Raw genomic sequence first — 72,089 nt, 5'->3', positions numbered from 1 at the left:
AGTGCTATACTGGCGCTATCAGGCTGATTCCATACATACAGTGCTATACTGGCAGTATTAGGCTGATTATAAACATACAGTGCTATACTGGCGCTATCAGGCTGATACTATACATACAGTGCTATACTGGCGCTATCAGGCTGATACTATACATACAGTGCTATACTGGAGCTATCAGGCTGATTCTATACATACAGGGCTATACTGGCGCTATCAGGCTGATTCTATACATACAGTGCTATACTGGCACTATCAGGCTGATTCTATACATACAGTGCTATACTGGCACTATCAGGCTGATTCTATACATACAGTGCTATACTGGCACTATCAGGCTGAGTCTATACATACAGTGCTATACTAGCGCTATCAGGCTGATTCTATACATACAGTGCTATACTGGCACTATCAGGCTGATTCTATACATACAGTGCTATACTGGCACTATCAGGCTGATTCTATACATACAGTGCTATACTGGCACTATCAGGCTGAGTCTATACATACAGTGCTATAGTGGCACTATCAGGCTGATTCTATACATACAGTGCTATACTGGCACTATCAGGCTGATTCTATACATACAGTACTGTACTGGCACTATCAGGCTGATTCTATACATACAGTGCTATACTGGCTCTATCAGGCTGATTCTATACATACAGTGCTATACTGGCGCTATCAGGCTGATTCTATACATACAGTGCTATACTGGCCCTATCAGGCTGATTCTATACATACAGTGTTATACTGGCGCTATCAGGCTGATTCTATACATACAGTGCTATACTGGCACTATCAGGCTGATTCTATACATACAGTGCTATACTGGCTCTATCAGGCTGATTCTATACATACAGTGCTATACTGGCACTATCAGGCTAATTCTATACATACAGTGCTATACTGGCACTATCAGGCTGATTCTATACATACAGTACTATACTGGCACTATCAGGCTGATTCTATACATACAGTGCTATACTGGCACTATCAGGCTGATTCTATACATACAGTGCTATACTGACACTATCAGGCTGATTCTATAAATACAGTGCTATAGTGGCACTATCAGGCTGATTCTATACATACAGTGCTATACTGGCACTATCAGGCTGATTCTATACATACAGTGCTATACTGGCTCTATCAGGCTGATTCTATACATACAGTGCTATACTGGCACTATCAGGCTGATTCTATACATACAGTGCTATACTGGCGCTATCAGGCTGAGTCTATACACACAGTGCTATACTGGCACTATCAGGCTGATTCTCTACATACAGTGCTATACTGGCGCTATCAGGCTGATTCTATACATACAGTGCTATACTGGCACTATCATGCTGATTCTATACATACAGTGCTATACTGGCGCTATCAGGCTGATTCTATACATACAGTGCTATACTGGCACTATCAGGCTGATTCTATACATACAGTGCTATACTGGCACTATGAGGCTGATTCTATACATACAGTGCTATACTGGCACTATCAGGCTGATTCTATACATATAGTGCTATACTGGCACTATCAGGCTGATTCTATACATACAGTGCTATACTGGCACTATCAGGCTGATTCTATACATAAAGTGCTATACTGGCGCTATCAGGCTGATTCTATACATACAGTGCTATACTGACACTATCAGGCTGATTCTATACATACAGTGCTATACTGGCACTACCAGGCTGATTCTATACATACAGTGCTATAGTGGCGCTATCAGGCTGATTCTATACATACAGTGGTATACTGGCACTATCAGGCTGATTCTATACATACAGTGCTATACTGGCGCTATCAGGCTGATTCTATACATACAGTGCTATACTAGCGCTATCAGGCTGATTCTATACATACAGTGCTATACTGACACTATCAGGCTGATTCTATACATACAGTGCTATACTGACACTATCAGGCTGATTCTATACATACAGTACTATACTGGCACTATCAGGCTGATTCTATACATACAGTGCTATACTGGCTCTATCAGGCTGATTCTATACATACAGTGCTATACTGGCACTATCAGGCTGATTCTATACATACAGTGCTATACTGGCACTATCAGGCTGATTCTATACATACAGTGCTATACTGGCACTATCAGGCTGATTCTTTACATACAGTGCTATACTGGCACTATCAGGCTGATTCTATACATACAGTGCTATACTGGCACTATCAGGCTGATTCTATACATACAGTGCTATACTGGCGCTATCAGGCTGATTCTATACACACAGTGCTATACTGGCGCTATCAGGCTGATTCTATACATACAGTGCTATACTGGCACTATCAGGCTGATTCTATACATACAGTGCTATAGTGGCGCTATCAGGCTGATTCTATACATACAGTGGTATACTGGCACTATCAGGCTGATTCTATACATACAGTGCTATACTGGCGCTATCAGGCTGATTCTATACATACAGTGCTATACTGGCACTATCAGGCTGATTCTATACATACAGCGCTATACTGGCGCTATCAGGCTGAGTCTATACATACAGTGCTATACTGGCACTATCAGGCTGATTCTATACATACAGTGCTATACTGAAACGATCAGGCTGATTCTATACATACAGTGCTATACTAGCACTATCAGGCTGATTCTATACATACAGTGCTATACTGGCTCTATCAGGCTGATTCTATACATACAGTGCTATACTAGCACTATCAGGCTGATTCTATACATACAGTGCTATACTGGCGCTATCAGGCTGATTCTATACTGGCACTATCAGGCTGATCATGTGACCCCTGACTACTCCCCTCCATGTGACATCATCACAGGTCCTGTAAGCACAGACACAAATCCTGTTGTGTACATTGCACACTCACACATCTCAAGCTGAGCTCATTCAGCCAATGACAGACAAAGGCCGCGTAATGCTAACTTGCAACTCCCAGCATTTTTCCGTCACATTTTCGTTGCCAGTCGACAATTCTCAACTTCCTTTACAAGAAATTCAACGACTTCAACGCTACTGAATGTTGTCATTATTAACTTTAGTTTAATTAAAGGGAACCAATCACCAGGATTTTTGTATATAACCTAAATCCAGTGCTATACTGGCGCTATCAGGCTGATTCTATACATACACTGCTATACTGGCGCTATCAGGCTGATTCTATACATACAGTGCTATACTGGCACTATCAGGCTGATTCTATACATACAGTGCTATACTGGCAGTATCAGGCTGATTCTATACATACAGTGCTATACTGGCACTATCAGGCTGATTCTATACATACAGTGCTATACTGGCGCTATCAGGCTGATTCTATACATACAGTGCTATACTGGCGCTATCAGGCTGATTCTATACATACAGTGCTATACTGGCACTATCAGGCTGATTCCATACATACAGTGCTATACTGGCGCTATCAGGCTGAGTCTATACACACAGTGCTATACTGGCACTATCAGGCTGATTCTCTACATACAGTGCTATACTGGCGCTATCAGGCTGATTCTATACATACAGTGCTATACTGGCACTATCATGCTGATTCTATACATACAGTGCTATACTGGCGCTATCAGGCTGATTCTATACATACAGTGCTATACTGGCACTATCAGGCTGATTCTATACATACAGTGCTATACTGGCGCTATCAGGCTGATTCTATACATACAGTGCTATACTGGCACTATCAGGCTGATTCTATACATACAGTGCTATACTGGCGCTATCAGGCTGATTCTATACATACAGTGCTATACTGACACTATCAGGCTGAGTCTATACATACAGTACTATACTGGCACTATCAGGCTGATTCTATACATACAGTGCTATACTGGCACTATCAGGCTGATTCTATACATACAGTGCTATACTGACACTATCAGGCTGATTCTATACATACAGTGCTATAGTGGCACTATCAGGCTGATTCTATACATACAGTGCTATACTGGCACTATCAGGCTGATTCTATACATACAGTGCTATACTGGCGCTATCAGGCTGAGTCTATACACACAGTGCTATACTGGCACTATCAGGCTGATTCTCTACATACAGTGCTATACTGGCGCTATCAGGCTGATTCTATACATACAGTGCTATACTGGCACTATCATGCTGATTCTATACATACAGTGCTATACTGGCGCTATCAGGCTGATTCTATACATACAGTGCTATACTGGCACTATCAGGCTGATTCTATACATACAGTGCTATACTGGCACTATGAGGCTGATTCTATACATATAGTGCTATACTGGCACTATCAGGCTGATTCTATACATAGAGTGCTATACTGGCACTATCAGGCTGATTCTATACATAAAGTGCTATACTGGCACTATCAGGCTGATTCTATACATAGAGTGCTATACTGGCACTATCAGGCTGATTCTATACATAAAGTGCTATACTGGCGCTATCAGGCTGATTCTATACATACAGTGCTATACTGACACTATCAGGCTGATTCTATACATACAGTGCTATACTGGCACTACCAGGCTGATTCTATACATACAGTGCTATAGTGGCGCTATCAGGCTGATTCTATACATACAGTGGTATACTGGCACTATCAGGCTGATTCTATACATACAGTGCTATACTGGCGCTATCAGGCTGATTCTATACATACAGTGCTATACTGGCGCTATCAGGCTGATTCTATACATACAGTGCTATACTGGCGCTATCAGGCTGATTCTATACATACAGTGCTATACTGGCGCTATCAGGCTGATTCTATACATACAGTGCTATACTGGCTCTATCAGGATGATTCTATACATACAGTGCTATACTGGCACTATCAGGCTGATTCTATACATACAGTGCTATACTGGCTCTATCAGGCTGATTCTATACATACAGTGCTATACTGGCACTATCAGGCTGATTCTATACATACAGTGCTATACTGGCACTATCAGGCTGATTCTATACATACAGTGCTATACTGGCACTATCAGGCTGATTCTATACATACAGTGCTATACTGGCGCTATCAGGCTGAGTCTATACACACAGTGCTATACTGGCGCTTTCAGGCTGATTCTATACATACAGTGCTATACTGGCACTATCAGGCTGATTCTATACATACAGTGCTATAGTGGCGCTATCAGGCTGATTCTATACATACAGTGGTATACTGGCACTATCAGGCTGATTCTATACATACAGTGCTATATTGGCGCTATCAGGCTGATTCTATACATACAGTGCTATACTGGCACTATCAGGCTGATTCTATACATACAGTGCTATACTGGCACTATCAGGCTGATTCTATACATACAGTGCTATACTGGCTCTATCAGGCTGATTCTATACATACAGTGCTATACTGGCACTATCAGGCTGATTCTATACATACAGCGCTATACTGGCGCTATCAGGCTGATTCTATACATACAGTGCTATACTGGCACTATCAGGCTGATTCTATACATACAGTGCTATAGTGGCACTACCAGGCTGATTCTATACATACAGTGCTATAGTGGCGCTATCAGGCTGATTCTATACATACAGTGGTATACTGGCACTATCAGGCTGATTCTATACATACAGTGCTATACTGGCGCTATCAGGCTGATTCTATACATACAGTGCTATACTGGCGCTATCAGGCTGATTCTATACATACAGTGCTATACTGGCGCTATCAGGCTGATTCTATACATACAGTGCTATACTGGCGCTATCAGGCTGATTCTATACATACAGTGCTATACTGGCTCTATCAGGCTGATTCTATACATACAGTGCTATACTGGCACTATCAGGCTGATTCTATACATACAGTGCTATACTGGCTCTATCAGGCTGATTCTATACATACAGTGCTATACTGGCACTATCAGGCTGATTCTATACATACAGTGCTATACTGGCACTATCAGGCTGATTCTATACATACAGTGCTATACTGGCACTATCAGGCTGATTCTATACATACAGTGCTATACTGGCGCTATCAGGCTGAGTCTATACACACAGTGCTATACTGGCACTACCAGGCTGATTCTATACATACAGTGCTATAGTGGCGCTATCAGGCTGATTCTATACATACAGTGGTATACTGGCACTATCAGGCTGATTCTATACATACAGTGCTATACTGGCTCTATCAGGCTGATTCTATACATAGAGTGCTATACTGGCACTATCAGGCTGATTCTATACATAAAGTGCTATACTGGCGCTATCAGGCTGATTCTATACATACAGTGCTATACTGACACTATCAGGCTGATTCTATACATACAGTGCTATACTGGCACTACCAGGCTGATTCTATACATACAGTGCTATAGTGGCGCTATCAGGCTGATTCTATACATACAGTGGTATACTGGCACTATCAGGCTGATTCTATACATACAGTGCTATACTGGCGCTATCAGGCTGATTCTATACATACAGTGCTATACTGGCGCTATCAGGCTGATTCTATACATACAGTGCTATACTGGCGCTATCAGGCTGATTCTATACATACAGTGCTATACTGGCGCTATCAGGCTGATTCTATACATACAGTGCTATACTGGCTCTATCAGGCTGATTCTATACATACAGTGCTATACTGGCACTATCAGGCTGATTCTATACATACAGTGCTATACTGGCTCTATCAGGCTGATTCTATACATACAGTGCTATACTGGCACTATCAGGCTGATTCTATACATACAGTGCTATACTGGCACTATCAGGCTGATTCTATACATACAGTGCTATACTGGCACTATCAGGCTGATTCTATACATACAGTGCTATACTGGCGCTATCAGGCTGAGTCTATACACACAGTGCTATACTGGCGCTTTCAGGCTGATTCTATACATACAGTGCTATACTGGCACTATCAGGCTGATTCTATACATACAGTGCTATAGTGGCGCTATCAGGCTGATTCTATACATACAGTGGTATACTGGCACTATCAGGCTGATTCTATACATACAGTGCTATATTGGCGCTATCAGGCTGATTCTATACATACAGTGCTATACTGGCACTATCAGGCTGATTCTATACATACAGTGCTATACTGGCACTATCAGGCTGATTCTATACATACAGTGCTATACTGGCTCTATCAGGCTGATTCTATACATACAGTGCTATACTGGCACTATCAGGCTGATTCTATACATACAGCGCTATACTGGCGCTATCAGGCTGAGTCTATACATACAGTGCTATACTGACACGATCAGGCTGATTCTATACATACAGTGCTATACTAGCACTATCAGGCTGATTCTATACATACAGTGCTATACTGGCGCTATCAGGCTGATTCTATACTGGCACTATCAGGCTGATCATGTGACCCCTGACTACTCCCCTCCATGTGACATCATCACAGGTCCTGTAAGCACAGACACAAATCCTGTTGTGTACATTGCACACTCACACATCTCAAGCTGAGCTCATTCAGCCAATGACAAAGGCCGCGTAATGCTAACTTGCAACTCCCAGCATTTTTCCGTCACATTTTCGTTGCCAGTCGACAATTCTCAACTTCCTTTACAAGAAATTCAACCACTTCAACGCTACTGAATGTTGTCATTATTAACTTTAGTTTAATTAAAGGGAACCAATCACCAGGATTTTTGTATATAACCTAAATCCAGTGCTATACTGGCACTATCAGGCTGATTCTATACATACAGTGCTATAGTGGAGCTATCAGGCTGAGTCTATACATACAGTGCTATACTGATGCTATCAGGCTGATTCTATACATACAGTGCTATACTGGCACTATCAGGCTGATTCTATACATACAATGCTATACTGGCACTATCAGGCTGATTCTATACATACAGTGCTGTACTGGCTCTATCAGGCTGATTCTATACATACAGTGCTATACTGGCGCTATCAGGCTGATTCCATACATACAGTGCTATACTGGCAGTATCAGGCTGATTATAAACATACAGTGCTATACTGGCGCTATCAGGCTGATACTATACATACAGTGCTATACTGGCGCTATCAGGCTGATACTATACATACAGTGCTATACTGGAGCTATCAGGCTGATTCTATACATACAGGGCTATACTGGCGCTATCAGGCTGATTCTATACATACAGTGCTATACTGGCACTATCAGGCTGATTCTATACATACAGTGCTATACTGGCACTATCAGGCTGATTCTATACATACAGTGCTATACTGGCACTATCAGGCTGAGTCTATACATACAGTGCTATACTAGCGCTATCAGGCTGATTCTATACATACAGTGCTATACTAGCGCTATCAGGCTGATTCTATACATACAGTGCTATACTGGCACTATCAGGCTGAGTCTATACATACAGTGCTATACTGATGCTATTAGGCTGATTCTATACATACAGTGCTATACTGGCACTATCAGGCTGATTCTATACATACAGTGCTATAGTGGCACTATCAGGCTGATTCTATACATACAGTGCTATACTGGCACTATCAGGCTGATTCTATACATACAGTACTGTACTGGCACTATCAGGCTGATTCTATACATACAGTGCTATACTGGCTCTATCAGGCTGATTCTATACATACAGTGCTATACTGGCACTATCAGGCTGATTCTATACATACAGTGCTATACTGGCTCTATCAGGCTGATTCTATACATACAGTGCTATACTGGCACTATCAGGCTAATTCTATACATACAGTGCTATACTGGCACTATCAGGCTGATTCTATACATACAGTGCTATACTGGCGCTATCAGGCTGATTCTATACATACAGTGCTATACTGGCACTATCAGGCTGATTCTATACATACAGTGCTATACTGGCGCTATCAGGCTGATTCTATACATACAGTGCTATACTGACACTATCAGGCTGAGTCTATACATACAGTACTATACTGGCACTATCAGGCTGATTCTATACATACAGTGCTATACTGGCACTATCAGGCTGATTCTATACATACAGTGCTATACTGACACTATCAGGCTGATTCTATACATACAGTGCTATAGTGGCACTATCAGGCTGATTCTATACATACAGTGCTATACTGGCACTATCAGGCTGATTCTATACATACAGTGCTATACTGGCTCTATCAGGCTGATTCTATACATACAGTGCTATACTGGCACTATCAGGCTGATTCTATACATACAGTGCTATACTGGCGCTATCAGGCTGAGTCTATACACACAGTGCTATACTGGCACTATCAGGCTGATTCTCTACATACAGTGCTATACTGGCGCTATCAGGCTGATTCTATACATACAGTGCTATACTGGCACTATCATGCTGATTCTATACATACAGTGCTATACTGGCGCTATCAGGCTGATTCTATACATACAGTGCTATACTGGCACTATCAGGCTGATTCTATACATACAGTGCTATACTGGCACTATGAGGCTGATTCTATACATACAGTGCTATACTGGCACTATCAGGCTGATTCTATACATATAGTGCTATACTGGCACTATCAGGCTGATTCTATACATACAGTGCTATACTGGCACTATCAGGCTGATTCTATACATAAAGTGCTATACTGGCGCTATCAGGCTGATTCTATACATACAGTGCTATACTGACACTATCAGGCTGATTCTATACATACAGTGCTATACTGGCACTACCAGGCTGATTCTATACATACAGTGCTATAGTGGCGCTATCAGGCTGATTCTATACATACAGTGGTATACTGGCACTATCAGGCTGATTCTATACATACAGTGCTATACTGGCGCTATCAGGCTGATTCTATACATACAGTGCTATACTGGCGCTATCAGGCTGATTCTATACATACAGTGCTATACTGGCACTATCAGGCTGATTCTATACATACAGCGCTATACTGGCGCTATCAGGCTGAGTCTATACATACAGTGCTATACTGACACGATCAGGCTGATTCTATACATACAGTGCTATACTAGCACTATCAGGCTGATTCTATACATACAGTGCTATACTGGCGCTATCAGGCTGATTCTATACTGGCACTATTAGGCTGATCATGTGACCCCTGACTACTCCCCTCCATGTGACATCATCACAGGTCCTGTAAGCACAGACACAAATCCTGTTGTGTACATTGCACACTCACACATCTCAAGCTGAGCTCATTCAGCCAATGACAAAGGCCGCGTAATGCTAACTTGCAACTCCCAGCATTTTTCCGTCACATTTTCGTTGCCAGTCGACAATTCTCAACTTCCTTTACAAGAAATTCAACCACTTCAACGCTACTGAATGTTGTCATTATTAACTTTAGTTTAATTAAAGGGAACCAATCACCAGGATTTTTGTATATAACCTAAATCCAGTGCTATACTGGCGCTATCAGGCTGATTCTATACATACAGTGCTATACTGGCACTATCAGGCTGATTCTATACATACAGTGCTATACTGGCAGTATCAGGCTGATTCTATACATACAGTGCTATACTGGCACTATCAGGCTGATTCTATACATACAGTGCTATACTGGCACTATCAGGCTGATTCTCTACATACAGTGCTATACTGGCACTATCAGGCTGATTCTATACATACAGTGCTATACTGGCACTATCAGGCTGATTCTATACATATAGTGCTATACTGGCACTATCAGGCTGATTCTATACATACAGTGCTATACTGGCACTATCAGGCTGATTCTATACATAAAGTGCTATACTGACACTATCAGGCTGATTCTATACATACAGTGCTATACTGGTGCTATCAGGCTGATTCTATACATACAGTGCTATACTGGCACTATCAGGCTGATTCTATACATACAGTGCTATACTGGCGCTATCAGGCTGATTCTATACATACAGTGCTATACTGGCACTATCAGGCTGATTCTATACATACAGTGCTATACTAGCGCTATCAGGTTGATTCTATACATACAGTGCTATACTAGCACTATCAGGCTGATTCTATACATACAGTGCTATACTGGCGCTATCAGGCTGATTCTATACATACAGTGCTATACTGGCGCTATCAGGCTGATTCTATACTGGCACTATCAGGCTGATTATGTGACCCCTGACTACTCCCCTCCATGTGACATCATCACAGGTCCTGCAAGCACAGACACAAATCCTGTTGTGTACATTGCACACTCACACATCTCAAGCTGAGCTCCTTCAGCCAATGACAGACAAAGGCCGCGTAATGCTAACTTGCAACTCCCAGCATTTTTCCGTCACATTTTCGTTGCCAGTCGACAATTCTCAACTTCCTTTACAAGAAATTCAACCACTTCAACGCTACTGAATGTTGTCATTATTAACTTTAGTTTAATTAAAGGGAACCAATCACCAGGATTTTTGTATATAACCTAAATCCAGTGCTATACTGGCACTATCAGGCTGATTCTATACATACAGTGCTATACTGGCGCTATCAGGCTGATTCTATACATACAGTGCTATACTGGCACTATCAGGCTGATTCTATACATACAGTGCTATACTGGCACTATCAGGCTGATTCTATACATACAGTGCTATACTGGCGCTATCAGGCTGATTCTATACATACAGTGCTATACTGGCACTATCAGGCTGATTCTATACATACAGTACTATACTGGCGCTATCAGGCTGAGTCTATACATACAGTGCTATACTGGCGCTATCAGGCTGATTCTATACATACAGTGCTATACTGGCCCTATCAGGCTGATTCTATACATACAGTGCTATACTGGAGCTATCAGGCTGATTCTATACATACAGTGCTATACTGGCACTATCAGGCTGATTCTATACATACAGTGCTATACTGGAGCTATCAGGCTGATTCTATACATACAGTGCTATACTGGCGCTATCAGGCTGATTCTATACATACAGTGCTATACTGGCGCTATCAGGCTGATTCTATACATACAGTGCTATACTGGTACCATCAGGCTGATTCTATACATACAGTGCTATACTGGCACTATCAGGCTGACTCTATACATACAGTGCTATACTGGCACTATCAGGCTGATTCTATACATACAGTGCTATACTGGCACTATCAGGCTGATTCTATACATACAGTGCTATACTGGAGCTATCAGGCTGATTCTATACATACAGTGCTATACTGGTGCTATCAGGCTGATTCTATACATACAGTGCTATACTGGAGCTATCAGGCTGATTCTATACATACAGTGCTATACTGGAGCTATCAGGCTGATTCTATACATACAGTGCTATACTGGCGCTATCAGGCTGATTCTATACATACAGTGCTATACTGGCAGTATCAGGCTGACTCTATACATACAGTGCTATACTGGCACTATCAGGCTGATTCTATACATACAGTGCTATACTGGCACTATCAGGCTGATTCTATACATACAGTGCTATACTGGAGCTATCAGGCTGATTCTATACATACAGTGCTATACTGGCGCTATCAGGCTGATTCTATACATACAGTGCTATACTGGCACTATCAGGCTGACTCTATACATACAGTGCTATACTGGCACTATCAGGCTGATTCTATACATACAGTGCTATACTGGCACTATCAGGCTGAGTCTATACATACAGTGCTATACTGGCGCTATCAGGCTGATTCTATACATACAGTGCTATACTGGCGCTATCAGGCTGATTCTATACATACAGTGCTATACTGGCACTATCAGGCTGAGTCTATACATACAGTGCTATACTGGCGCTATCAGGCTGATTCTATACATACAGTGCTATACTGGCGCTATCAGGCTGATTCTATACATACAGTGCTATACTGGCACTATCAGGCTGAGTCTATACATACAGTGCTATACTGGCGCTATCAGGCTGATTCTATACATACAGTGCTATACTAGCGCTATCAGGCTGATTCTATACATACAGTGCTATACTGGCACTATCAGGCTGAGTCTATACATACAGTGCTATACTGATGCTATCAGGCTGATTCTATACATACAGTGCTATACTGGCACTATCAGGCTGATTCTATACATACAGTGCTATAGTGGCACTATCAGGCTGATTCTATACATACAGTGCTATACTGGCACTATCAGGCTGATTCTATACATACAGTACTGTACTGGCACTATCAGGCTGATTCTATACATACAGTGCTATACTGGCTCTATCAGGCTGATTCTATACATACAGTGCTATACTGGCACTATCAGGCTGATTCTATACATACAGTGCTATACTGGCTCTATCAGGCTGATTCTATACATACAGTGCTATACTGGCACTATCAGGCTAATTCTATACATACAGTGCTATACTGGCACTATCAGGCTGATTCTATACATACAGTGCTATACTGGCGCTATCAGGCTGATTCTATACATACAGTGCTATACTGGCACTATCAGGCTGATTCTATACATACAGTGCTATACTGGCGCTATCAGGCTGATTCTATACATACAGTGCTATAGTGGCACTATCAGGCTGATTCTATACATACAGTGCTATACTGGCACTATCAGGCTGATTCTATACATACAGTGCTATACTGGCTCTATCAGGCTGATTCTATACATACAGTGCTATACTGGCACTATCAGGCTGATTCTATACATACAGTGCTATACTGGCGCTATCAGGCTGAGTCTATACACACAGTGCTATACTGGCACTATCAGGCTGATTCTCTACATACAGTGCTATACTGGCGCTATCAGGCTGATTCTATACATACAGTGCTATACTGGCACTATCATGCTGATTCTATACATACAGTGCTATACTGGCGCTATCAGGCTGATTCTATACATACAGTGCTATACTGGCACTATCAGGCTGATTCTATACATACAGTGCTATACTGGCACTATGAGGCTGATTCTATACATACAGTGCTATACTGGCACTATCAGGCTGATTCTATACATATAGTGCTATACTGGCACTATCAGGCTGATTCTATACATACAGTGCTATACTGGCACTATCAGGCTGATTCTATACATAAAGTGCTATACTGGCGCTATCAGGCTGATTCTATACATACAGTGCTATACTGACACTATCAGGCTGATTCTATACATACAGTGCTATACTGGCACTACCAGGCTGATTCTATACATACAGTGCTATAGTGGCGCTATCAGGCTGATTCTATACATACAGTGGTATACTGGCACTATCAGGCTGATTCTATACATACAGTGCTATACTGGCGCTATCAGGCTGATTCTATACATACAGTGCTATACTGGCGCTATCAGGCTGATTCTATACATACAGTGCTATACTGGCACTATCAGGCTGATTCTATACATACAGCGCTATACTGGCGCTATCAGGCTGAGTCTATACATACAGTGCTATACTGACACGATCAGGCTGATTCTATACATACAGTGCTATACTAGCACTATCAGGCTGATTCTATACATACAGTGCTATACTGGCGCTATCATGCTGATTCTATACTGGCACTATCAGGCTGATCATGTGACCCCTGACTACTCCCCTCCATGTGACATCATCACAGGTCATGTAAGCACAGACACAAATCCTGTTGTGTACATTGCACACTCACACATCTCAAGCTGAGCTCATTCAGCCAATGACAAAGGCCGCGTAATGCTAACTTGCAACTCCCAGCATTTTTCCGTCACATTTTCGTTGCCAGTCGACAATTCTCAACTTCCTTTACAAGAAATTCAACCACTTCAACGCTACTGAATGTTGTCATTATTAACTTTAGTTTAATTAAAGGGAACCAATCACCAGGATTTTTGTATATAACCTAAATCCAGTGCTATACTGGCGCTATCAGGCTGATTCTATACATACAGTGCTATACTGGCACTATCAGGCTGATTCTATACATACAGTGCTATACTGGCAGTATCAGGCTGATTCTATACATACAGTGCTATACTGGCACTATCAGGCTGATTCTATACATACAGTGCTATACTGGCACTATCAGGCTGATTCTCTACATACAGTGCTATACTGGCACTATCAGGCTGATTCTATACATACAGTGCTATACTGGCACTATCAGGCTGATTCTATACATATAGTGCTATACTGGCACTATCAGGCTGATTCTATACATACAGTGCTATACTGGCACTATCAGGCTGATTCTATACATAAAGTGCTATACTGACACTATCAGGCTGATTCTATACATACAGTGCTATACTGGTGCTATCAGGCTGATTCTATACATACAGTGCTATACTGGCACTATCAGGCTGATTCTATACATACAGTGCTATACTGGCGCTATCAGGCTGATTCTATACATACAGTGCTATACTGGCACTATCAGGCTGATTCTATACATACAGTGCTATACTAGCGCTATCAGGTTGATTCTATACATACAGTGCTATACTAGCACTATCAGGCTGATTCTATACATACAGTGCTATACTGGCGCTATCAGGCTGATTCTATACATACAGTGCTATACTGGCGCTATCAGGCTGATTCTATACTGGCACTATCAGGCTGATTATGTGACCCCTGACTACTCCCCTCCATGTGACATCATCACAGGTCCTGCAAGCACAGACACAAATCCTGTTGTGTACATTGCACACTCACACATCTCAAGCTGAGCTCCTTCAGCCAATGACAGACAAAGGCCGCGTAATGCTAACTTGCAACTCCCAGCATTTTTCCGTCACATTTTCGTTGCCAGTCGACAATTCTCAACTTCCTTTACAAGAAATTCAACCACTTCAACGCTACTGAATGTTGTCATTATTAACTTTAGTTTAATTAAAGGGAACCAATCACCAGGATTTTTGTATATAACCTAAATCCAGTGCTATACTGGCACTATCAGGCTGATTCTATACATACAGTGCTATACTGGCGCTATCAGGCTGATTCTATACATACAGTGCTATACTGGCACTATCAGGCTGATTCTATACATACAGTGCTATTCTGGCACTATCAGGCTGATTCTATACATACAGTGCTATACTGGCGCTATCAGGCTGATTCTATACATACAGTGCTATACTGGCACTATCAGGCTGATTCTATACATACAGTACTATACTGGCGCTATCAGGCTGACTCTATACATACAGTGCTATACTGGCACTATCAGGCTGATTCTATACATACAGTGCTATACTTGCACTATCAGGCTGATTCTATACATACAGTGCTATACTGGCGCTATCAGGCTGAGTCTATACATACAGTGCTATACTGGCGCTATCAGGCTGATTCTATACATACAGTGCTATACTGGCCCTATCAGGCTGATTCTATACATACAGTGCTATACTGGAGCTATCAGGCTGATTCTATACATACAGTGCTATACTGGCACTATCAGGCTGATTCTATACATACAGTGCTATACTGGAGCTATCAGGCTGATTCTATACATACAGTGCTATACTGGCGCTATCAGGCTGATTCTATACATACAGTGCTATACTGGCGCTATCAGGCTGATTCTATACATACAGTGCTATACTGGTACCATCAGGCTGATTCTATACATACAGTGCTATACTGGCACTATCAGGCTGACTCTATACATACAGTGCTATACTGGCACTATCAGGCTGATTCTATACATACAGTGCTATACTGGCACTATCAGGCTGATTCTATACATACAGTGCTATACTGGAGCTATCAGGCTGATTCTATACATACAGTGCTATACTGGTGCTATCAGGCTGATTCTATACATACAGTGCTATACTGGAGCTATCAGGCTGATTCTATACATACAGTGCTATACTGGAGCTATCAGGCTGATTCTATACATACAGTGCTATACTGGCGCTATCAGGCTGATTCTATACATACAGTGCTATACTGGCAGTATCAGGCTGACTCTATACATACAGTGCTATACTGGCACTATCAGGCTGATTCTATACATACAGTGCTATACTGGCACTATCAGGCTGATTCTATACATACAGTGCTATACTGGAGCTATCAGGCTGATTCTATACATACAGTGCTATACTGGCGCTATCAGGCTGATTCTATACATACAGTGCTATACTGGCACTATCAGGCTGACTCTATACATACAGTGCTATACTGGCACTATCAGGCTGATTCTATACATACAGTGCTATACTGGCACTATCAGGCTGAGTCTATACATACAGTGCTATACTGGCGCTATCAGGCTGATTCTATACATACAGTGCTATACTGGCGCTATCAGGCTGATTCTATACATACAGTGCTATACTGGCACTATCAGGCTGAGTCTATACATACAGTGCTATACTGGCGCTATCAGGCTGATTCTATACATACAGTGCTATACTGGCGCTATCAGGCTGATTCTATACATACAGTGCTATACTGGCACTATCAGGCTGAGTCTATACATACAGTGCTATACTGGCGCTATCAGGCTGAGTCTATACATACAGTGCTATACTGGCGCTATCAGGCTGATTCTATACATACAGTGCTATACTGGCACTATCAGGCTGATTCTATACATACAGTGCTATACTGGCGCTATCAGGCTGATTCTATACATACAGTGCTATACTGGCACTATCAGGCTGAGTCTATACATACAGTGCTATACTGGCGCTATCAGGCTGATTCTATACATACAGTGCTATACTGGCACTATCAGGCTGAGTCTATACATACAGTGCTATACTGGCACTATCAGGCTGACTCTATACATACAGTGCTATACTGGCACTATCAGGCTGATTCTATACATACAGTGCTATACTGGCACTATCAGGCTGAGTCTATACATACAGTGCTATACTGGCGCTATCAGGCTGATTCTATACATACAGTGCTATACTGGCGCTATCAGGCTGATTCTATACATACAGTGCTATACTGGCGCTATCAGGCTGATTCTATACATACAGTGCTATACTGGCACTATCAGGCTGAGTCTATACATACAGTGCTATACTGGCACTATCAGGCTGACTCTATACATACAGTGCTATACTGGCACTATCAGGCTGATTCTATACATACAGTGCTATACTGGCACTATCAGGCTGATTCTATACATACAGTGCTATACTTGCACTATGATGCTGATTCTATACATACAGTGCTATACTGGCGCTATCAGGCTGATTCTATACATACAGTGCTATACTGGCGCTATCAGGCTGATTCTATACATACAGTGCTATACTGGCACCATCAGGCTGATTCTATACATACAGCGCTATACTGGCGCTATCAGGCTGAGTCTATACATACAGTGCTATACTGACACGATCAGGCTGATTCTATACATACAGTGCTATACTAGCACTATCAGGCTGATTCTATACATACAGTGCTATACTGGCGCTATCATGCTGATTCTATACAGGCACTATCAGGCTGATCATGTGACCCCTGACTACTCCCCTCCATGTGACATCATCACAGGTCCTGTAAGCACAGACACAAATCCTGTTGTGTACATTGCACACTCACACATCTCAAGCTGAGCTCATTCAGCCAATGACAAAGGCCGCGTAATGCTAACTTGCAACTCCCAGCATTTTTCCGTCACATTTTCGTTGCCAGTCGACAATTCTCAACTTCCTTTACAAGAAATTCAACCACTTCAACGCTACTGAATGTTGTCATTATTAACTTTAGTTTAATTAAAGGGAACCAATCACCAGGATTTTTGTATATAACCTAAATCCAGTGCTATACTGGCGCTATCAGGCTGATTCTATACATACAGTGCTATACTGGCACTATCAGGCTGATTCTATACATACAGTGCTATACTGGCAGTATCAGGCTGATTCTATACATACAGTGCTATACTGGCACTATCAGGCTGATTCTATACATACAGTGCTATACTGGCACTATCAGGCTGATTCTCTACATACAGTGCTATACTGGCACTATCAGGCTGATTCTATACATACAGTGCTATACTGGCGCTATCAGGCTGATTCTATACATACAGTGCTATACTGGCACTATCAGGCTGAGTCTATACATACAGTGCTATACTGGCGCTATCAGGCTGATTCTATACATACAGTGCTATACTGGCACTATCAGGCTGAGTCTATACATACAGTGCTATACTGGCACTATCAGGCTGACTCTATACATACAGTGCTATACTGGCACTATCAGGCTGATTCTATACATACAGTGCTATACTGGCACTATCAGGCTGAGTCTATACATACAGTGCTATACTGGCGCTATCAGGCTGATTCTATACATACAGTGCTATACTGGCGCTATCAGGCTGATTCTATACATACAGTGCTATACTGGCGCTATCAGGCTGATTCTATACATACAGTGCTATACTGGCACTATCAGGCTGAGTCTATACATACAGTGCTATACTGGCACTATCAGGCTGACTCTATACATACAGTGCTATACTGGCACTATCAGGCTGATTCTATACATACAGTGCTATACTGGCACTATCAGGCTGATTCTATACATACAGTGCTATACTTGCACTATGATGCTGATTCTATACATACAGTGCTATACTGGCGCTATCAGGCTGATTCTATACATACAGTGCTATACTGGCGCTATCAGGCTGATTCTATACATACAGTGCTATACTGGCACTATCAGGCTGATTCTATACATACAGCGCTATACTGGCGCTATCAGGCTGAGTCTATACATACAGTGCTATACTGACACGATCAGGCTGATTCTATACATACAGTGCTATACTAGCACTATCAGGCTGATTCTATACATACAGTGCTATACTGGCGCTATCATGCTGATTCTATACTGGCACTATCAGGCTGATCATGTGACCCCTGACTACTCCCCTCCATGTGACATCATCACAGGTCCTGTAAGCACAGACACAAATCCTGTTGTGTACATTGCACACTCACACATCTCAAGCTGAGCTCATTCAGCCAATGACAAAGGCCGCGTAATGCTAACTTGCAACTCCCAGCATTTTTCCGTCACATTTTCGTTGCCAGTCGACAATTCTCAACTTCCTTTACAAGAAATTCAACCACTTCAACGCTACTGAATGTTGTCATTATTAACTTTAGTTTAATTAAAGGGAACCAATCACCAGGATTTTTGTATATAACCTAAATCCAGTGCTATACTGGCGCTATCAGGCTGATTCTATACATACAGTGCTATACTGGCACTATCAGGCTGATTCTATACATACAGTGCTATACTGGCAGTATCAGGCTGATTCTATACATACAGTGCTATACTGGCACTATCAGGCTGATTCTATACATACAGTGCTATACTGGCACTATCAGGCTGATTCTCTACATACAGTGCTATACTGGCACTATCAGGCTGATTCTATACATACAGTGCTATACTGGCACTATCAGGCTGATTCTATACATATAGTGCTATACTGGCACTATCAGGCTGATTCTATACATACAGTGCTATACTGGCACTATCAGGCTGATTCTATACATAAAGTGCTATACTGACACTATCAGGCTGATTCTATACATACAGTGCTATACTGGTGCTATCAGGCTGATTCTATACATACAGTGCTATACTGGCACTATCAGGCTGATTCTATACATACAGTGCTATACTGGCGCTATCAGGCTGATTCTATACATACAGTGCTATACTGGCACTATCAGGCTGATTCTATACATACAGTGCTATACTAGCGCTATCAGGTTGATTCTATACATACAGTGCTATACTAGCACTATCAGGCTGATTCTATACATACAGTGCTATACTGGCGCTATCAGGCTGATTCTATACATACAGTGCTATACTGGCGCTATCAGGCTGATTCTATACTGGCACTATCAGGCTGATTATGTGACCCCTGACTACTCCCCTCCATGTGACATCATCACAGGTCCTGCAAGCACAGACACAAATCCTGTTGTGTACATTGCACACTCACACATCTCAAGCTGAGCTCCTTCAGCCAATGACAGACAAAGGCCGCGTAATGCTAACTTGCAACTCCCAGCATTTTTCCGTCACATTTTCGTTGCCAGTCGACAATTCTCAACTTCCTTTACAAGAAATTCAACCACTTCAACGCTACTGAATGTTGTCATTATTAACTTTAGTTTAATTAAAGGGAACCAATCACCAGGATTTTTGTATATAACCTAAATCCAGTGCTATACTGGCACTATCAGGCTGATTCTATACATACAGTGCTATACTGGCGCTATCAGGCTGATTCTATACATACAGTGCTATACTGGCACTATCAGGCTGATTCTATACATACAGTGCTATACTGGCACTATCAGGCTGATTCTATACATACAGTGCTATACTGGCGCTATCAGGCTGATTCTATACATACAGTGCTATACTGGCACTATCAGGCTGATTCTATACATACAGTACTATACTGGCGCTATCAGGCTGACTCTATACATACAGTGCTATACTGGCACTATCAGGCTGATTCTATACATACAGTGCTATACTTGCACTATCAGGCTGATTCTATACATACAGTGCTATACTGGCGCTATCAGGCTGAGTCTATACATACAGTGCTATACTGGCGCTATCAGGCTGATTCTATACATACAGTGCTATACTGGCCCTATCAGGCTGATTCTATACATACAGTGCTATACTGGAGCTATCAGGCTGATTCTATACATACAGTGCTATACTGGCACTATCAGGCTGATTCTATACATACAGTGCTATACTGGAGCTATCAGGCTGATTCTATACATACAGTGCTATACTGGCGCTATCAGGCTGATTCTATACATACAGTGCTATACTGGCGCTATCAGGCTGATTCTATACATACAGTGCTATACTGGTACCATCAGGCTGATTCTATACATACAGTACTATACTGGCACTATCAGGCTGACTCTATACATACAGTGCTATACTGGCACTATCAGGCTGATTCTATACATACAGTGCTATACTGGCACTATCAGGCTGATTCTATACATACAGTGCTATACTGGAGCTATCAGGCTGATTCTATACATACAGTGCTATACTGGTGCTATCAGGCTGATTCTATACATACAGTGCTATACTGGAGCTATCAGGCTGATTCTATACATACAGTGCTATACTGGAGCTATCAGGCTGATTCTATACATACAGTGCTATACTGGCGCTATCAGGCTGATTCTATACATACAGTGCTATACTGGCAGTATCAGGCTGACTCTATACATACAGTGCTATACTGGCACTATCAGGCTGATTCTATACATACAGTGCTATACTGGCACTATCAGGCTGATTCTATACATACAGTGCTATACTGGAGCTATCAGGCTGATTCTATACATACAGTGCTATACTGGCGCTATCAGGCTGATTCTATACATACAGTGCTATACTGGCGCTATCAGGCTGATTCTATACATACAGTGCTATACTGGCACTATCAGGCTGAGTCTATACATACAGTGCTATACTGGCGCTATCAGGCTGATTCTATACATACAGTGCTATACTGGCGCTATCAGGCTGATTCTATACATACAGTGCTATACTGGCACTATCAGGCTGAGTCTATACATACAGTGCTATACTGGCGCTATCAGGCTGAGTCTATACATACAGTGCTATACTGGCGCTATCAGGCTGATTCTATACATACAGTGCTATACTGGCACTATCAGGCTGATTCTATACATACAGTGCTATACTGGCGCTATCAGGCTGATTCTATACATACAGTGCTATACTGGCACTATCAGGCTGAGTCTATACATACAGTGCTATACTGGCGCTATCAGGCTGATTCTATACATACAGTGCTATACTGGCACTATCAGGCTGAGTCTATACATACAGTGCTATACTGGCACTATCAGGCTGACTCTATACATACAGTGCTATACTGGCACTATCAGGCTGATTCTATACATACAGTGCTATACTGGCACTATCAGGCTGAGTCTATACATACAGTGCTATACTGGCGCTATCAGGCTGATTCTATACATACAGTGCTATACTGGCGCTATCAGGCTGATTCTATACATACAGTGCTATACTGGCGCTATCAGGCTGATTCTATACATACAGTGCTATACTGGCACTATCAGGCTGAGTCTATACATACAGTGCTATACTGGCACTATCAGGCTGACTCTATACATACAGTGCTATACTGGCACTATCAGGCTGATTCTATACATACAGTGCTATACTGGCACTATCAGGCTGATTCTATACATACAGTGCTATACTTGCACTATGATGCTGATTCTATACATACAGTGCTATACTGGCGCTATCAGGCTGATTCTATACATACAGTGCTATACTGGCGCTATCAGGCTGATTCTATACATACAGTGCTATACTGGCACTATCAGGCTGATTCTATACATACAGCGCTATACTGGCGCTATCAGGCTGAGTCTATACATACAGTGCTATACTGACACGATCAGGCTGATTCTATACATACAGTGCTATACTAGCACTATCAGGCTGATTCTATACATACAGTGCTATACTGGCGCTATCATGCTGATTCTATACTGGCACTATCAGGCTGATCATGTGACCCCTGACTACTCCCCTCCATGTGACATCATCACAGGTCCTTTAAGCACAGACACAAATCCTGTTGTGTACATTGCACACTCACACATCTCAAGCTGAGCTCATTCAGCCAATGACAAAGGCCGCGTAATGCTAACTTGCAACTCCCAGCATTTTTCCGTCACATTTTCGTTGCCAGTCGACAATTCTCAACTTCCTTTACAAGAAATTCAACCACTTCAACGCTACTGAATGTTGTCATTATTAACTTTAGTTTAATTAAAGGGAACCAATCACCAGGATTTTTGTATATAACCTAAATCCAGTGCTATACTGGCGCTATCAGGCTGATTCTATACATACAGTGCTATACTGGCACTATCAGGCTGATTCTATACATACAGTGCTATACTGGCAGTATCAGGCTGATTCTATACATACAGTGCTATACTGGCACTATCAGGCTGATTCTATACATACAGTGCTATACTGGCACTATCAGGCTGATTCTCTACATACAGTGCTATACTGGCACTATCAGGCTGATTCTATACATACAGTGCTATACTGGCACTATCAGGCTGATTCTATACATATAGTGCTATACTGGCACTATCAGGCTGATTCTATACATACAGTGCTATACTGGCACTATCAGGCTGATTCTATACATAAAGTGCTATACTGACACTATCAGGCTGATTCTATACATACAGTGCTATACTGGTGCTATCAGGCTGATTCTATACATACAGTGCTATACTGGCACTATCAGGCTGATTCTATACATACAGTGCTATACTGGCGCTATCAGGCTGATTCTATACATACAGTGCTATACTGGCACTATCAGGCTGATTCTATACATACAGTGCTATACTAGCGCTATCAGGTTGATTCTATACATACAGTGCTATACTAGCACTAGCAGGCTGATTCTATACATACAGTGCTATACTGGCGCTATCAGGCTGATTGTATACATACAGTGCTATACTGGCGCTATCAGGCTGATTCTATACTGGCACTATCAGGCTGATTATGTGACCCCTGACTACTCCCCTCCATGTGACATCATCACAGGTCCTGCAAGCACAGACACAAATCCTGTTGTGTACATTGCACACTCACACATCTCAAGCTGAGCTCCTTCAGCCAATGACAGACAAAGGCCGCGTAATGCTAACTTGCAACTCCCAGCATTTTTCCGTCACATTTTCGTTGCCAGTCGACAATTCTCAACTTCCTTTACAAGAAATTCAACCACTTCAACGCTACTGAATGTTGTCATTATTAACTTTAGTTTAATTAAAGGGAACCAATCACCAGGATTTTTGTATATAACCTAAATCCAGTGCTATACTGGCACTATCAGGCTGATTCTATACATACAGTGCTATACTGGCGCTATCAGGCTGATTCTATACATACAGTGCTATACTGGCACTATCAGGCTGATTCTATACATACAGTGCTATACTGGCACTATCAGGCTGATTCTATACATACAGTGCTATACTGGCGCTATCAGGCTGATTCTATACATACAGTGCTATACTGGCACTATCAGGCTGATTCTATACATACAGTACTATACTGGCGCTATCAGGCTGACTCTATACATACAGTGCTATACTGGCACTATCAGGCTGATTCTATACATACAGTGCTATACTGGCGCTATCAGGCTGATTCTATACATACAGTGCTATACTTGCACTATCAGGCTGATTCTATACATACAGTGCTATACTGGCGCTATCAGGCTGAGTCTATACATACAGTGCTATACTGGCGCTATCAGGCTGATTCTATACATACAGTGCTATACTGGCCCTATCAGGCTGATTCTATACATACAGTGCTATACTGGAGCTATCAGGCTGATTCTATACATACAGTGCTATACTGGCACTATCAGGCTGATTCTATACATACAGTGCTATACTGGAGCTATCAGGCTGATTCTATACATACAGTGCTATACTGGCGCTATCAGGCTGATTCTATACATACAGTGCTATACTGGCGCTATCAGGCTGATTCTATACATACAGTGCTATACTGGTACCATCAGGCTGATTCTATACATACAGTGCTATACTGGCACTATCAGGCTGACTCTATACATACAGTGCTATACTGGCACTATCAGGCTGATTCTATACATACAGTGCTATACTGGCACTATCAGGCTGATTCTATACATACAGTGCTATACTGGAGCTATCAGGCTGATTCTATACATACAGTGCTATACTGGTGCTATCAGGCTGATTCTATACATACAGTGCTATACTGGAGCTATCAGGCTGATTCTATACATACAGTGCTATACTGGAGCTATCAGGCTGATTCTATACATACAGTGCTATACTGGCGCTATCAGGCTGATTCTATACATACAGTGCTATACTGGCAGTATCAGGCTGACTCTATACATACAGTGCTATACTGGCACTATCAGGCTGATTCTATACATACAGTGCTATACTGGCACTATCAGGCTGATTCTATACATACAGTGCTATACTGGAGCTATCAGGCTGATTCTATACATACAGTGCTATACTGGCGCTATCAGGCTGATTCTATACATACAGTGCTATACTGGCACTATCAGGCTGACTCTATACATACAGTGCTATACTGGCACTATCAGGCTGATTCTATACATACAGTGCTATACTGGCACTATCAGGCTGAGTCTATACATACAGTGCTATACTGGCGCTATCAGGCTGATTCTATACATACAGTGCTATACTGGCGCTATCAGGCTGATTCTATACATACAGTGCTATACTGGCACTATCAGGCTGAGTCTATACATACAGTGCTATACTGGCGCTATCAGGCTGATTCTATACATACAGTGCTATACTGGCGCTATCAGGCTGATTCTATACATACAGTGCTATACTGGCGCTATCAGGCTGATTCTATACATACAGTGCTATACTGGCGCTATCAGGCTGAGTCTATACATACAGTGCTATACTGGCACTATCAGGCTGAGTCTATACATACAGTGCTATACTGGCGCTATCAGGCTGATTCTATACATACAGTGCTATACTGGCACTATCAGGCTGAGTCTATACATACAGTGCTATACTGGCACTATCAGGCTGACTCTATACATACAGTGCTATACTGGCACTATCAGGCTGATTCTATACATACAGTGCTATACTGGCACTATCAGGCTGAGTCTATACATACAGTGCTATACTGGCGCTATCAGGCTGATTCTATACATACAGTGCTATACTGGCGCTATCAGGCTGATTCTATACATACAGTGCTATACTGGCGCTATCAGGCTGATTCTATACATACAGTGCTATACTGGCACTATCAGGCTGAGTCTATACATACAGTGCTATACTGGCACTATCAGGCTGACTCTATACATACAGTGCTATACTGGCACTATCAGGCTGATTCTATACATACAGTGCTATACTGGCACTATCAGGCTGATTCTATACATACAGTGCTATACTTGCACTATGATGCTGATTCTATACATACAGTGCTATACTGGCGCTATCAGGCTGATTCTATACATACAGTGCTATACTGGCGCTATCAGGCTGATTCTATACATACAGTGCTATACTGGCGCTATCAGGCTGATTCTATACATACAGTGCTATACTGGCGCTATCAGGCTGAGTCTATTGATTGTGTTCTCAATCACCCAAAAGACTCATAAACATCAAAGCTTAATATTTTTGGCAGTTGGAGGGGTTTTAGATTTGGATCTTAGGAGGATCTGTTTGTGCAGTAACTATTACTGTGCAGAATTATTAGGCAACTTAATAAAAACCAAATCTATTCCCATCTCACTTGTTTATTGTCACCAGGAAACCAATATAACTGCACAACATATAGAAATAACCATTTCTGACTGCAAAAACAAAACCCCCAAAAACATTAGTGCCCAATTTAGCCCCTTTCTTTCTGATGACACTCAGCAGCGACCATCCATAGATCCTGTCATTGCTTGATCTGTTTACCATCAACATTGCGTGCAGCAGCCACCACAGCCTCCAGACTCCGCAGCCTCCAGACTCCGCAGCCTCCAGACTCCGCAGCCTCCAGACTCCGCAGCCTCCAGACTCCGCAGCCTCCAGACTCCGCAGCCTCCAGACTCCGCAGCCTCCAGACTCCGCAGCCTCCAGACTCCGCAGCCTCCAGACTCCGCAGCCTCCAGACACCGCAGCCTCCAGACACCGCAGCCTCCAGACACCGCAGCCTCCAGACACCGCAGCCTCCAGACTCCGCAGCCTCCAGACTCCACAGCCTCCAGACTCCACAGCCTCCAGACTCCACAGCCTCCAGACTCCACAGCCTCCAGACACTGCTCCCAAAGGTGGACTGTTTTCCCTCCCTGTAGATCTCATATTTTATGATGGACCACAGGTTCTCTCTGGGGTTCAGATCAGGAGAACAAGGGGGCCATGTCATTATTTTTTCATCTTTTAGACCTTTACTGACCAGCCACGCTGTGGAGTAGTTGGATGCATGTGATGGAGCATTGTCCTGCAGGAAAATCATGTTTTTCTTGAACGATAGCGACTTCTTCCTGTACCGCTGCTTGAAGAAGTTGTCTTCCAGAAACTGGCAGTAGGTCTGGGAGTTGAGCTTTACTCCATCCTCAACCTGAAAAGGTCCCACAAGTTGATCTTTGATGATCCCAGCCCATACCAGTGCCAACCTCCACCTTGCTGGTGTCTGAGTCGGAGAGGAGCTCTCAGCCCTTTACTGATCCAGCCTCTGGCCCATCCATCTGCCCATCAAGAGTCACTCTCATTTCATCAGTCCATAAAACCTGTGAAGAATCAGTGTTCAGATATCTCTTGGCCCAGTCTTGAGGTTTTATCTTCTGTTTCTTGGTCAGAGGTGGTGGTTTTCGGCCTTCCTTACCTTGGCCTGTCCCTGAGTATGGCACACCTTGTTCTTTTTGATACTCCAGTAACGTTGCAGCTCTGAAATATGGCCAAACTGGTGGCAAATGGCATCTTGGCAGCTTCACGCTTGATTTTCCTCAATTTATGGGCAGTAATTTTGCGCCTTTTTTGCCCAACACGCTTCTTGCGACCCTGTTGGCTATTTGCCATGAAAGGCTGGATTGTTCGGTGATCACGCTTCAAAAGTTTGGCAATTTCAAGACTGCTGCATCCCTCTGCAAGACATCTCACAATATGGACTTTTCAGAGCCCGTCAAATCTCTCTTCTGACCCATTTTGCCAAAGGAAAGGAAGTTGCCTAATAATGAAGCCCCCCTTATATAGGGTGTTGTGTCATTACACCGCACCCCTCATCATTACAGAGATGCTCATCACCTGATTTACTTCATTGGTAATTGGCTCTCAGCCTATACAGCTTGGAGTAGGACGACATGTATACAAAGTATCATGGGATCAAAATATGCATCTGCCTAATAATTCTGCACACGGTGTATATTGATGGGGGTCTGTATACAGAGGGTGGGGGTGTCTATATACACAGGGGTCTGTATACAGAGGGTGGAGGTGTCTATATACAGAGGGGTCTGTATACAGAGGGTGCAGGTGTCTATATACAGAGGGGTCTGTATACAGAGGGTGCAGGTGTCTATATACACAGGGGTCTGTATACAGAGGGGTCTGTATACAGAGGGTGCAGGTGTCTATATACAGAGGGGTCTGTATACAGAGGGTGCAGGTGTCTATATACAGAGGGGTCTGTATACAGAGGGGTCTGTATACAGAGGGTGCAGGTGTCTATATACAGAGGGGTCTGTATACAGAGGGTGCAGGTGTCTATATACAGAGGGGTCTGTATACAGAGGGTGGAGGTGTCTATATACAGAGGGGTCTGTTTACAGAGGGTGCAGGTGTCTATATACAGAGGGGTCTGTATACAGAGGGTGCATGTGTCTATATACAGAGGGGTCTGTATACAGAGGGTGGAGGTGTCTATATACAGAGGGGTCTGTATATAGAGGGTGCAGGTGTCTATATACAGAGGGGTCTGTATACAGAGGGTGGAGGTGTCTATATACACAGGGGTCTGTATACAGAGGGTGGAGGTGTCTATATACAGAGGGGTCTGTTTACAGAGGGTGCAGGTGTCTATATACACAGGGGTCTGTATACAGAGGGTGGAGGTGTCTATATACACAGGGGTCTGTATACAGAGGGTGAAGGTGTCTATATACAGAGGGGTCTGTTTACAGAGGGTGCAGGTGTCTATATACAGAGGGGTCTGTATACAGAGGGTGCAGGTGTCTATATACAGAGGGGTCTGTATACAGAGGGTGGAGGTGTCTATATACAGAGGGGTCTGTATACAGAGGGTGCAGGTGTCTATATACAGAGGGGTCTGTATACAGAGGGTGGAGGTGTCTATATACAGAGGGGTCTGTATACAGAGGGTGGAGGTGTCTATATACAGAGGGGTCTGTATACAGAGGGTGCAGGTGTCTATATACAGAGGGGTCTGTATACAGAGGGTGCAGGTGTCTATATACAGAGGGGTCTGTATACAGAGGGTGCAGGTGTCTATATACAGAGGGGTCTGTATACAGAGGGTGCAGGTGTCTATATACAGAGGGGTCTGTATACAGAGGGTGGAGGTGTCTATATACAGAGGGGTCTGTATACAGAGGGTGCAGGTGTCTATATACAGAGGGGTCTGTATACAGAGGGTGCAGGTGTCTATATACAGAGGGGTCTGTATACAGAGGGTGGAGGTGTCTATATACAGAGGGGTCTGTATACAGAGGGTGCAGGTGTCTATATACAGAGGGGTCTGTATACAGAGGGTGCAGGTGTCTATATACAGAGGGGTCTGTATACAGAGGGTGGAGGTGTCTATATACAGAGGGTGGAGGTGTCAGGACAGCCCTGAATTTTCAGACCTAATCTTAGTTCAAAAAGGCACCGGAAAGAAATAAACCCCCGCACACTGTGCCTCCATGTTCCAGTGCAGAGCAGTGTGTAATGTGCAATGCTACAGTCTGGCGAGGAGCAGCCGCACATCACACACTGAAGCCTCAGACAGCGATTACACGCGGCCTCCACACGTTACAGCAGATTCTGCTCCCGGCCTCCTCCGCTCTGCCCGCTCCCGGCCTCCAGCCCCCTCCGCTCTGCCCGCTCCTGGCCTCCAGCCCCCTCCGCTCCCGGCCTCCAGCCCCCTCCGCTCTGCCCGCTCCTGGCCTCCAGCCCCCTCCGCTCTGCCCGCTTCCGGCCTCCAGCCCCCTCCGCTCTGCCCGCTTCCGGCCTCCAGCCCCCTCCACTCTGCCCACTCCCGGCCTCCAGCCTCCTCCGCTCTGCCCGCTCCCGGCCTCCAGCCTCCTCCGCTCTGCCCGCTCCCGGCCTCCAGCCTCCTCCGCTCTGCCCGCTTCCGGCCTCCAGCCCCCTCCACTCTGCCCGCTTCCGGCCTCCAGCCCCCTCCACTCTGCCCACTCCCGGCCTCCAGCCTCCTCCGCTCTGCCCGCTCCCGACCTCCAGCGCCCTCCGCTCCCGGCCTCCAGCCTCCTCCACTCTGCCCACTCCCGGCCTCCAGCCCCCTCTGCTCCCGGCCTCCAGCCCCCTCTGCTCCCAGCCTCCTCCGCTCCTGGCCTCCTCCGCTCCCGGCCTCCAGCCCCCTCCGCTCCCGGCCTCCTCCTCCTCTCCCGGCCTCCTCCTCCTCTCCCGGCCTCCAGTCCCCTCCGCTCCCGGCCTCCTCCTCCGCTCCCGGCCTCCTCCTCCGCTCCCGGCCTCCAGCCCCCTCCTCTCCCGGCCTCCTCCTCCTCTCCCGGCCTCCTCCTCCTCTCCCGGCCTCCTCCTCCTCTCCCGGCCTCCAGCCCCCTCCGCTCCAGGCCGCCTCCTCCTCTCCCGGCCTCCAGCCCCCTCCGCTCCCGGCCTCCTCCTCCTCTCCCGGCCTCCAGCCCCCTCCACTCCCGACCTCCTCCTCCTCACCCGGCCTCCTCCTCCTCTCCCGGCCTCCAGCCCCCTCCGCTCCCGGCCTCCAGCCCCCTCCGCTCCCGGCCTCCTCCTCCTCTCCCGGCCTCCAGCCGCCTCCGCTCCCGGCCTCCCCCTCCGCTCCCGGCCTCCCCCTCCGCTCCCGGCCTCCCCCTCCTCTCCCGGCCTCCCCCTCCTCTCCCGGCCTCCCCCTCCGCTCCCGGCCTCCCCCTCCTCTCCCGGCCTCCCCCTCCGCTCCCGGCCTCCCCCTCCTCTCCCGGCCTCCCCCTCCGCTCCCGGCCTCCCCCTCCTCTCCCGGCCTCCTCCTCCGCTCCCGGCCTCCCCCTCCGCTCCCGGCCTCCCCCTCCGCTCCCGGCCTCCTCCTCCTCTCCCGGCCTCCTCCTCCGCTCCCGGCCTCCCCCTCCTCTCCCGGCCTCCTCCTCCTCTCCCGGCCTCCTCCTCCGCTCCCGGCCTCCAGCCTCCTCCTCCTCTCCCGGCCTCCCCCTCCGCTCCCGGCCTCCCCCTCCGCTCCCGGCCTCCTCCTCCTCTCCCGGCCTCCTCCTCCGCTCCCGGCCTCCTCCTCCGCTCCCGGCCTCCCCCTCCTCTCCCGGCCTCCTCCTCCTCTCCCGGCCTCCTCCTCCGCTCCCGGCCTCCAGCCTCCTCCTCCTCTCCCGGCCTCCCCCTCCGCTCCCGGCCTCCCCCTCCGCTCCCGGCCTCCTCCTCCTCTCCCGGCCTCCTCCTCCGCTCCCGGCCTCCTCCTCCGCTCCCGGCCTCCCCCTCCTCTCCCGGCCTCCTCCTCCTCTCCCGGCCTCCTCCTCCGCTCCCGGCCTCCAGCCTCCTCCTCCTCTCCCGGCCTCCCCCTCCGCTCCCGGCCTCCTCCTCCGCTCCCGGCCTCCAGCCCCCTCCGCTCCCGGCCTCCTCCTCCTCTCCCGGCCTCCCCCTCCGCTCCCGGCCTCCCCCTCCGCTCCCGGCCTCCTCCTCCTCTCCCGGCCTCCTCCTCCGCTCCCGGCCTCCTCCTCCTCTCCCGGCCTCCTCCTCCTCTCCCGGCCTCCTCCTCCGCTCCCGGCCTCCCCCTCCTCTCCCGGCCTCCTCCTCCGCTCCCGGCCTCCCCCTCCTCTCCCGGCCTCCTCCTCCGCTCCCGGCCTCCCCCTCCTCTCCCGGCCTCCTCCTCCGCTCCCGGCCTCCTCCTCCTCTCCCGGCCTCCTCCTCCGCTCCCGGCCTCCTCCTCCGCTCCCGGCCTCCAGCCCCCTCCGCTCCCGGCCTCCTCCTCCGCTCCCGGCCTCCTCCTCCTCTCCCGGCCTCCTCCTCCTCTCCCGGCCTCCTCCTCCGCTCCCGGCCTCCAGCCCCCTCCGCTCCCGGCCTCCTCCTCCTCTCCCGGCCTCCTCCTCCGCTCCCGGCCTCCTCCTCCTCTCCCGGCCTCCTCCTCCGCTCCCGGCCTCCTCCTCCGCTCCCGGCCTCCAGCCCCCTCCGCTCCCGGCCTCCTCCTCCTCTCCCGGCCTCCTCCTCCTCTCCCGGCCTCCTCCTCCGCTCCCGGCCTCCTCCTCCTCTCCCGGCCTCCTCCTCCGCTCCCGGCCTCCTCCTCCTCTCCCGGCCTCCTCCTCCTCTCCCGGCCTCCTCCTCCTCTCCCGGCCTCCCCCTCCTCTCCCGGCCTCCTCCTCCTCTCCCGGCCTCCCCCTCCTCTCCCGGCCTCCTCCTCCTCTCCCGGCCTCCCCCTCCTCTCCCGGCCTCCCCCTCCTCTCCCAGCCTCCAGCCCCCTCCGCCTTGAGCAGCCGCTGACAGCGCTACAGTCATACAGGAAGCCGGTGGTCAGAGCGGAAGCCGCTGCGCCTGCGCACTGAGCCGGCCGCTCCCTGCCTGCTTCTGCTGCTGCCGCCCGGCGCTCCGGTACAGGATGGCGAAGAACACGGTGTCCGCCCGCTTCCGCAAGGTGGATGTGGACGAGTACGATGAGAACAAATTCGTGGACGAGGAGGAGGCGGGAGAAGGACAGCAAGGACCGGACGAGGGGGAGGTGGACGGCGCCATCCGGGGATATCCTTATGTGTATACTGGGGTGTGTACAGGTGTGTGCACGCGGTGTGTACAGGTGTGTGTGCGTGCGCGGTGTGTACAGGTGTGTGTGCGTGCGCGGTGTGTACAGGTGTGTGTGCGTGCGCGGTGTGTACAGGTGTGTGCACGCGGTGTGTACAGGTGTGTGTGCGTGCGCGGTGTGTACAGGTGTGTGTGCGTGCGCGGTGTGTACAGGTGTGTGCGTGCGCGGTGTGTACAGGTGTGTGCGTGCGCGGTGTGCACAGGTGTGTGCGGTGTGCTGCCTGTGTGACTGCAGAAATGCAGTGTCAGTGCAGGGTGTGTGTATATAATATATATTATAATTAATATCTGTGTGTCTGTCAGAGGTGGGCGAACCAGTAGCAGACACAGCAGAGGTGGGCAATTGGGCACAATGGTTGGGTACCCTGGTGGACACAGCAGAGATGGGCGCAGTGGCGGACACAACAGAAGCGGGTGCAGTTTTGGCGGGCGTAGAGGTGGGCTCCATGGTGGGTGCCATAGTGAACACAGCAGAGGCAGGTGAAAAAGTGGCAGTTGCAGCAGAGGCAGGCACAGCAGAGGTGGGTGCATCAATGGTGGACAAAGCAGAGGTGGGCGCATCAATGGTGGACAAAGCAGAGGTGGGTGCATCAATGGTGGACAAAGCAGAGGTGGGCGCATCAATGGTGGACAAAGCAGAGGTGGGTGCATCAATGGTGGACAAAGCAGAGGTGGGTGCATCAATGGTGGACAAAGCAGAGGTGGGCGCATCAATGGTGGACAAAGCAGAGGTGGGCGCATCAATGGTGGACAAAGCAGAGGTGGGCGCATCAATGGTGGACAAAGCAGAGGAGGGCGCATCAATGGTGGACAAAGCAGAGGAGGGCGCATCAATGGTGGACAAAGCAGAGGAGGGCGCATCAATGGTGGACAAAGCAGAGGTGGGCGCATCAATGGTGGACAAAGCAGAGGTGGGCGCATCAATGGTGGACAAAGCAGAGGTGGGCGCATCAATGGTGGACAAAGCAGAGGAGGGCGCATCAATGGTGGACAAAGCAGAGGAGGGCGCATCAATGGTGGACAAAGCAGAGGTGGACACAGCCAGTGCAGACACAGCAGAGGTGGACACAGCCACGGCAGTCACAGCCGAGTCAGGCAACATGGTGGACAAAGTAGACGTGGCAGGAGCAACCTTGGTGGATGCAACAGATATGGTGGGCACAGCCATAGCAGACGCAGCAGAGGTGGCAGGCATAGACGTGGCGGGCACAGCAGAGGCGGGCACAGCTGTGGTGGACGCAGCAGATGAGGCGGGCGCAGCAGAGGCGGGCACAGCCGTGGTGGACACAGCAGAGGTGGGTGATGTGGCGGAGATGGTGGGCGCAGCAGAGGCGGGCACAGCCGTGGTGGACACAGCAGAGGTGGGTGATGTGGCGGAGATGGTGGGCGCAGCAGAGGCGGGCACAGCCATGGTGGACACAGCAGAGGTGGGTGATGTGGCGGAGATGGTGGGCGCAGCAGAGGCGGGCACAGCCGTGGTGGACGCAGCAGAGGTGGCGGGCATAGATGAGGCGGGCGCAGCAGAGGCGGGCACAGCCGTGGTGGACACAGCAGAGGTGGGTGATGTGGCGGAGATGGTGGGCGCAGCAGAGGCGGGCACAGCCGTGGTGGACACAGCAGAGGTGGGTGATGTGGCGGAGATGGTGGGCGCAGCAGAGGCGGGCACAGCCATGGTGGACACAGCAGAGGTGGGTGATGTGGCGGAGATGGTGGGCGCAGTAGAGGCGGGCACAGCCGTGGTGGACACAGCAGAGGTGGGTGATGTGGCGGAGATGGTGGGCGCAGTAGAGGCGGGCACAGCCATGGTGGACACAGCAGAGGAGGTGATGTGGCGGAGATGGTGGGCGCAGCAGAGGCGGGCACAGCCGTGGTGGACACAGCAGAGGAGGTGATGTGGCAGAGATGGGTTTATCACAGAACTGATGCAGGATTAAGGCGCTCCATGACGGATTGGCCTGTGCTGCGTTCGTGCTGCGCTTGTGCTGTGCACTGGCGGTTGTGTAGGTGTAATTGTCGTGCACATATATGGATGTTCTGTAAAGAGGAACCTGCGTGTCGCCAGCTTCTGCTTCTCCTTCCTGTGTGCGTGCTGTCACTGTGTGTCACTGGGTAGAGGCGGCTCTGCTCGGTCATTCCTCGGTGCGCCTCATGCATGGATCGCAGCTATTCTGCGCCTCCAGATTCCACCCTGGATTTGTAACAATATCCACTGGTGACTTATCTTTGTTGTTTCGTCGGTGTTATACCACATCCCAATTATCCACTGTAATAAACATTCTGGCCGGTCCTCTGGCTCATGTTTCCATACATCATTCACGTGACCGCTGCAGCCAATCACAGGCATCAGCAGTCTCATTTCATACATGCTAACATCTCCACTAAAGGCAGTGATTGTCTGCAGCGTTGACGTAGATGATGGAGGTGATGTCTTCTACTGCAGGAGCGGCGGGGTCCGCCGGAGGCTGAATTACTCAGTGATGGGGATCAGAGATGTTTATTTTTGTTCATTTTTACAATTGTCAGGTCTTTGTAATGATTGGAGGAATTGACCTTTTCTTTTTAGGGCATTTTTTTAAAGAAATTTGGAGCAGTTGTGGACGGAAAAAAAGAAGGTTCAATTTGTGTTTTGTTTTTTTATTTAATGGAAACGTTTATTTACATCCAGAGGCTAAAAAACCAAACCCGAGCGTATTGTAGCCGCAGCGGAGAGACTGGTGCTATCGTGTCTAGTCCAGGAACTCATCTGCAGCATAGTTTGCTACAATGTGTCAGTGCAGGCTCCACGCCCTGCAGTGTAGGCTGTTTAGCCCATAGATGATTGACAGCACAGACGCACAGATTTGGGGATTGTGCAGGCGTCTGGAGGGAAACACCAGTCCTCCATCCATGACACGTCTAGAGATCTCGAGAATAAACACAGTCATTAACACTAGAACTACTGGACTCGTGACACCTCTATAGAAATACATGGTGCAAAGTAGTCAAAATGACTGCCTCAGTAATTGTAGTGTTAAACTACTAAGCTCATGTACATAAATCCAGAGAACACTCTCGGGCTTTGTTCACACGCTGCGTTTTTGCAGCATGTATTTTTTTTTTTTATGCAAATTAAAAGCTGTTTTTTTGTACCAACAAAAGTTATGACATTTCCAAAATTTAATGCACGTTCTTATTTTTTTTTTTCTGACTAAATTGGAAAACTGCAGCGTTTTTGAAATTTGCAGAATGTCAACTCTTGCAGCTTTTTTTACCCCTAGAAAGCAATGAAAAAAGCGAAAAATGAAGCAAACTGTATTAAATCTGTACTGTAGAGGGGGGGCCCGCGCGGGCCGTTGTAGAGGGGGGGGCCGCGCGGGCGTGTAGAGGGGGGGGGGGGCCGCGCGGGCGTGTAGAGGGGGGGGGCCGCGCGGGCGTGTAGAGGGGGGGGGGCCGCGCGGGCGTGTAGAGGGGGGGGGGGGCCGCGCGCGGGCGTTGTAGAGGGGGGGGGCCGCGCGGGCGTGTAGAGGGGGGGGGGGCCGTGCGGGCGTGTAGGCGGCACGCGTGTGCTCCGGCTGAGGAGCAGATCTCTCCGTGCCTGTATGTGTCGCCCCCTTCGAGGCGTCGTGGATCAGGAACACATGGAGCTTTGCAGGGAGGGTACGGATTGTGACCTTTCCGCTGTTTGGGGAGTGTTTGGCGCTGTGCACACACCCGGTTATTACACGTCGTGTGTTATCAGTGACACAAGCCCAGTCTTGAGCAGGAATGCAGGAAGCGGCTCCTGAGACGTCGGGAAGGTGGAAATAAAGACATTGTGTGACTTTCTATCGCCTAGTGATACAGTATACACATCAGATTAACAATGGCTGCACCCGCTAATATCTACATACATACATACATACATACATACATACATACCTACATAAATCTCAACATTTACAACCAGAAACACAAAGGCTGAGCGGTGGCCACAATGCGCTGCACTACTCGGAGATGCGTATGTACACAAGAGGACAGAGTATATGTGCAAAAAACCAGACAGATTTTATTAAAATGAAAAAACACAATAGACAATTAAAAACATAAGATATCGCCAAAATGAATCATCTGGGGGGGTGGATATTGTTACACACAGGGATAGTCTCATGAAGACCACCAAGATTAATCAGAGGATACTAAGGATATACAAAAATCCAATATATAGGTCAATCACAAAGTGATACTGTAGTAAAACGTCAATCAGGTGAATCCTGAGACCCCGGTCAGTGTACAGTACAAAAAACTGAAGGTGTAAAGACATCCAGGATTGTAATCATGTAGCTGGGGAAGGCCAAGGGAGCAAATACAAAAATATATATAATATTCCCAGAATGTATGGAAAGGATCACCTCTTCAATATAGCCCCCACAGCTGAACAGACAATTACCTGGACGTTTGATGGTTAGAAGTTAAACATTCATTTTGAAAGACCCCCAGTTTTTGACGCACGTTTCGCATGGTACAAGAGCTTTTTCAAGATGGAGAGGCACAGGGTCTATGTGAGAAGTCAGAGATTATATACCTGCATACTCCCAGTACAACAAGGTGCAGCTGTGAGGGAGCGAGGGGCGAGTGCCCGGACATGGAAGGAGAGTCGCCCAGAAGCCGTGTGCACGTGTGATATCCTACACGCGTTGCCAGGGCAACTAGGGCAAAGCCTCAACTCCGGTGTAACCTACATAGTAATAAGAAAGGGGGACGTGCCCAGAGACCATGCGCACACATAGTCACAGAGACGCGTTGCCCAGGCAGCCAAGGCGGGACGTCCTATCCGGCCTGACATAGACCCGCAGCACACATCCGTTTAATTTGTGCATGTGCGGTACGTATTTGCACGTACCGGAAACACGAACACACGGAGACCCATGTTGTTCTATGGTAGATGGCACACACACGTAAAATCACACGGAACGTGTGTCCATGAGGTAAGTACGTGTGTGCGCTTTTCTACACGGACAACATGTCCGTTTTTGGCCGGCAGCACGCAGGCATAGACCCACTAAAGTCTATGGGTCCGTGCCTGCACGTACCGCACACGGAGTATGTCCGTGTTCAGCACGTTTCGTGCGTGTGCGTTTTTACACTAGCGATCTTATTTTTATTTTTTTTTTTAATTAAATTCAGTTACTTACCTTTTTTTCTGTTGTTCTCAGTCATACTTACATTGGCGCTCGTTTTTTTTCTGCCCCCGGCTCATACCGCACCCCGATCACCAGCGCAGCGAGGAACAGCTGTGCAGAGAATACGCGGCAACAATTACTTTGAATATGCCGGCTGCTCATTAAACAATCTCGTATTCCCTGCTTTCCCCACCCACAGACGCCTGTGATTGGTTGCAGTCAGACACGCCCCCCACACTGAATGACAGCTGTCTCACTGCACCCAATCACAGCAGCCGGTGGGCGTGTCTATACTGCAGTAAAATAAATAATTAAAAAAAAACGGCGCGCGGTCCCCCCCCCCATTTTAATACCAGCCAGATAAAGCCATACGGCTGAAGGCTGGTATTCTCAGGATGGGGAGCCCCACGTTATGGGGAGCCCCCAGCCTAACAAGATCAGTCAGCAGCCGCCCAGAATTGCCGCATACATTATATGCGACAGTTCTGGGACTGTACCCGACTCTTCCCTATTTGCCCTGGTGCGTTGGCATTCAGGGTAATAAGGAGTTATTTGCAGCCCATAGCTGCCACTAAATCCTAGATTAATCATGTCAGGTGTCTCCCCGAGATACCTTTCATGATTAATCTGTAAATTACAGTAAATAAACACACACACACACACCCGAACAATCCTTTATTAGAAATAAAAAACACAAACATATACCCTGGTTCACCACTTTAATAAGCCCGAAAAAGCCCTCCATGTCCGGCGTAATCCAGGATGGTCCAGCGTCGCATCCAGCTGTGCTGCATGAAGGTGACCGGAGCTGCAGAAGACACCGCCGCTCCTCTCAGCTCCACGCAGCTAATGAAGGCAATAGCGCGATCAGCTGAGCTGTCACTGAGGTTACTCGCGGCCAACGCTGAATACAGCTGATCGCGCTATTGCCTTCATTAGCTGCGTGGAGCTGAGAGGAGCGGCGGTGTCTTCTGCAGCTCCGGTCACCTTCATGCAGCACAGCTGGATGCGACGCTGGAGCATCATGGATTACGCCGGACATGGAGGGCTTTTTCGGCTTATTAAAGTGGTGAACCAGGGTATATGTTTGTGTTTTTTATTTCTAATAAAGGATTTTTCGTGTGTGTGTTTATTTACTGTAATTTACAGATTAATCATGGAAGGAATCTCGGGGAGACGCCTGACATGATTAATCTAGGAGTTATTGGCAGCTATGGCTGCCAATAACTCCTTATTACCCTGATTTGCCAACGCACCAGGGCAAATCGGAAAGAGCCGGGTACAGTCCCAGAACTGTCGCATATAATGTATACGGCAATTCTGGGCGGCTGCTGACTGATATTGTTAGGCTGGGGGCTCCCCATAACGCGGGGCTCCCCATCCTGAGAATACCAGCCTTCAGCCGTATGGCTTTATCTGGCTGGTATTAAAATGGGGGGGGACCGCACGCCATTTTTTAAAATTATTTATTTATTTTACTGCACAGTATAGACACGCCCACCGGCTGCTGTGATTGGGTGCAGTGAGACAGCTGTCACTCAGCGTGGGGGGGGGGCGTGTCTGACTGCAACCAATCACAGGCGCCGGTGGATGGGGAAAGCAGAGAATACGAGATTGAATATGCCGGCCGCTCATTAATCAAAGTACCGTAATTGTTGCCGCGTATTCTCTGCACAGCTGTTCCTCGCCGCGCTGGTGATCGGGGAGCGGTAAGTATGAGAGAGGGCTGCTAACTTCAGTCACTCGGGGGATTAGCGGTCACTGGTGAATCCTTCACAGGTGACCGCTAATCAGTACGCGGCACACAGACAGAGCCGCGGCATGACAATGAAGTCAGGTCAAGTTCACCCGAGTTCATTCTCATCGCGCAACTCTGTCTGCTGTCAGCCGACATGTAGCAACGACATTGTGCATCACACACGGAACATTCCACACGGACATTCCACGTACACATACACGGGAATTTTACACGTACACACGGCTCGCATACGCCATCACACGGATGCCATACGTACCGGGGAAACGCCCCAAAAAAAACGGAACACGGACTCGAAAAACGTACCGTGTCACACGCACGTTTTTTTTGCAGAAGTGTGTTTTAGGCCATACACAGTATACTGAACGCCCACAAGTGCCTGATCCAGGAAGTCGCGACGCCTCCAGAGCGTACGCGCGGTCCCAAGGACGTGTCACCAAGGGAACCGCGCATACTCGCTGGGGCGCCGCAACGACCCAGAAAAACAACACAAGGATTTCCATGTCGGGGTATTGTAATGCATATTAAGGTTACTGGAAAAACCAGGAATCCACAAAGAGGGTAAGAGCGTCCCAGATTAGCAACAGTCAAATAAAAGAGGGGGAAAAGAGAGGGCATATATGGAAGTGGCCACCATAATCAGACTAGCACTGCTACCTGCCCACGTGTATGGTCCCAAAAGGGAATAACCCAGGGGGCTACACTCATGCGCCAAGGGGTACCAACAAAAAAAAAAGAGGATCTACAAAATAAGGGGCGCAACCCCCATATATTAAAAACTGTAGTTATAAACCACCTCCCGACCACATCCCAAATAGGGATAATATAGCACCTAGAAAGAAAGAAAAAAAAGGCACAATAGGTGCGGTCCAGAGCAATCATACACCATAAGTCAATCCAACCAGGGATTCACAGTCGGTCTCTCATATAATTACCTGCCTAGTCGCAAGCTGCATAGCAATTACAATCAGACCATTACATACACATTCCTTTAGAATGGTCTCTAGACCAAAGGGAATCCTATAACGGGCAAGATAAATAAAAATTCAACAGAACATAGTCAGTGTCCCGGGGTCGTAAAAACTGCCCGTGGTGTTTAGCACTTCCAAAAGAGGGACCCTAAGGAGCAAGCGACCATATCATCCAAATCTGGGTCCGTCCCATCAACTGCAATACCGGTATCAAACACATGCGGATCTGAGGACGCGTAACTCAGAATAATGCGTGTGTGAACCAAAGTATATACATTAAGAGGAATCGAACCCACCAATATAGGAATAAAGGTCATCTGCACAAATAAAGGGCATTAACAGTTTAAAAAATTAAAGATAACCCTCCAAGACATGGAAAGACCCAGTCAAGGGAGTGAAAAACACTATTGGAAAGAGAAAATTGGTGTACGTATCTAAACTCACAGAATGTTATCAACCCAAAAAGAAGGGAACAATTACAGGACAGAATCCATTTATACAAATGTAATTGCATTCTAAAATATTAAATCATGCATTGTCCAAATGAGGCCTTTTATCTTCTATTTCTTCGTCCGGAAGGACTCGATGCAGATCATAAAGGATGTTTAATCATCACAGCGGTGTATATCCAATTCGGATTCTTCGATTATCTAACTTATTCCACCACATCACAACAGACTTTCATCAAGATACAAAATATAACATCCAGCATAATGATCTAAAAGAGGAGTCATTAAGAAAATACATCATCAGAACAGTAAAAAGCAATACTAGTGCAATTATAGACCCTGCACCCAAGTAAAAAATCACTTGGTGAAGAGAAAACAAAAAACACTAAATACAAACACTTAATTAAAAACAATAGAACACAGATGTCGGGATAAAAAAAGGAACCGCGCGTGCCCTACAAAAATGGCACAAAACTGATATTTTCGTTCAATCCTCTCGGAGTAAGGGTGTCAAGGGTGATGATCCAACGGGCCTCAACTTGGGCAAGCCACTTCTTGAGATGACCACCCCTGGCTCTACCACGGACGACATCAATTCCCCGCACCCTAAGGCCAGAGGGATCACTCTCATGGTATCTCTTAAAATGGTGGGGAAGAGTTTTTAATAAAGATAGATCAGTAACGTCCCTGGTGGCACTAATGTCACGAACATGCTTCCTGACGTGTACCCGCAGGTCACGCAAAGTGAGGCCAATATACACCAGGGAGCATGGACAGGTGGCATAGTAGATAACAAAAGTCGTAGTGCAGTTGATATAACTCCTAATATTCATAATACGAGTGCCCTCAGAAGAGGAAAACGTATTCGTCTGCATCACATTAGGACAAGCAGCACAAAGTCCGTATGGAAAACACCCTTGTAGAGGGCCACGAGAGGAGAATGGGTTGGAGGGGGGAGGCACTTAATGGCTTCTTACCAATATATCTCGGAGGTTCTTAGAGCGCCGGGCAGTCATAAGAGGACGAGATGGAAGTAAATGAGTCGGAGAAGGATCGGATTTCAGAACAGGCCAGTGTCTACACAAAATGCTCCGCATGGTCTGCCACTGACTGTTATGGGTACCTATGAAACGAATAGGGAGATCATCGGTCTGTTGCTTAGGAATATAATTAAGCAATTGGTTATGTGAGGTCTTTTTAGCACGTAAATAGCCTTTTTTAATACTCCGATTGCTGTAGCCTCTATCACGGAAGCGGCTCATGAGGTCAATGGACTGGCTTTCAAAGGACTGGTCAGATGAACAGATCCGCCTCGTCCTCAAGAACTGACCAGTCAGGATGGCGCGTATTGTGGCTGGTGTATGGGCAGATGAAGCATGCAGCAGGGGATTGACAGAGGTGGACTTCCGATGTACCGTACTTTGGATAGTATATAGTGTGTCCACTTCGATGTTAATATCCAAAAAATCAATGCACCTGCTGCTATGCTTATAAGTCAATTTAATATTGAGATTGTTATTATTTAACTCAGCCATAAATAAGTCAAGCTGCTCCACCGTGCCCTGCCAAAAAAAATAAAACGTCATCAATATATCTGAGCCAGCACTGCACATGGGAAACCGCCCCCGCCCCCCGTCACCAAATACCAACCACTCCCACATACCAAGGAAGAGGTTGGCATACGCGGGGGCGCAGGCCACGCCCATGGCAGTCCCATGTTGCTGCAGATAATATTGGTCCTTAAAAAGAAAAACATTGTGTGTAAGGGCAAAGTGAAGCAGCTCAAGAATCAGCCTATTAAGATCGCCATCCCAACCACCCATCTCAAGGAAGAGGCGGGTCGCCTCCAGTCCATCCGAATGAGAAATGCAAGTGTAGAGACTCTCCACATCAGCTGTCACAATTAACATGTCCTGATCCATAAAGATGCCATCAATCCGCCTGAGAATGTCCATCGTGTCCCGGACAAAGGAGGGCAAGGTTTCGACCAAAGGTTTCAGATGGTAATCTGTGAATTTACATGTAGGGTCACTCAAGCCCTCCATGCCGGACACAATAGGACGCCCCGGGGGATCAAGGGCATCTTTATGGATTTTAGGCAACAAATAAAATGTTGGAACCTTGGGATATTTAGTGGAGAGTCCCTCCATCATTTTTTTTTATCAATTAGTCCAACCTCATGAGCCGCCCCCAAGATACACTGCAACTCGACCGAAAATGTTTGTAAAGGATTATAAGAAAGTGTCACCTAGTCTGTTATCCCGAAGCTGCCTCAGCTTCTTTTTCATACTTCTCACGGCCCAGATGACAATGTTCCCCCCTTATCAGCAGGTTTAATGACAGCGTCCCTAAGATCACTTCATTCTTTCCAAGCAGCTCTTTGCTGGTGGGTCGAGTTGTCACCATTTCTTCTCTTAGGCTGGTTTCACACTACGTCTTTTTAACATCCGTTGAAAACGTTTTTTTAACGGAAGTACGGATCCTGTGCAAATCCGTTTTGTGTTTAATGCATTTTCAATGGACTCACGTCCACCTCCGTTTGCATTCGTTTGCGTCCGTTAGACGCAGGATCCGTCATTTTGCGTTAATTTAACATGTTTCAAAAACGCAACATGTAGCGTTTTTTGGCTTTGTCAAATTAACGTATGTCACAGGATCCTTGACATTGCGCCGCGAGCTGCAATGCATGTCAATGAGTGCTGGATCCTGCCTACCAAAAGTCGTTCAGTTGCGTTATAAACAGGATCCTGATTCTGTACTGAGCATGCCCGGTACGGGTCTCTCGGTCTCTCTCTCTCTCTCTCTCTCTCTCTCTCTCTCTCTCTCTCTCTCTCTCTCCAGCCCGGCTCTGCTATGTGCACGCAGCCCGGCTCTGCTATGTGCACGCAGCCCGGCTCTGCTATGTGCACGCAGCCCGGCTCTGCTATGTGCACGCAGCCCGGCTCTGCTATGTGCACGCAGCCCGGCTCTGCTATGTGCACGCAGCCCGGCTCTGCTATGTGCACGCAGCCCGGCTCTGCTATGTGCACGCAGCCCGGCTGTGCTATGTGCACGCAGCCCGGCTGTGCTATGTGCACGCAGCCCGGCTGTGCTATGTGCACGCAGCCCTGCTCCTAGCAGCTGCAGACACTCGTAACCAAGGTAAATATCGGGTATCCAAGGCCGATGTTTACCTTGGTTACCAGCGTATGCAGCTGTCAGAAGCCTCCTCCCAGTCTAGCTCCCCTCAATCCCGATCACATGACTCCTTTGCCCCGCCCTAAACATCCAGTGCAGGATCCTGCAAAATAACATATGCGTTTGCATACGTTATTTGCTGTAAAAGCAGGATCCGTACTTCCGCTAAAAAAACGTTTTCAGCGGATGTTAAAAAGACGTAGTGTGAAACTAGCCTTAGATATTTGTTTGAATTCTTCCATCACAAGGCGGGTAAAGACCTCCACAGAGGGACATACTGACGGAGGGGGGAACCTTGACGATCTGGGGGGTCTTTCAAACTGAATGTTTAACTTCTAACCATCAAACGTCCAGGTAATTGTGTGTTCAGCTGTGGGGGCTATATTGAAGAGATGATCCTTTCCATACATTCTGGGAATATTATATATATTTTTGTATTTGCTCCCTTGGCCTTCCCCAGCTACATGATTACAATCCTGGATGTCTTTACACCTTCAGTTTTTTGTACTGTACACTGACCGGGGTCTCGGGATTCACCTGATTGAGATTTTACTACAGTATCACTTTGTGATTGACCTATATATTGGATTTTTGTATATCCTTAGTATCCTCTGATTAATCTTGGTGGTCTTCATGAGACTATCCCTGTGTGTAATAATATCCACACCCCCAGATGATTCATTTTGGCGATGTCTTATCAGGTTTTTGTCTATTGTGGTTTTCTTCATATTAATAAAATTTCTCCTTTTTTGCTCATATACTCTGTCCTCTTGTTTATATACCCGCTAATATCTGTAGGATTAGCCAGCCATGTAAGGCTATGTTCACACTGGGGATTTTTGCAGCGGTTTTAGCCGCAGAATTGCCTTGGTTTTATATAAATCCATGCAAATAAAACGCTGCTTTTTCCAGTCCTAGCAAAGTCTATGACATTTCTGAAATCTCGTGCACAAACACCTCTGGATTTTTTCCTGACGGTTTTGTGAACCGCCTCCGGCTTTGCTGCGTCCTGAAGAGAATGAACATGTCAGTTCTTTTCAGCGCTTTTGCTCCAGTTTTCACCCTAGTGACAGATGGACTCGCAGATGCCCTGTCACTAGATACCCGGAATCGATCCAGGGTACCTGGCCGGCACTTAAATGGTGGTGGGGATAGGGGGATTGAAGCAGGCGCGGTATATTTACCGAATCCCCGGCACGGCTGTTCGCTCCCGCGGCTCCTCCACTTCCCTGCTCATTCCATATTCACTGCTTTCATCTGTGATTGGCTGCAGTCAGACGACCCCCCCCAGCATCTGACTGCAACCAATCACAGACCCGGTCTGCGGGTCTATATAGAGAATTTTATTTTATTTTTTAAATATATAGAGAATGAGTAATGAGTAAGCCGTACATTCAGCGGGGACCTCACTCAGGTTATTTACAGTCACAGGTATCACCTGCTGTGACCAGGAATCACCTGAGTGAAGTGACCACTGATCGTGCTGCTCATTCGTTCTCTGGAGCTCACAGCGGGCGGTCCAGTTTTATGGCTGCTCGCTGCAACCTTCAGATGTAGCAGAGCTGAATCGCTGTGGGACCTCGTGTGGATTACGTCGGACCTGCAAGGGTGATTATGGGGTTAATAAAGTGGTAAAAGAAGGGGCTTTTTGTATTTTATTTCAAATAAAGGATTTCAAAAGGATTTTTTCAGTGTTTGTGTTTATTTCTTGTCACTTATTATATATAGATCAGTGATGTGGGGTCTCATAGATGCTGTCATTACCAATTTAGGGCTTAGTCACAGCTATGAGCTGCAATTAACCCCTTATTACCCCGATTGCCACTGCCCCAGAACAATTCTGGAAGAGCCGGGTGAAGTGCTGGGATTGTCGCATCTAATGGATACTACAATCCTGGGCGGCTGCAGGCTGATATTTTTAGGCTGGGTCTCTCAAGCCTGAGAACACCAGACCCCAGCTGTGGGCTTTATCTTGGCTGGGTATCAATATAATTAAAAGCATGTAATTTAATACCCATCCAAGATAAAGCCCACAGCTGGGGACTGCAGCCTTTATCTGTGCTGGGAATCAAAATATGGGGGGACCTTACGTCATTTTTTTAATCTATTTGTTACTGTACAATAATAGACCCACAGACTCCAGTGTGGGGGGAAGGGGGAAAGTAGTAAATATGCATGAGGCTAATGAGCGGCATCGGAAGTAGGAGGGGCCGTGGTTACAGATGATCCTAGAATGTATGGGCTCATTCAAGGTTAGTGGACGTGACCAGCTGGGTTAGGGAGCTTGGCCATGTTTTCTCCTTTCTACTACAATCATGCTTCGCCCTCTGCCCCCCATGTGATAGGGGCCTGTTGAATGACGTCATACCTGGATGGAGCCCATACACTCTAGCATCTACCGGAGACTGGTAAGTATAGTGCGCTTATTTTACTTTTTTTTTTTTTTTTACTACTCGAGTGCCGGATCCAGGTCCATAGCGGCCCAGCACTCGGGTACTCTTGAACCCTTGCAGGTTTTGACATCACAGAAAAAAATTGCACCAAGACCGCAGATGACTCCCAGGAGACATCCTGCCATAAGGTCAGGTTTTGGTCAGGAAAAAAACACTGCAAAAACATCCTGCAAACCTATTATTCTCATCGCCAGACACCTCCACCCCATCCTAGGCTTTGAGAACACATGCATGATTGGTCAAGACAAATATATAGCAGTATAGGGGGTCCCAAAGTATGCAGTCCCCCCCCCCCCCCCCCCCAACCACTGCAATCGGCAAAGGTTTCTAGAGCCTCTAGGACAGCTGATCTGCAGGGTGCTGGGTGTCACAATCCCACCAATTTTTATATTGATGACCCATCCTAAGGGATAGAAGTACTTGACAACCCCTTTAAAGAGGACCAACCACCAGGATTTTGTATATTACATTCTGTATAAACTAAAGCCAGTGCTATACTGTCACTATAAGGCTGATTTTATACATACCTTTAATTGTGAGATCGGATGTATAGGTTCTGAAATACAGGCAAGTAAAGTTTATGAAATGCGCTGTTATTTGATTGATAGGTGCTGCAGAATAACGAATAGGTCGGTTGGGCTTTGCTAGTTATTCTGCAGCACTTATCAATCAAATAACAGCGCATTTCATAAACTTTACTTGCCTGTATTTCAGAACCTATACATCCGATCTCACAATTAAAGGTCTGTATAAACTCAGCCTGATAGTGCCAGTATAGCACTCCATGTACAGAATCAGCCTGATAGCGCCAGTATAGCACTGTATGTACAGAATCAGCCTGATAGCGCCAGTATAGCACTGTATGTATAGAATCAGCCTGATAGTGCCAGTATAGCACTGTATGTATAGAATCAGCCTGATAGTGCCAGTATAGCACTGTATGTATAGAATCAGCCTGATAGCGCCAGTATAGCACTGTATGTACAGAATCAGCCTGATAGCGTCAGTATAGCAGTGTATGTATAGAATCAGCCTGATAGTGCCAGTATAGCACAGTATGTATAGAATCAGCCTGATAGTGCCAGTATAGCACTGTATGTATAGCATCAGCCTGATAGCGCCAGTATAGCACTGTATGTATAGAATCAGCCTGATAGTGCCAGTATAGCCCTGTATGTATAGAATAAGCCTGATAGTGCCAGTATAGCACTGTATGTATAGAATCAGCATGATAGCACCAGTATAGCACTGTATGTATAGAATCAGCCTGATAGTGCCAGTATAGCACTGTATGTATAGAATCAGCCTGATAGCGCCAGTATAGCACTGTATGTATAGAATCAGCCTGATAGCGCCAGTATAGCACTGTATGTATAGAATCAGCATGATAGCGCCAGTATAGCCCTGTATGTATAGAATCAGCCTGATAGCGCCAGTATAGCACTGTATGTATAGAATCAGCCTGATAGCGCCAGTATACCGCTGTATGTATAGAATCAGCCTGATAGTTCCAGTATAGCACTGTATGTATAGAATCAGCCTGATAGTGCCAGTATAGTACTGTATGTATAGAGTCAGCCTGATAGTGCCAGTATAGCACTGTATGTATAGAATCAGCCTAATAGCACCAGTATAGCACTGTATGTATAGAATCAGCCTCATAGTGCCAGTGTAGCACTGTATGTATAGAATCAGCCTGAGAGCACCAGTATAGCACTGTATGTATAGAATCAGCCTGATAGCGCCAGTATAGCACTGTATGTATAGAATCAGCATGATAGTGCCAGTATAGCACTGTATGTATAGAATCAGCCTGATAGTGCCAGTATATCACTGTATGTATAGACTCAGCCTGATAGTGCCAGTATAGCACTGTATGTATATAATCAGCCTGATAGTGCCAGTATAGCACTGTATGTATAGAGTCAGCCTGATAGCGCCAGTATAGCACTGTATGTATAGAATCAGCCTGATAGTGCCAGTATAGCACTGTATGTATAGAATCAGCCTGATAGTGCCAGTATAGCACTGTATGTATAGAGTCAGCCTGATAGTGCCAGTATAGCACTGTATGTATAGAATCAGCCTGATAGCGCCAGTATAGCACTGTATGTATAGAATCAGCCTGATAGTTCCAGTATAGCACTGTATGTATAGAATCAGCCTGATAGCGCCAGTATAGCACTGTATGTATAGAATCAGCCTGATAGCGCCAGTATAGCACTGTATGTATAGAATCAGCATGATAGCGCCAGTATAGCCCTGTATGTATAGAATCAGCCTGATAGCGCCAGTATAGCACTGTATGTATAGAATCAGCCTGATAGCGCCAGTATACCGCTGTATGTATAGAATCAGCCTGATAGTTCCAGTATAGAATCAGCCTGATAGTTCCAGTATAGCACTGTATGTATAGAATCAGCCTGATAGTGCCAGTATAGTACTGTATGTATAGAGTCAGCCTGATAGTGCCAGTATAGCACTGTATGTATAGAATCAGCCTAATAGCACCAGTATAGCACTGTATGTATAGAATCAGCCTCATAGTGCCAGTGTAGCACTGTATGTATAGAATCAGCCTGAGAGCACCAGTATAGCACTGTATGTATAGAATCAGCCTGATAGCGCCAGTATAGCACTGTATGTATAGAATCAGCATGATAGTGCCAGTATAGCACTGTATGTATAGAATCAGCCTGATAGTGCCAGTATAGCACTGTATGTATAGAATCAGCCTGATAGTGCCAGTATAGCACTGTATGTATAGAGTCAGCCTGATAGCGCCAGTATAGCACTGTATGTATAGAATCAGCCTGATAGCACCAGTATAGCACTGTATGTATAGAATCAGCCTGATAGTGCCAGTATAGCACTGTATGTATAGAATCAGCCTGATAGTGCCAGTATAGCACTGTATGTATAGAGTCAGCCTGATAGTGCCAGTATAGCACTGTATGTATAGAATCAGCCTGATAGCGCCAGTATAGCACTGTATGTATAGAATCAGCCTGATAGTTCCAGTATAGCACTGTATGTATAGAATCAGCCTGATAGCGCCAGTATAGCACTGTATGTATAGAATCAGCCTGATAGTGCCAGTATAGCACTGTATGTATAGAATCAGCCTGATAGCGCCAGTATAGCACTGTATGTATAGAATCAGCCTGATAGTGCCAGTATAGCACTGTATGTATAGAATCAGCCTAATAGCACCAGTATAGCACTGTATGTATAGAATCAGCCTCATAGTGCCAGTGTAGCACTGTATGTATAGAATCAGCCTGAGAGCACCAGTATAGCACTGTATGTATAGAATCAGCCTGATAGCGCCAGTATAGCACTGTATGTATAGAATCAGCATGATAGTGCCAGTATAGCACTGTATGTATAGAATCAGCCTGATAGTGCCAGTATAGCACTGTATGTATAGAATCAGCCTGATAGTGCCAGTATAGCACTGTATGTATAGAATCAGCCTGATAGTGCCAGTATAGCACTGTATGTATAGAATCAGCCTGATAGCGCCAGTATAGCACTGTATGTATAGAATCAGCCTGATAGTGCCAGTATAGCACTGTATGTATAGAATCAGCCTGATAGTGCCAGTATAGCACTGTATGTATAGAATCAGCCTGATAGCGCCAGTATAGCACTGTATGTATAGAATCAGCCTGATAGCGCCAGTATAGCACTGTATGTATAGAATCAGCTTGATAGTTCCAGTATAGCACTGTATGTATAGAATCAGCCTGATAGTGCCAGTATAGCACTGTATGTATAGAATCAGCCTGATAGCGCCAGTATAGCACTGTATGTATAGACTCAGCCTGATAGCGCCAGTATAGCACTGTATGTATAGACTCAGCCTGATAGCGCCAGTATAGCACTGTATGTATAGACTCAGCCTGATAGTGCCAGTATAGCACTGTATGTATAGAATCAGCCTGATAGTGCCAGTATAGCACTGTATGTATAGAATCAGCCTGATAGTGCCAGTATAGCACTGTATGTATAGAATCAGCCTGATAGTGCCAGTATAGCACTGTATGTATAGAATCAGCCTGATAGCGCCAGTATAGCACTGTATGTATAGAATCAGCCTGATAGTGCCAGTATAGCACTGTATGTATAGAATCAGCCTGATAGTGCCAGTATAGCACTGTATGTATAGAATCAGCCTGATAGCGCCAGTATAGCACTGTATGTATAGAATCAGCCTGATAGTGCCAGTATAGCACTGTATGTATAGAATCAGCATGATAGTGCCAGTATAGCACTGGCTTTAGTTTATATAGGAAAATCCTGGTGGCTGGTCCTCTTTCAGGGCGTAGATCATGTATTCTTGTGACATACAGCACTAATTACTTAGGTTATGTATTGCATCCATTTTTAGCTTCTTCTTTACATCCATGGTTGTTTAGATCGGGATTGATCCCACATTGGAAAATGACAGCGTCTTCGTTATTTTTATTGTGCTTTTGTTCTGTGATTTCCTTAACCCCTGAGCACAGGGAACATGATGGGCGCCCTGCAGGCTGCGCTGAAGAATCCACCAATTAATACAAAGAATCAGTCGGCTAAGGTAAGATCAGTAATTACAATACAGGAGTTTCCTCCTGAAAGACCTTCTTGGCGTGAAGTAAATGCAGCATAGGATAATGTCACACGCTACCGGTACCGCACAGCTGCAGCTAGGTAGCATTGGATGTGTGGTACTAGTAGTGTGTGACATTACCCTTATGGTGTATTTTCACTATTATGCTTGTACAAGAAAAACTTTGTTAGATGTGTGCTGTGCTAATTATGTTGCAGAAATGCCGTGGTTTTCAGTGTGGATGTCTCCTGTCATGTGTGGGGGTGAGAGCTGCAGTGGGGTCCGCACCCAGTTTGCAGCAGAACCTCTCGACTTAGCCTCAAAGTTGCATGGGTTAGGGTACGACCTTTGGTCACACTACATTTTCGAGCATGTGGGTGCTCAGGTATTTTTATATACATCTCTTTGACTGAGGCTGGGTTTAGACAAACGTACTAAAACACAGGCCAGTCTTATCTGCAAATTGTGGACGTGACTTGTTCCGTGGGCTGCTCGGAGGAGCTGTCTGCTATTGGCATGCACCAGCCGGGTCCGTGAAATGCATGCTGCATTCTTTTTCAGCTAGACTTGGTAGACTACATCTTGGTGTCCACTTCCAATCTATGATACACAACAGATCACACTGTGATGTCTTCTGTATCATTTTAGTGCATGGTTCCTTTTGGCGCATGTGCCCGAATCTCATTTTTCCCCTCACCTTATGACTGCACCACGAGAGAGGATCCGCCCTTCAAGGACAGGAAACCTACAGGTTGAAAAAAAGGCGGTACCTCTCCCCGCATCAGTTGATTTCCTGCCCTTGAATAGGAAATCTCAGGATGATGGCCCTGGAGGGCCTAGGAAGTTTTCATCACTTACCCACCTTAGCTGTCAGTTATGGCAGCGGCATGGGTCCTGCCTCAATCAGCACGAGTTCCTGGAGATGCCATGGCGGGCCCATGGGGGTTTCGACCATGAGCGGACGCAGGCTGCGGCCCCCTCTCGTAGGGGTAGCCACTGCCTGGCGTCTGCGGTAGAGTCAAGCGGCGCTATCTTGGATGTCGCCGAGTGGTCCCGCACATGCACGAGAGCTTCGGCGCCATTTTGTGTGTTGCGTCGAGTGCTCCGTTTGTGCATGCGTGGCATACCATGATAATGCAGTCCGGCCGATGACATCAGACCCGGAAGTGGGTCAGGAGGCGCTGGAGGGGGCTGTTGAGCACCCCGTTCATTTAAAAGATGGCGGGAGGTCCACAGTCGGTGGCATCTGCTCCAGTCTGACTCCTCCAGCATCATGGACCAATACAAGGATCAGGATGAGCAGCAGCGATCAGTGCTGCAGTGATCATCCCCCTCTGCCACTAAGAAGCCTGACAAACACCAGAAGCAGTCTCGGAGCGGCACTGGATCTGGTGGAAGTCTTTCCAGCAAGCGTGTTGCCCGGTCCAGTCAGCAGAGCCGTGACGAGCCCGACAGCAGAGAAGCCTCCAGGGGAGAGTTTTCGGATGGCAAAGCTCCCTTCCCTGACCCGGTACCGCCTCTTTGTCATCAGAAAGGTGAGTGATCTTCAGGAAAGTTCACTTGATAAAGAGGTTTTCTTTTATATGTGTCCCCCCGTCCCCCCTCCCATCCCTGTTGTGACTAGCGTACTTCCAAGTCTAAAGATGAGTGTGTCCTTTGTAAACAAGAGCTAGCCCATACATGGACCAAAAGGCTCTACAAGGATTGTATCCAGCAGACCCTTTCGGAGGAAGCCCCGGGGTTTGCTGCTGATCTCCGTTCCATCATTCGGTCTGAAGTAAGAAGCTCCCTTCAGTCCCTGAAAGAGCCGCCTCGTAAAAAACACAAGCATGCATCCCCTACCTCAGCAAGCTCAAGCAAATCAGAGGGAGAACGTGGCTCCTCTGTTTCTGCATCTTCCTCCTCTGACAGTGAGGCTGAGGAGCGCCAATGTTTTCCTGTAGAAAACACGGACAAACTAAGGTAGTCAGATATACAATGGGCATATCAGAGGAGAAGCCGCAGCGTTCTGTCTAGGATATAATGTTCAGAGGTCTAGAGCAGAAGAAGCATCGGGCCTTCCCAGTGGTTCACAGAGTGCAGTCGCTAATATCCAGGGAGTGGAAGAAACCAGACGAGAGGTTATATTCCTGGCAACTTTAAGCGCAAATACCCCTTTGAAGACGCAGCCTGTTCCTCCTGGGACAGGACTCCTAAGTTGGATGTGTCTGTAGCCAAAGCTTCCAAGAAATATTCCATTCCTTTCAAGGACATGGGGTCACTGAAGGACCCTATGGACCGAAAAGTGCATCTCTTCCTTAAAATGCTTGGGAGTCCTCAGCGGGTGCTCTTCATCCTGCTATTGCTGCTACGTGTACAGCAAGGTCCCTGGCGGTGTGGCTGTCCCAGTTGAAGAACAAGGTTAAGAGGAAGGTTCCACGGGAGGATATTCTGTCTACCGTACTTCTGATGCAGCGAGCAGCGGCATTCCTCTCTGATGTTTCTGCGGATTCCACAAGATTGGCGGCCAAATCAGCAGCGCTTTCTGATGCAGCAAGATGAGCCTTATGGTTGAAATGTTGCCCAGGGGATCTGCAAGTGAAAGCCAAACTCTGTTCCATCCCCTGTCAGGGCAAGTTCCTATTTAGACCTGTGCAGGATGATGTTCTTGAAAAGGCAAGAGATAAGAAGAACTTTCCGACTCTGTCCTTTCCCTCCTTCAAACGGTCCTTTTCGTAAAAAACGCTTCGAGCCTGGGAAAGGATTTCTTCAAATCCTTGGATTATCAGCATCATACAATCAGGTCTGACATTCCCATTTCAGGCCCCCGCACTCCCGAAGATTTCTCCTGACATCCCCAAGGTCTTCTCCTGGCGAACAGCAGGCTCTAGAGGTGGATGTAAAAAATCTGTTAGGCAAATCAGTCCTGATGGAAGTCCCAGTAGACAAGGTGGGAGAAGGGTTTTAATCCCCTCTCTTTTTGGTAAAAAAGCCAGACACCTTTCGCACCATCATAAATTTAAAGGCACTAAACAGCACCTACAGATTTTGCCCTTCAAGATGGAATCAATGAAGTCCACCATATAATCTCTATTCCCAGGTTGCGACATGAATGTTTTGGACCTAAAAGACGCGTACTATCAAGTCCCCATAGACCCTCGGTTTCAAAAATATCTGAGGGTGGCAGTTCATGTGGACGGAAGATTAGACACCTGCAATACAGGGCCTTGCCCTTCGGCCTGGCAATTAAGCCAAGGGTATTCACGAAACTCATGCTAGAGATCACGGCTCACCTACGGAAAGAAAAAGTCCTTATAATCCCATATCTCGACGACTTCCTTGTGGGTGGGTTGGCCAGCCATTGTACCATCATCCTTCAGAAAATCTGCACCAAATTGGAACATCTGGGTTGGATTCTGAACTTGGAAATGTCAAAGTTACAGCCGGACACTGTACAGACTTTTTTCGGGACTTACTCTGGACTTTCTACTTAGAGTGTCGTCTTCCACCATCCAAGGTAGAGAAAATCCACATTCTGGTACGGCAGGCAGTAACATTTCCACGAATGTCGCTATGTCTCTCCTGGGCTCACTAACATCCATTATTCCGGCGGTCCTCTGGGCACAAGGGCATATCGGGGCCCTCCAGTGGGACATTTGAAGTCCATGAGACAAGTTGAACAGGCGAATAACACTACGCCCAGACCCCTCAGCTCCGTTCAGTGGTGGCTGGACCAGAGAAACCTAACGAGGGATTCCATGGTCTGTCCCTGTGTCCAGAATAGTTACCACGGATGCAACTGTCTCGGGGTGGGGGGGCTCACCTAAAAGACTGTCCGGTTCAGGGACTCTGGTCAACACAGGAGGCAGCGTCTTCCTCCTATGTCAGGGAACTACTAGCAGAGGAACGGGCAGTACTGACTCTCCTACCCTTGCTGACAGGTCATCATACTCAAATTTTGTGAGACAATCAGGTGACGGTGGCTTATTTGAACCAACAGGGGGGCATGAGGTCCAGGTCCCTCATTACTATAGCCAACAGAATCCTGCAATTAGCAGAAACACTTTTTTACTGTCACTGTCGGCCGTACACATCAGAGGGAAAGGCAATTACACGGCAGATTTCCTGAGCCGCACTCAACTGAGACAGGGGGAGTGGGTCCTCAAGCAGTCCATCTTCAATCTCATAGCGGACAAATGGGGAACTCCAGCCATAGACCTTTTTGCCACCAAGCAGAACAGGAAGGTTCCACGATTTTGCTCTCTGAACCCCAGGGAGCAACCGTACGAGGTAGACGCCCTAGCGACATAGTGGGATTTCGACCTAGCGTAAGCCCTTCCCCCGTTAGTACTACTTTCAACAGTCCTGCAAAAGATCAGGGACAACAAAGCGAGAGTCATTCTAATTGCTCCCTTCTGGCCAAAGAGACATGTTTCTTTTTGGCTAACTCAAATGTCGATTACCAGTCCGTGGGTCCTTCCAAAAATCCCGGATCTCCTATCCCAGGGACCAGCATTCCATCCTCCGACAGGCACATTACACCTGACGGCCTGGCATTTGAAAGGGCATTACTGAGTAGCAAGGGTTTTTCCCCAAACTTAGTTTCCACCTTATTGCGCTGTAGGAAACCGGTGACCACAAATATTTATTGTAGAACCTGGAAAAAGTTTTTATCATCTACGAGTGCTAGTGTCACAGGAGAGGTACCAATAAGTTCGATTCTAGAGTTTCTACAGAAAGGCTTAGAACGAGGATTGTCGGTTAGTACACTCAAAGTACAGATTTCCGCATTAGCAGCTCCATATAATTATGATATCGCAGGGAACCAATGGGTGGCTAGGTTTATTAAAGCCAGTTCACGTCAGAGACCTAAGCGTGTGGTAGCCCTTCCTCCTTGGGACCTTAACTTTGTATTAGCAGCCCTGACAGGTCCCCCGTTCAAACCATTAGACCCTATTTCTGTAAAATGCCTATCACTTAAAACCGTCCTTTTGGTAGCCCTAACTTCGGCACGTAGGGTCAGCGACATTCAGTCCCTATCAATCGACCCTCCCTTCACTTAGATCTTGGAAGACAGGGTAGTTTTGAGACCGGACTCGGCGTACCTTCCAAAGGTCGTATCCAGGTTTCATACTTCCCAGGAGATTGTACTGCCGTCCTTTTGTGATAAACCAAAACATAATGAGGAGAAGAGATGGCATTGTCTGGATGTGCATCGCTGTCTGATTCAATACCTTCTAGTCACTAGTTCCTGGAGGAAAGATAAATCCATATTTGTCTCCTTTCAGGATAGTCAGAAGGGGGCTAGAGCCCCAAAGTCCACTTTAACAAGGTGGATCAGGGACGCGATTGCCTTAGTTACTTTTCTAGTGGTAGAGAGGTACCTGTGGGCCTGAAGGCTCATTCCACAAGGTCGGTGGCATCTTCTTTGGCTGAATGAGCAGATGTCTCCATTGAGCAGATCTGCAAGGCGTCTACGTGGTCGGCACCCTTAACCTTCTACAAGTATTGTAGGTTGGATCTCTCCTTTTCCGACATCCCCTTTGGGAGATGGGTTCTGCAGGCTTTAGTCCCTCCCTAGCGTTTTCTTCGCTGTAATTCTCTCGTGGTGCCATCATAGGGTGAGGGGAAAATACGGTAATTACTTACTGGTAATGTGTTTTTTCTGAACCCATGACGGCACCCTTATATTCCCTCCCTGCACTGGGTGGTGTTCTTGTTAATTCACCTTCCTTTTCTTCACACAGACGTATTCCGGTGGTAGCCTTATGTCATATTAACCTTTTCCATTGGAGGTCCATTCATGCTCTGTAATCAACTGATGCGGGGAGAGGTACCGCTTATTTTATCCTGTAGGTTTCCTGTCCTTGAACGGCAGATCCTCTCTCGTGGTGCCGTCATGGGTTTAGAAAAAAACACATTACCAGTAAGTAATAGCGTATTTCTGATGAGTTCAAATGTAATCCCCGATGGGGATTAAAAGGGCCTTAGTCCATTACTTCTCAGAATAACTTTTATCCTTATATCCATTTTTCACAAGTGGATAACCCAAATTTATCTTCTCCATGTAGCTGCTTGGCAGGAAAGTTATTGCATTATTTCTGCTTATAGAAACTGCTTTTAATGCAAATTTACTCCAAAGTGATGTACGTAGCACAGGCGAGCATGCGTTGGCTTCTCCTCTGTCCTGTCTGAAACCCCAGGCATGATCAGCGAACACATCAGTTAAAGGGACCGTCTCCAGATTTGTCCCCTATAAGCTGCGGCCACCAGTGAGCTCTTATATATAGCATTTTATAATACTGTATATAAGAGCTCAGGCCACTCTGTATAACATAAATCTTTTATAATACTCACCTAGGGGGCGGTCTGGTCCGATGAGTGTCACTGCTCTCTGGTCTGGTGCCTCCTCTCTGCAGCGATTGCTGTCCTCCTTCTATCCCGCCCAGCGTGCATAACACGATCAACGTCACCCACGCTGGCCAGCATTGCCGTCCTGCGCAGGCACACTAATCTGCAGGGAAATCAAAGTGATGTAATGCGCAGGTGTGAGGAAAGGTTAAAGACCGCATGCACACTACAATTCGTTAATCTGCCCTCAGCAGGGCAGATGACAGTGCGCCTGCCCAGGACCGCTATGCTAGCTTGTGTGGATTAGGACATCCACATCGATCGCGTTATCTACACTGGGTGGGATAGAAGGAAGATGGCGATCACTGCAGAGAGGAGGCGCCAGACTAGAGAGCAGCGACACCCGTCTGACCGGAGAGCAGCGACACCCGTCTGACCGGAGAGCAGCGACACCCGTCTGACCGGAGAGCAGCGACACCCGTCTGACCGGAGAGCAGCGACACCCGTCTGACCGGAGAGCAGCGACACCCGTCTGACCGGAGAGCAGCGACACCCGTCTGACCGGAGAGCAGCGACACCCGTCTGACCGGAGAGCAGCGACACCCGTCTGACCGGAGAGCAGCGACACCCGTCTGACCGGAGAGCAGCGACACCCGTCTGACCGGACCGCCCCCTAGGTGAGTATAATAAAGTGATTTTTACATTATACAGAGCGGCCTGGGCTCTTATATACAGCATGTTAGAACGCTGTATATAAGAGCCCACTGGTGGTGTCCGCAGCTTATAGGGGACAAATCTGGTGACCGGTTCCCCTTTACATTGCACGATTATACGGTTTCAAGGTTCTGTCGTCTCCAATATTAATGCAGTCCGTGAAGGCTTCCAATCACCCGACAACGTGCTTGTTTGTGGGATGAGCCGCTCTTCTGTGTTGCACACATACTCGGCAGCTCGTGGTTCTGTGTAAACGGCTCCCAGTGCCTAGAACTATGGCCGCCTATGTGCACTAAGCAATCTACTACTGAGCATTAAGCGTGTCTCTGAAGCGGGGGTTCGGCGGATGAATACTGGTAATTAAATGACCGCCAGCCTTACCAACATGTTGGCTAGTGTCATCATGTAGTGTAAATGGACCTGTAGTCTCAATTTGAGCTTACGGGAACCGAGAAGACAGTTGTCATCTTTTTCTTTGCCATAATGTTTGCATAAGCGATTTGCAGAAAGTTTTGTGGATGGACACTCAAGGCCGGCCATACACATAAGATACTGAATTGACCAATGCAATAGAGCCCCAACACTACGCCAAAGTATTTCTCTACGTTGGGGTCCCTAGCTTGTGTGTGTCCTCTCATGCAGTTAAAAAACTTAACCATGTATGGGAAGCTGAGACCCAGGCTATTTATGCGTATGATATGGATTGGCAATAGGTGTGTGGGGAGGGTTCACAAACGAAAAAATACTAACAAATAGGAATAACGTTTGGAACACCATTCTAAGTCTGAACTGGGTGCAAAAACCTAAAAATACATCACTATGGGGAGATAAGGTATGCACACCAGTGACTATGTAAGGGGAATACATGGAATAGCAGAAACTGCTGTGTGAATACTGACTTGAAAAATCCAATAGCTATGTGTAAGAGTGAAAATGTGAAAAATGGAATCTGCATTGATCAATTCAGTAGCTAAATTTCTCTTGATTCATATGTTCATGGCAGTAATGCAGATTCTGTTTTTCACATTTTCACTCTTGCATATAGCTATTGGATTTTTCAAGTCAGTATTCACACAGCAGTTTCTGCTTTTCATGTATTCCCCTTACATAGTCACTGGTGTGCATACCTTATCTCCCCATAGTGATGTTTTTTTAGGTTTTTGCACCCAGTTCAGACTTAGAATGGTGTTCCAAACGTTATTCCTTATTATACACATAAGATGGCTGTCTGCCGAATGATGCATTGGCCGATCGTTCATCTGACCGCTATCTCAGCCGACGCTCCCATACACAGCAGTGCTCATTCTTCGGAGTGCTCCTGTGTTCTCTACGAGAGAGCTGCCGTCTGACACGGCAATGCGTGATCGACATCGCGGTCTACCATCAGGCTGCCGGCACCACCGCGCTATTAGATTAGATTAGAGGTTCACCCGACCTTAGTCTATTGGTGTTCTCTTATTAATTTCAAGGTCTCCCATAACTGCAGGGAGATGATAATCTCTGAAATGATCATGTTTTTGTTGCAGGATCGAGCAGAGAGTCTGATGCTGAAAGTTCTCATCGGTTTTAAAGCCACCGAGATCGAGAAGGCCGTGCAGTCTCTGGATAAGAACGGCGTGGATCTGTTAATGAAATATATCTATAAAGGCTTCGAGAGCCCGTCTGACAACAGCAGTGCTGTGCTATTGCAGTGGCATGAGAAGGTAAGCGCCTGAAGCTAAAGCCACGCAGGTCCCACCGGGGCCAGAATGTGTCCTTGTGGCCTCCCTCTGGTTCTATCTGTATAGGGAACATCTTTACTAAACAGCGGGCCACCACAAAAAAAATATATAATGCACGGTATTATATATGACTATAGAATAAGTTGTTTGTGCTTTTCCCAGAATTTAGAGATAAAAAATTACCGTATTTTTTTCCCCCTTCACCACGACAACGTCACCAGAGAGATCGGTCCGCCCATCTTGGGACCGGAAACCAGTGAAATATAAGTGCGGCTCTTCTCTCCCTCATCAGTTGTGGTTTCCTGTCCCAGGGTGGGAGACCCAGAAGAGCTGTGGCGGGGCTGCAGTGAAGGACGGCATATCCCGGGGGTTGGGGCAGAAGCAGGACTATCTGTGTCCACGACATTAACCCTGGAAGCATCCCGAGTGGGGTCTTTTTTTTTTTTTTTTTTTTCCCCTGGGGATGGAACACGGGTGGGTTTTTTCCCCCTGCACTTATCTTTTTTGTTTTTTTTTTTCATATCTGCTCAGCGTCTGGTGACTGGCCCTGCAGTATATGCCACAGGATGGAGGTCAGCTGCCTTCCTGTTCCGCGGTCGGCGGCTGTCCCTGCAGGAATCGCCATTCCTTCCTCTGGGCTGTGTCTCTGCCCGGCGGCTGTCTCTGCAGAGATCGCCCCTCCATCCTCCAGGTCTGTGCCCCTGCTTGGTGCCCAGCGACTGACCCTGCGGGTTGAGCACGGCGAAGCAGGAAGAATTCCCCCGCAGTCTGGTTCCAGGTACAGTGACGTCAGCGGAACCGGAAGTCGCCTCTGCGCATGCGCAGTAGGCGGCAAGATGTTGCTGCCACCGCTTACTTCCTCCCTGAAGGTGCCTCAGTAGAAATCCATAGAACAGCGTGAGCAGCAACCACAGAAGCGGTTACAGCATCGTGGGAGCGGTGGTAGTCACTCCAGTGAGGGACGACCTGACCAAAGGTCGACGGCTTCATGCAGAAGTCCCCAGAGAACCACTCGTTCTACTGACCCGGTACCGTATGGACGGCGGTGGGTAAGTGACCTCCGGTTTTTGCTATTCCCATTAATGGGAAGTTCCCTTCTCTTCTCCGCCGTATCCTTAGGATAAACCTAGGAAGAGGTCAGAGAAAACTAAGAACAGGGAATGTCCCTTGTGCATATCCCCGTTGCCCTCTGACAGCCAGAAGAGATTGTGTAGCATCTGTATCCAGAGGACTATAGCAAAAGAGGCACCAGACATAGCCACCAGCTTTAAAGAAGTCATAAGAGCGGAGGTCAGGAAGTCCCTGAAAGGGTTCTCTGCCGGTCATTCCTAGCACCTCCGGGAAGTCCAGTGTGCAGGACCGAGAGTCGGGAGAGACCTCAGACTCGGTGTCCGGTTCCTCCTCATCTGCTTCATCCTCAGAGGAAGATGTGGGGAGCTGACAGTGTTGCTACCACTGAGGTTAATTACCTAGTGAAGGCTGTCAGATCTACAATGGGGTTGGTGGAGACAAAGGGTCCAGAGACTATCTGTTCGGCACCATAGCTTCAGAAAGAAGAGGTTTGCTAAAAGGAAGCAGCCCATATCCCAAGAAAGGTGGAAAGACAACAGATGGAAGCGATTAGGCTTCATGTTTGGCCCTTTTACTCACGGTTGATGCCTCCATCCCGGTAGGAGGTAGGCTGTCCTCCTTTTTATCCCGCATGGTGCCATATCTCTTCCAGTGACTGGATTCTGGGGATTGTTAAAGAGGGGTTAAAACTACAGTTCCATTTGACCCCCATGGGGTCATTAATCATTACATCGCTCGGCAGGTCGGTAGAGAAACAGCTCGCTTTGGGTTTTATTCTCCGCTGTTTCTCGTAAGAAAGCCAGGCGGATCGTGGTATATCATTGTATCAAAATGGAGTCGGTGAAGTTGGCACCCTGCTGCTGTTTACAGGGTGTTTCATGGCGGGTCTGGATCTTAGGGATGCATATTATCATACCCAATTCACGCTTCGCATCAGAAGTTCCTCAGAGTTCCTCAGAGTAGCCCTATCAGAGGAGTAGTAAAATACTTCCAATTCAGAGCCCTTCTCTTCTGGTTGGCCATGGCTCCAAGGGTCTTCCCGAAAGGGTGGCGGAGGTGAGGGCTCACATTTGCGAGCAGGAGATCCTCATTGTTTCCATATTTGGATAATTTCCTGATTGTGGGGACTTCCGAGGAACACTGCAGGTCCCAGATTCGGTCAGTGTTTTATTCTTCAAAATCTCGGATGGATTTTGAACCTCGAAAAATCAACGCTGCAGCCCTCCAGGACTCTTATTCTCAACTCTGCCACCTACCCCAGGAGAAAGTCTCGTTTCTCAGGGCACGGCTCTCCTATGTCATCGCAAACCCCGTTATCACTCTGAGGGGCCATGTCACTCCTAGGGTCCCTGGTGACGTGTATCTCTGCGGTTCCCTGGGCACAATTTCATACCAGTGTACTTCAGGGGGAGGCTTTGAGAGCACAAAGACTATTGAGAGGGTGTTTGGACAGATACATCACTCTTCTTCTCATGTTCTCCTTCCCTCTGCTGGTGGCTACAGGTTCGGAACCTGTCGGTTGGAGTTCTTTGGTCACTTCCACCTTCAGATATCTTCACGCAAAGCACACTAAGATGGGAGATCTCTAGGGATGATCGAATACTTCAAATATTCGGCTTCGCGAATATTTTCTGAATAGGTCGCCGCTATTCTACTATTCGCGAATATTCGATGCGCAATGTAAGTCTATGAGACATCCGAATAACAACTATACGGAACTATTCGGGCTTCCCATAGACTTACATTGTACATCGAATATTCGCATAGCGATGACCTATTTGGAAAATATTCGCGAAGCCGAATATTTGAGGTATTCGATCCCTAGAGATCTTCCTCCCTCTTGGGGGTAACAAACAAGATTTCTCCCTGGCACAAGTCCTTCTTTCCTCTCACAGCAATTCACATATGGGGGGTGGACGATGTCACAGCCGACTTCCTCAGCAGGAGTCAGGTGCGTCCGGGAGAATGGTGTCTGCACGAAGAGGTATTCAAAATCACACACCACCAGTGTATAAAAATAAAAAATAATTTTTATACACTAATTTTTATACACTGGTGGTGTGTGATTTAAAAATTTTTAAGATCTCAATAAAAATATTTTGTATGGGAATAAGTGTTAAATTTCTATGAACATAGTATTCCCTGGACCTGGAGTTAGTAAATATATACGAAGAGGTATTCAACCAGATAGTACGTCTTTGGGGGTCCCCTATTATGGATCTCTTTACGACAATTCAAACAGTGAAGTAAGCCAGTTCTGTTCCCACAATCCTCAAGTCAGAACCTGGGCGGTGGACGCTTTTCAGATTCATGGGGATCAGGCCTCCTTACGCATTCCCGCCCCTGATTTTGCTGCTGGCAGTTTTGAAAAAAGCCCGGGTGGACAGAGCAAGATTGCTCCTCACAGCTCCCTTCTGGCCCAGTAGGCCGTGGTTTTACTGGCTCCAGAGGATGTCAAATTTCAGACCCTTGGATCCTCCGGGAGAAACCAGATCTCCTCTTCCAGGATATCATTTACGCAGGGGTGTGGCGATACTTCATGTCCTTTCCGGTGGGAGTCCAGTGGGTGAGCCCCCGGTAGAGGATATTCTAGAATTGTTCAGAGGAGTCTAGATTGAGGCTATCAGTAAGCACCTTGAAGGTATAGTTCAGTTTTGGAAGGAAATCGTTGGGTGAACAGGTTAATCTCCTCTTGTCAGAGAGCTAAACCGATTCCCTGTTTAAATTGTTTCCCTGGGAGCTCAATCTAGTTCTGGATTCCTTGACAGGGCCCCCCTTTTGAACCATTTCACAATCTACTATTAGGTCCCTGACTCTAAAGGTTGCCCTGCTAGTGATCCTAGCGTCTGCTCGCAGGGTTAGTGATCTTCAGGCCTTTTCTGTAAGTCCCCCTTATACTCAGGGGGGTTTTTTTGAGGACCGGGTGCTCCTTCTTACCGACCCTGCCTATTTGCCCAAAGTGGCGAGGTCTTTCATCGATCACAGGAAATTGTGCTCCCCTCCTTCTGCCCGGCTCCTGGGAATCCCAAGGAGGAGAGATTGCATGCGCTAGACGTTACGAGGGCTTTACGGCATTACATAGGTCACCAGGTCTTGGAGAAAGAGCCAGCCATTATTCCTTTGTTTCCACGGTTCTAAAATGGGAAGTTCAGCCTCTAAAGGAACTACAGCAGATGGGTCAAGGAAGCAATTAAGGCAGCTTATTTAGCCCAGGACAGGCCGTTTCCGCAGGGTATTACAACTCCTTCTACCAGAGCAGTGACAACTTCCTGGGCCGAGAGAGCGGATGTGCCTTTGGAGCTTAATCTGTAAGGCAGCAACCTAATCCTCTCCTACGACCTTTTTTAATCACTTTCGATTAAACTTATTTTGGTAGAAGGGTGCTACATGCTGTTGTCCTTCCCTGATTTTGTTTGTCTTCCGAATCTCTCTGGTGGCGCTGTCGTGATGAAGGAAAAAATCTTAAATTACTTACCGGTAATGATTTTTTCCAGAAGCCACGACAGCGCTACTGCTTCCCACCACCTTTCAATCTTTCACCCTTCAGGGCTCTTGGTATCCACGATCCAACGGGTCTAGTTATTTTGCGGTGAAGGTGATGGTATTGTTGTTGTTGTATTTATCATGTTTCTGGTACTCCTCTTTGTGCTCTGAACCAAACTGATGAGGGAGAGAGCAGCCGCCCTTATATTACAGTGGGTTTCCTGTCCTAAGATGGGCAGACCTATCTCTCTGGTGGCGCTGTTGTGGCTTCTGGAAAAAATCATTACCGGTAAGTAATTTACAAATTTTTGACTAGAAGAAGCACCAGAGCATAAGACATACCTAACTTTCAAAAGAGGAAAAAAAAATTGAAGCAAAAAATATGGTCATGATTCATTGTTATGTGCTGACACTGTTATGGGGACTAATGTCCCCCAATTCTGTACTAATGTCCCATATCCTGGGCCTCTTGCAGGTCTATACATTATGTCCCCAATTCTGGTGTATATGTCCTGTATCATGGGCCAATCCTGGTATATATGCCTCCCATTATGCTGAGCACAAAAAACTAAATTATTATAGTAAACTCCCCTCCTCTCCCCAGTGAGTGGTGTTCCCTTCTGATGGCAGCAACTGACTTCAGCGTGTATGCAACGGGCAGCACATGGCAGCAATGCCATACGACCCCAGTCCCATGCATCAGTTGCTGGCTCATCCAAAATGAATATTCACTGCTCCCCACACCCAGGGCTATGGGTGTGGAGAGCAGAAAGTATTCCTTTTTTTTTTTAATAACAGACACATGATCACCCCAGCTGCTCCAGGAAGGCAGCGGCTGGGGCAAACTCTTGTGCCTGCTATTAAAGTAAATGAATATTCACTGCTCGCCACGCCCATAATCCAGTATACCTCTTTGCACTGAAGCTGGAGCCGAGACGAGAGTGGGATTATAGGCGTGGGGAGCAGGGAATATTCCATTCCTTTAATATCGAGCACATGTCTTAAGTCCAGATGCTGCTGCAGCCTGCTTCTGCCTCCTGTGACCCCACCACCGCCCCCCCACAACCACCAGTAAGCTAGGTACATCTGCACTTTAAAATGCACCCCCACTTTTCCCCCAAATTTGGGTGGAAAAATTGCATGTTATAGTGTAAAAAATAGGGTACATTTTATTTTCTAGCTTTTGCCATGAGAAAACGTTTGGAAGTTAGTGCAGTGCATAAGAGGTTAATATAATTGCATTTTCAGGGATCCACTTCACTTCCAATCGGCTTGTTAAGCCACCATTTGTTTGATAACCACCTTAAAGAGAGATTCCACCAGTGAAGATCTTTTTTTGTTTGTTTTTTTTATTTACAGAATCTTTTTGCATGCTATAAAATGTTAAAAGAAAGTATAGTCCTCTTCCTAAGTCCCAGCTTTCCTCCTACACTGCTGCATGGGTTCCTCACACATTTCTGTACTTCCTCTTAGATCCCAATGAACATGTGAGCGCTGCAGCCAATCACTTGCTGCAGTGGTGATTAACACTAGCAATGAGTGAGCACAACCATGCTCGGGTGTTCGGCATTCGTAACGAGTAGTTGGACTCTCGGACGGGCTTGACTCGTTTACCGAGTATAATGGAAGTGAATGGGGGACGCGAGCATTTTGCTGTAAGATCTTCCGGAAAAATGATCAAGTTCTCCATTGACTTCCATTATACTTTGTACACGAATCGTGCTTGTTTGAGCATCCAGTTGCTTGTTATGAGTGCCGAGTATAGTAGTGCTCGCTTATCACTACTAGGGACAATGATTGCCTGCAGCGGTTGCATGGCCAGAACACTATGTACAGGGGACTGTTGAGGGATCTGCACTGGAAGAGGAGCATTGAAGAATAGTATATACGGGGCCCTTTCGTTGCGATCAGTTTTCTGACATGCCGGAAGCCTAGAAGACGCCACCTTTCCTTTCAGCTCATGAATAATGTGATCCACGGGATTCGGGATTCTCTGCTCGTTGTGTGTATATGATGTCGCTCGTATCGTGAATGTTTATTTTATTGTTCATGGTTCTGTTGTAATATTTTTGTTTTGGGTTTTTTAGATTTAGGTTCCTTTGTTGTATAATAAATTTGAATGATTTGGTCACTCGTGTAAATTACACCGTGATGCCGGCTGTCTCGGGAGCCGGGGTCCACGGTGGCCATTCTTAATTTCCATTATCTACAATCCAATCAAAACTGGATACAACGTGAAAAAGTATCAGCTGCATCACAGAGCTACTAATTGTGTATTCCCTATTTACCCAGGTATTGGGCAGGTATGTCATGCAGCGAAATGACGTTTAAGGCTTGGGCTATCGAGTGACTTTGCCGTACACAAGGTGCACAACCAAAGATCGCTATGTGGCACTGCTACATCGCAGCACAATGAAGGGGAATGGCGGCTCCTACGGTACCTTGTCCAACAAGCCGCAAAAAATCCAACGGGTTGGGATTTTGTAAACTTTATTTCTAGTTTTGTTGTTGTGGTACGCTAGAAGTCGCCAATCCATGGTATTGCGCTGACACATGGCAAACGTTGTCCGCACGATCTGTGTACTCTGAAAGTTGCTGTTTAGCCTCCAACCTAAATAAAATGTCTATATGCAGCCTCTGAATGTATGCTTTGTCTTCTCCGCAGGCTCTGGCAGTAGGTGGAGTGGGCTCTATAGTCCGGGTACTGACGGCCAGGAAGACCGTTTGAATGTTCAGCTGCTTACGATAGAAGAACTGGTGCCAAGACCAAAACTCTGCGCTGCAGCCCCATCCATTACTTTGTTGATGCCCACGTTTCTATTCTCCTTTTTTCTTTCTTCTTCAGCTTTTCATTCTTTTTATACTGTTTTTGAAGTCCGCAGAACATGAGTGTGTGCTGTGAGTGCAGTGCTCTGCTGGCGTGAGTGTATCAGCGTACCCTGCCCTCCTTGAGCTGGGCTCTGTTGCCATCGACCTCCCCATTTCTACCGGTTGCAGTGTTGTCTGCGCCAAATTGAATTGTATAGCGCCTTATAACCTCATTGTTGGCCAGGGCTACTCCTCGCAGCTTGGCTCCTGCGGCCGGCCCTTCCTTCACTCCTGCTGCTGCCACACCTTCCACAACATTAGGAGCAATCTCTCAGGAGTGGCGTTTTTGCAATCTAAGGCTTTTATATCATGGACCAGTTTCCAGAGACCGATCTCGGCCCGCCGGCGTCATGCTGCATGCAGGGTCTGGATTTTGTTACCAATAAACTCCCTCAGGTTCTAGGTGTAAAAAGGGATACATTTATAGAGTAAAAAGATTCACTCTTGCTGCTGTGGCTCTTTGGGTTCCTTTCCTTAACTAACATATGTGGGGTCCGCAGGGTCCTTCCCCTGCCCAGGGCTGAGCTGGTTATCTTGTGGGCTAAATTAGGACGTTTTATGTGAATCATTCAATTCAATGAAAATCTCTGACCAGGGACCAAATTTAGCAAGGCATGGGTCAGGGGTAATATCTGGCACCCCATCTCTGCCCGTGCTCAGATTGGCAAGAATGCATCTGGCACTTATGTGAAGAGCTGCGAACATGTTGGAATGTGCAAAAGGAAGGTGTCCGGTAATATTACCTGTTATACTCCACCCTCCATACATTTGGTCCCTGGACTAAAGGATCCATATATCATCATTCATTAGGTTTCTTGCCTTAAAGACGACCAACCACCAGGATTTTCCTATATAAACTAAAGTTAGTGCTATACTGGCGCTATCAGGCTGATTCTATACATACAGTGCTATACTGGCGCTATCAGGCTGATACTATACATACAGTGCTATACTGGAGCTATCAGGCTGATTCTATACATACAGTGCTATACTGGCGCTATCAGGCTGATACTATACATACAGTGCTATACTGGCACTATCAGGCTGATTCTATACATACAGTGCTATACTGGCGCTATCAGGCTGAGTCTATACATACAGTGCTATACTGGCGCTATCGGGCTGATTCTATACATACAGTGCTATACTGGTGCTATCAGGCTGATTCTATACATACAGTGCTATACTGGCACTATCAGGCTGATTCTATACATACAGTGCTATACTGGCGCTATCAGGCTGATTCTATACATACAGTGCTATACTGGCACTATCAGGCTGATTCTATACATACAGTGCTATACTGGCACTGTCAGGCTGATTCTATACATACAGTGCTATACTGGCGCTATCAGGCTGATTCTATACATACAGTGCTATACTGGCACTATCAGGCTGATTCTATACATACAGTATTATACTGGCACTATCAGGCTGAGTCTATACATACAGTGCTATACTGGCACTATCAGGCTGAGTCTATACATACAGTGCTATACTGGCACTATCAGGCTGATTCTATGCATACAGTGCTATACTGGCGCTATCAGGCTGATTCTATACATACAGTGCTATACTGGCGCTATCAGGCTGATTCTATACATACAGTGCTATACTGGCGCTATCAGGCTGATTCTATACATACAGTGCTATACTGGCACTATCAGGCTGATTCTATACATACAGTGCTATACTGGCGCTATCAGGCTGATTCTATACATACAGTGCTATACTGGCGCTATCAGGCTGATTCTATACATACAGTGCTATACTGGCGCTATCAGGCTGATTCTATACATACAGTGCTATACTGGCGCTATCAGGCTGATTCTATACATACAGTGCTATACTGGCGCTATCAGGCTGATTCTATACATACAGTGCTATACTGGCGCTATCAGGCTGATTCTATACATACAGTGCTATACTGGCGCTATCAGGCTGATTCTATACATACAGTGCTATACTGGCGCTATCAGGCTGATTCTATACATACAGTGCTATACTGGCGCTATCAGGCTGAGTCTATACATACAGTGCTATACTGGCGCTATCGGGCTGATTCTATACATACAGTGCTATATTGGTGCTATCAGGCTGATTCTATACATACAGTGCTATACTGGCACTATCAGGCTGAGTCTATACATACAGTGCTATACTGGCGCTATCAGGCTGATTCTATACATACAGTGCTATACTGGCGCTATCAGGCTGATTCTATACATACAGTGCTATACTGGCGCTATCAGGCTGATTCTATACATACAGTGCTATACTGGCACTATCAGGCTGATTCTATACATACAGTGCTATACTGGCGCTATCAGGCTGAGTATATACATACAGTGCTATACTGGCGCTATCGGGCTGATTCTATACATACAGTGCTATATTGGTGCTATCAGGCTGATTCTATACATACAGTGCTATACTGGCACTATCAGGCTGATTCTATACATACAGTGCTATACTGGCGCTATCAGGCTGATTCTATACATACAGTGCTATACTGGCGCTATCAGGCTGATTATATACATACAGTGCTATACTGGCACTATCAGGCTGATTCTATACATACAGTGCTATACTGGCACTATCAGGCTGATTCTATACATACAGTGCTATACTGGCACTATCAGGCTGATTCTATACATACAGTGCTATACTGGCACTATCAGGCTGATTCTATACATACAGTGCTATACTGGCACTATCAGGCTGATTCTATACATACAGTGCTATACTGGCGCTATCAGGCTGATTCTATACATACAGTGCTATACTGCACTATCAGGCTGACTATACATACAGTGCTATACTGGCGCTATCAGGCTGACTCTATACATACAGTGTTATACTGGCGCTATCAGGCTGATTCTATACATACAGTGCTATACTGGCGCTATCAGGCTGATTCTATACATACAGTGCTGTACTGGCGCTATCAGGCTGATTCTATACATACAGTGCTATACTGGCACTATCAGGCTGATTCTATACATACAGTGCTATACTGGCACTATCAGGCTGATTCTATACATACAGTGCTATACTGGCGCTATCAGGCTGATTCTATACATACAGTGCTATACTGGCGCTATCAGGCTGATTCTATACATACAGTGCTATACTGGCACTATCAGGCTGATTCTATACATACAGTGCTATACTGGCACTATCAGGCTGATTCTATACATACAGTGCTATACTGGCACTATCAGGCTGATTCTATACATACAGTGTATTCATAGACTCAGCCTGATGGTACCAGTATAGCACTGTATGTATAGAATCAGCCTGATAGTGCCAGTATAGCACTGTATGTATAGAATCAGCCTGATAGCGCCAGTATAGCACTGTATGTATAGAATCAGCCTGATAGCGCCAGTATAGCACTGTATGTATAGAATCAGCCTGATAGTGCCAGTATAGCACTGTATGTATAGAATCAGCCTGATAGCGCCAGTATAGCACTGTATGTATAGAATCAGCCTGATAGTGCCAGTATAGCACTGTATGTATAGAATCAGCCTGATAGCGCTAGTATAGCACTGTATGTATAGAATCAGCCTGATAGTGCCAGTATAGCACTGTATGCATAGAATCAGCCTGATAGCGCCAGTATAGCACTGTATGTATAGAATCAGCCTGATAGCGCCAGTATAGCACTGTATGTATAGAATCAGCCTGATAGCGCTAGTATAGCACTGTATGTATAGAATCAGCGTGATAGCGCCAGTATAGCACTGTATGTATAGAATCAGCCTGATAGCGCTAGTATAGTACTGTATGTATAGAATCAGCCTGATAGCGCCA

General features: G+C 46.6%; 1 protein-coding gene across 1 annotated transcript; it reads left to right on the top strand.

Moving 5' to 3' along the window:
* The first annotated feature begins 33,235 nt into the window (after positions 1-33,235).
* Positions 33,236-68,716, top strand: ARPC5 (actin related protein 2/3 complex subunit 5). The gene is made up of 4 exons (XM_075321238.1): positions 33,236-33,486; positions 52,000-52,071; positions 60,654-60,830; positions 68,068-68,716. The coding sequence occupies exons 1-4, from the start codon at positions 33,346-33,348 to the stop codon at positions 68,128-68,130; spliced, it is 453 nt and encodes a 150-aa protein (XP_075177353.1). The 5' UTR covers positions 33,236-33,345; the 3' UTR covers positions 68,131-68,716.
* Positions 68,717-72,089: the final 3,373 nt, after the last annotated feature.

This window comes from Anomaloglossus baeobatrachus, chromosome 8 (assembly GCF_048569485.1).
Source record: "Anomaloglossus baeobatrachus isolate aAnoBae1 chromosome 8, aAnoBae1.hap1, whole genome shotgun sequence".
NCBI lineage: Eukaryota > Metazoa > Chordata > Amphibia > Anura > Aromobatidae > Anomaloglossus > Anomaloglossus baeobatrachus.
The sequence above is the reverse complement of the archived record's forward strand: the minus strand, read 5'-3'. Positions and strand labels throughout refer to the sequence as shown.

Excerpts from the sequence above, each read along its gene's own strand:
- ARPC5 (XM_075321238.1), top strand. The coding sequence starts at position 33,346 with ATGGCGAAGAACACGGTGTCCGCCCGCTTCCGCAAGGTGGATGTGGAC. Across the intron at positions 52,072-60,653 it reads CAAAGAATCAGTCGGCTAAG|GATCGAGCAGAGAGTCTGAT; the intron begins GTAAGATCAGTA and ends TTTTTGTTGCAG. Across the intron at positions 60,831-68,067 it reads TATTGCAGTGGCATGAGAAG|GCTCTGGCAGTAGGTGGAGT; the intron begins GTAAGCGCCTGA and ends TCTTCTCCGCAG.